We start from the raw sequence: 60,950 nt of genomic DNA, 5'->3' as shown, positions 1-60,950 counted from the left end.
AAAATTCCTAAAAGTTGTGCCAAATACGGCTAAGGTAATCTATTCCTGGGACAAGAAAATCCTTAGTTTTTCGAAAAATTCAAAGTTTTGTATCAGGAAATGGGATCAAATCAACAAAAATGGATGCTTCTTCCGGAGGCAGATTGTGAGCTTAAATGAACGGTGCGCCCATTTTTTTATTTCATTTTTCTTTTAAGTATATGATAAAGTTCATTTATAAGAAAATATAGCGAAATCCTATATTAGAAAAAAAAATTGATTTATACCTAGGAACCTCCTTAATTCCAGTAATTTCAAATAAATACCAGTGCAACGTCACGTTCGTCAGTCCTTCCTGTGTTTATATTTGGCTCACAGCAAGGCTCCGGTAGAGGGTCCTAGAGGTAAGAAGCAGCGTATTTAGCTGTATAGGCATACAGCTAAATACGCTGCTTTATATTATGAGTAAGGGTCGTAGTTTAGAGGTAAGAAGCAGCGCAAATAGCCTTGCATTTATTTATAATTGTTATTGTAGAATTTAAGATGATCCCGTTTGGTCCGTACAAAAATGTGTAGTTACAAGTTTTATGAGTTTAATCGTATTTGCTGGTTTTAAAACTAGATAAAACATACAATGTAGCAAAAAGCAGAAATTACGACAAATGTAGATGAATTTAAAATTTCATTCTTAAGAACGTCCGTGTAGTATAATTAAAACGACATTCAACCCGCACCACATTGTTGGCTGATTTGTCGACAGGTAAGTATTTGAAGTTTTTTTTTAATTCTCGAAATAGGCTTATTTTGTACTCTTTTATTTATTTCTGAACTATTTACAAAATGTGATATTCGAATTTCCACAGTGGTGGACACACAAATTTTCTGAAAAAAGGGGGAAATATCTAATCAATCAAATTTTCCCAAAAAAGGAGGACCTAAGATCTACAACGTTCATGTATTTTTTTTTTTGATTTGAAATAAAAAGAGATTTATTATCTGATTTTTCCAGTTTACATCAATTTTTATAATACAATGTCGTCGTTGTTGTAGTTTAATAAATAACGGTAATAACACTTTCTCAAATTCTAGTATGTATGGGAACTAAATTTATTGTTCACTAAACTTTGAATTATGGAATTAGAACCTTCTGTATATGTCTTTTTGTTTTGTGCATCACTAAGTCTTTTGTAGACGAAACACGCATTCGGCATACACAATTGTAAACCTGGTATCTATGATGAGTTTTTGTTAAGTCAAGATGAATGGAATTTGTTAGTCAATACATAGACACGACCTTCAGATTTTCAAATGAGGGCTTACGCTGATTTGTGGATGTGGCATGATTGTTTACTACATGTATATGTTACTCCTTGGAACACACAACATTGAGTGTGGATGAGTATTGCTCGTAATAAATACGTTTAAGAACTTCTGAGAAGTATTTACATCAGGTAAAACTCCTTGAACCAAAGTCAATGGACTAAAATCATCAAAATAGTTTTAAGTAATTTGTGTGTACGTGCCTGTACTTTTCGAAACGCTTCATTTCATAGCTATATTACATTCCACCAGACGAATTTATGAAATTAATTAAGTCTCAAAATCTACTGAAATCCGATTGTAAGTATATATTTGTTAAAAGTCTTGAAATCTTATAAGATATAGTTTATATTAAAGCAATTTTCCTTAAACTTGTATTTGTAATTGATAAAAAGGGACGTGTGTCTTTATGCTGGGTGAACATGATTTATCTAATAGTTGCAATTGGTTTGGAACTAGCTTCCAGTAACTGTTTAATATGACGATGCTATGAGTCTAATGATTTATGTTAGTTGTTTTCGTACCTCGTGTCAATTTTTGTAGTAAAGCCGATTTCATCTGATGCTTAAAAGAGAAGGTCACAGCCCATCGAGCCTTTTGCTAAAAATATGGAAAGTGGCAAAAAAATATTTTTGCTTAAAAATTTAAAATGTTGAACATAACATGATGTTCTGATTTTGTTTTTACAAAAACAGAAAAAAAAGCATGGTTGATATGGATACCAACTGTAAACATTAATGGAATCTCACATAATTTAATGGGGTTATTTAAAGAATATTCTCTGATAATTCTGATAATGGAATTTTGTGCGACTGTCATACAAGTGAGCGGTTCAGCTAGCTATACAATCGGGTTTAATCCACTATTTTTCTGCATAATAATATGCCTGTACCTAGTCAGAAATATGACAGTTGTTATCCATTCGTTTGGTATGGTTGAGCTTTGAATTAAGCTTTTGATTAGGGATTCTCCGTTTTGAATTTTCCTCGGAGTTTGGTATTTTTGTGATTTTCCTTTTTTCTCATGTTGTGCTGTTACACCACTGTCCAAGTTTAGGGGAAAGTTGAGCACATACAAGTTTTAAAACTCCGCTACATGCTTTATATGCCTGTCCTTAATCAGGGACCTGTAGTTTGGTTGTTGCCATTGGTTTATTTGTGTCATATTGTTTGTCTTAAATTGTTTTCTTACTAATTAGACAGTTGTTGTTTTTTTTTCATTTTTCAGGAGAACATTCTACACAAGCCACCATCAAGACACATTTCATTACAGAAAAAGAAAAGAAAAAACCTATGTTTTTTATGCTCTCATATAAAAGTAAAACATATAAATCAGACAAGAATGTGTAAAATCTTAGCTGTTGTCATGTGTTTAATTTTCAATGCTGTCAATATTTGGAGAGTAATTGTAACGTTTGCCATTACGTCGGACATCTAAAGTCTGGCAGTGAATGCTGCCACCAAATATGTACGAATCTCTGTATGGTACACGGATACATTTAATACCTGAAATATATATAAATATTTAACAATCTGTATGAATCTCTGTATGGTACACGGATACATTTAATACCTGAAATATATATAAATATTTAACAATCTGTATGAATCTCTGTATGGTACACGGATACATTTAATACCTGAAATATATATATATATTTAACAATCTGTACGAATCTCTGTATGGTACACGTATACATTTAATACCTGAAATATATATAAATATTTAACAATCTGTACGAATCTCTGTATGGTACACAGATACATTTAATACCTGAAATATGGATGTTACTTCTGAATCATATATATATTTAACAATCTGTACGAATCTCTGTATGGTACACGTATACATTTAATACCTGAAATATATCTCTAAATATTGAACAATCTGTACGAATCTCTGTATGATACACGGATACATTTAATACCTGAAATATATATTTAAATATTTAACAATCTTTACGAATCTCTGTATGGTACACGGATATATTTAATACCTGAAATATATATTTAAATATTTAACAATCTTTACGAATCTCAGTATGGTACACGGATACATTTAATACCTGAAATATATTTAAATATTGAACAATCTGTACGAATCTCTGTATGGTACACGGATACATTTTAAATACCTGAAATATATTTAAATATTGAACAATCTGTACGAATCTCTGTATGGTACACGGATATATTTAATACCTGAAATATATTTAAATATTTAACAATCTGTACGAATCTCTGTATGGTACACGGATACATTTAATACCTGAAATATATTTAAATATTTAACAATCTGTACGAATTTCTGTATGGTACACGGATACATTTAATACCTGAAATATATATAAAAGAATTTGTACGATTCTTTTGGTTGATAAATTGTGTAAACTAGATACATGTACCCTAAGGATGATTGAGGCTAAGTTAAGTTTAATTTGGTACTGTAACAGCAGTTTCAGAGTAACAGTTTTTGTACAATATTACATAAAAGTTAGAATAATTGAATTTAACATAACTATATTGTATGGGATCAATTGACAATGTTGGTCATGTTTGACTAATTTGTAGATCTTACTTTGTGAACAAATTTGCTGTTTAAAGTGTATCTCTATCTATTTTAAATATGCAAGATAATAACCAAAAACTGCAAACTTTACTTAAAGCCTCGGTCACACCTTACCGGATAGCACGAACGGACGCCTAACGGATGAAAATAAAGTTGTCCGTTGACAAAATTGTTATCCGTTGGGAGTCCGTTGATGTACTGACCAAATAAAGCGGACGCGTAACGAATGTATAACGGACACACACCGGATATGCAACGTACGAGAAACGGAAACGTACCGGACAGAACGGATGTCGAACGTACATCCAACGGATGACTACCGCATAAAACGGACACCTAACGGGAGCGTACCGGATACAACGGATGAACAAAATATACGGAAAAATTAAAGGCGACAATAATAATACATGTAAATCGCATAAATATTCAAAATGTTTATGTGTAACTGGTTTTGGTTTGTTCTTCAAAATGTCGCCTGGCCTGCTTGATTGTGAAGACGTGCTCTTATATCGATTATGAATAATAAGAATTCATGAACCTGTAAAGTATGACCGAGGCTTTAAGGTGTGACCGAGGCTTAAAATGCCAATTTATGGACAACAAGCCAACAACGTATTGTCTGATGCGTCTGAACATTTCAGGGTAGATAGACCTGATAAACATTTTTACCCCCATGTCAGATTTGCTCTAAATGCATTAGTTTCAGAGATATAAGCCAAAAACTGCATTTCACTCCCTGTGTTTTATATTTATTTATCTCGGTAGAAATGCGGAATCATCGGGTACAGATTTTAAAAGTATGCACCCTAAGGATAATTAGGCAAGTATGTTTTAATTTAGCCCAGCAATTAAGAATTTTGTAAAAGATAACAAAAATATACGTAAACATGTGAAAGAGTCACTTTAAAGGGCAACAACTCTGTATGAGGTCAATTGACAATTTTGGTTATTTTATTTAATTGTAGATCTTACTTAGCTCAACATTTTTGCTGTTGATAGTTAATCTCTAGGTTACAATTCTGTAAATAAAGACAATGTAATTTCCCACAGGAACACCATTTGGGCCCAAACTGTTACACTTTTACTATGAAGATTCGTGAAAAATTAAAGCCTAGAATAGAAAGTTGATTTGCAGAACTATTTTCTTAAAAAATCAAAACATAGTAGGGCTGTATGGCAAATTTTCCACATTTATATGCCCTAAACTTGTTAGAGTTTCAACTTTACTTAAATGGTGTACTACCCTATCCTTTACTTTTTACCAACTTGATGATTCATTTTTCACCAGAATAGTATGTTTTTATACTGGTCCCAAGTTATGTCTCTATGAGATGAAACATAGAGATCATATCTGGGAACCAGTATGTCAACAAATCAAATTATTTCATATATTCTGGTTTTATTTGGCTTATTAGTTTCAGAGGTGAAGATTTTTGGGCCCCGTTAGCCAAAAATGAAATAAGGTTGAGGACGTTTCGCATTGTCTGACATACAGTATTTGTAGACCTTGCAAGGATTCCTTCTATTAACCAAATGAAATTATCATGTAACTCTTAACAAGTTAGAATTTCCCATGTCTAAAAGCCTATAATAAGTTATCAAAAGAACAAGGCTTCTAAATTGAAACGTCAGTCTACATAAGACTCATCAGGGACGGTCATATCAAAATGGTTAGAAAGTCAAACAACTACGAAGTTGAAGAGCATTGATGACCCAAAATTCCAAAAAAAGTTGTTAAGGTTATCTATGCCTGGGATAAGAAAATCGTTATCCTTAATACTATTTCGAACAATTCATACTTTTGCAAACAGAACATTTATAAAAAAGAATGACCATATAATTGATATTCATGTCATCGAACCATGGATGTTAATAGTTATTAAAGGTACCAGGCTTATAATTTAATACGCTAGACGCGCGTTTCATCTACATAAGACGCATCAGTGACGCTCATATCAAAACATTAGAAAACCAAACAAGTACAAAGTTGAAAAGCATTGATGACCAAAAATTTCACAAACGGCTATAGTATATATGATGAGTTTATTTACAACCACTGGGTCGATGCAACTGCTGGTTGAGTTTCAATTACCCGAGGGTATCACCAGCCCAGTAGACAGCACTTCTGTGCTGACATGAATTATCATTGATATGGTCATATTTATAAATTAACTTCTTACAAAACTTTTGAATTTTTGAAATACTAAGGCTTTTCAACATCAGGAATAGATTACTTTAGGTGTATTTGGCAAAATATTTAGGAATTTTGGTCCTCAATGCTCTTGAACTTCGTACTTTATTTGGCCTTTTTTATGGATTCGGGCGTCACTGATGAGTCTTTTGTAGACGAAACGCACGTCTGGTGTAATTAGAAAATTAAGTCCTGGTATATATGATGAGTTTATTTTGTATATGCCTTGGATAAGAAAATCCTAAGTTTTTCGAATAATTCATACTTTTGCAATCAGTATATTTATAAAAAAAAATGACCATATCATTGTTATTCATGTCAACACCGAAGTGCTAACTACTGGGCTCGTGATACCCCCGGGGACGAAACGTCCAACAGCAGTTGTATCGACCCAGTGTTGTTATTCAAGATTGATAAACCATGAAAATGAGGTGATGGACAATGAACTAATGACAGATATAAATTATATAACATAAGCCAATTGTTACTTCTAAAATATGAAGTTCTTAATTTACACCGTCGCATTCCAGTAGTAACACCACGTCTCATATTATGAAACGTTTTCCTAGAGGAGACAAAAATTGGACAAGGAATATAAATGTTGGAGCGCCTAGAATGCAACGTTTATGAATTTGAATTTCCAAGGAAAAACAGCACCATTTAAAATTATTGACAGGTACTGATTTTTGGATTCAGTATGAGACATTGTTGGTTTGTACATTTAATATTATTTTCACCAAATGCATTGTGCCAAAAATTAACATGTGAGAGAACAGGAGAGACAGACAGACAGACTAACTAACACCTGGTATTTCTGTGTTCCCTTGCATAAAATTGTGTGAAAGACTAAAAAAGAAAATGATTTACCAATAACAAAAAGCATGGTCAAAGCCAAATCAAAAACCTAATGTTCAGACAACAATTGAAGGTCTTTCCACCTGCAACAATATATTTTGATATGAAAATAGTTAAAATTTTGTTTGTATTACCATGTTACTGCCAAAAGATAGCTTATTGTATGCTGATTTAAAACAATGTGGTTTCTATACTCTTTTGTTTGAAATAAGAGAAATTATTTGTTACTTCCGGTGTGAAACATGTTACTTCCAGTAACATTTGATAGTTTTCTTTACACTGATTCCAAAAATATATAGTTATATATACTTTTACATTAAAAAAGAAAAAAGCTACTTCCGGTTTAAATAATGCCACTTCTGGTTGTCCTTTTCAAACTCATATTGTTTGCAATATAATTCAAAAAGTCTTTTTACTCTATCTCTTATAAATTTTAATTTAAAGCAAAGGTCTAAATTAGAATGTCAAATTTCCGATAACATTGATCTTACTGTCAAGGTCATAAAGTAAGGACCTCAAATCAGAAGACTCTTAATCTTTACTATATATGGTTAATGTGTTATATCACCATACAGTTAGTTCAGAGAATCAGAGCAGATAAAACTACGTACTTGTTCAACCAAAAACTACGTGTTCAAACATGTCGCATACAACGAGTAAGTGAAACATTGTTGTCGATATCTTATACGGCTTCTGATAATTATAGAATAACTAATCGAAGAACTCGAATAGAGAAAAATATTCAACGAGTCACCGAACAACACATTAATTCACGAATGTGCGTAGCGCATGAGTTAATTATCAGTGTTGGTCGGTCACGAGTTGAATATTTTTCGATATTGGAGTTCTTTAATTAGTTATTCTTTTTATTACATTGGCAAATGGCTTTTTTTAAAGAAATTAATGTTAAACATGTAATGAACTATATCTTTTTTCTACGAACTCACAATTTCTTTTGATCTGCCGTTATTAACGTCTTACAGCGCCTATTGTTGTATGACGTCAGAGAGTGAAATAACCACGTTTATTTCACATGTAAAAATATCGGCTTTTATTTAACTGGGAAATCAATTCAATGTAATAAGAAATAACAAGCCAAAATCAAAATTTAGAACATGTCCTTGACCTTTGATCTTGACGTCATTTTTCTAAGTGGACCAAATATTCAATGTAATCCTAAACTTCACAAACTTAAATATCAGTGCAGCCATTACAGTAAATTCAGAATTTTTCGCGTGTATTCATTTTTGAGATTTTTTGAAAATGGACAAACATTCGAAATTGATTACTGCTATGTCAGGAAAATCTTAATACAGATATTTTTATCAGAAAATAGAATGCGATGTCTACTTACAAAGCTATACTCAACACTTTTTCCAAATTATAAAAACCTCGCAATAATTTCTGAATTTACAGATTTTCCGATCTTAATGAACAATAAAATTGAAAAATAGATAGGTTATACCTAATGACTCAAGTAAGTTAATCAACGGTAGTTCAGTTTCCTCCACAATTGCTTTATCTGGTCCTACCATTAACATATTTATACTCAACCAGGCAGTAGATTCACAGCACTCCGGTACAATCATGCTGTTAGGGAATGGGGCATCAATTATCTAGAAAAAAAGGTAAATATAAGGCTGTTTCATTTAAACATACATGTATATGCTATCTAAAGAGGACATTTCTTTAAAGGTATCTTAAATTTCGAAGTCCACTTACATTTGCACTGTATTGACACCTATCCATAGTGGACATTCCTTGTTCATTACATTTTCACTGTCTTGACACCTTTCAATAGTGGAAATGCCGTGTTCACTAATAATTTCACAATCTTGACACCTAACCATTGTTGATTTTCCATGTTCACTTACATTTTCACTGTCTTGACACACATCCATAGTAGAAATGCCTTGTTCACTTATATTTGTACTGTCTTGACACCTTTCCATAATGGAGTTTCCTTGTTCAATTACATTGTCACTGTCTTGACACCTTCCCATAGTGGAATTTCCATGTTCACTGACACTTTCAATGTCTTGACACACATCCATAGTGGAAATGCCTTGTTCACTTACATTTCAATGTCTTAACACCTAACAATAGCGGAATTTCCATGTTCACTTATATTTTCACTGTCTTAACGCCATCCCATAGTGGAATTTCCATGTTCACTGACACTTTCACTGTCTTGACATCTTCCCATAGCAGAATTTCCATGTTAACTTACATTTTCAATGTCTTGACACTACCCATAGTGGAATAACCATATTCACTTACATTTTCAATGTCTTGACACCTAACCATAGTGGAAATGCCTTGTTCACTTATATTTTCACTGTCTCGACACCTAACCATAGTGTAATTTCCATGTTTACTTACATTTTCAATGTCTTGACACCTACCCATAGTGGAAATGCCTTGTTCACTTATATTTTCACTGTCTCGACACCTAACCATAGTGTAATTTCCATGTTGACTTACATTTTTAATGTCTTGACACTTAACAATAGTGGAATTTCCATGTTCACTTACATTTTCACTGTCTTAACACCTTCCCATAGTGGAATTTCTTTGTTCACTGACACTTTCACTGTCTTGACATCTTCCCATAGCAGAATTTCCATGTTCACTTACATTTTCACTGTCTTGACACCTTCCCATAGTGGAATTTCTATGTTCACTGACACTTTCACTGTCTTGACACCTTCCCATAGCAGAATTTCCATGTTCACTTACATTTTCACTGTCTTGACATCTTCCTATAGTGGAATTTCCATGTTCGTTTACATTTTCACTGTCTTGACACCTACCCATAGTGGAATCACCATGTTCACTGACATTTTCACTGTCTTGATACCTTCCCATAGTGAAATGTCCATGTTCACTTACATTTTCGATGTCTTGACACCTACCCATAGTGGAATTACCATGTTCACTAACATTTACACTGTCTTGACACCTTCCTATAGTGAAATTTACATATTCACTTACATTTGCACTGTATTGACACCTTCCTATAGCAGAATTTCCATGTTCACTTTTATTTTCACTGTTTTGACACCTACCCATAGTGGAATTTCTATGTGCACTTACATTTGCACTGTCTTGACACCTACCCATAGTGGAATTTCCATGTTCACTGACATTTGCACTGTCTTGACACCTACCCATAGTGGAATTTCCATGTTCACTGACACTTTCACTGTCTTGACACCTTCCCATAGTGAAATTTCCATGTTCACTTACAATTTTACTGTAATTACACCTTGCCATAGTCGAATTTCAAAGTGCCTACCCTGCGTCCCATGTATGTGTATTTAGGTCAAGTCTATGCTGATACTAAAAAGTGTTTGTTTACTACCTTTTGTTTCTGTGTACATTAAGAACGCTAAAAGCAAGTTATGTTATATTAAATATCTTTCTTTTTTTAAAGCATTAGAAAGACTAATGCTTATATGTTAATGCATCTTATTAATCACGGAGCTGATGATCAATAACAGAATAAAATTATATACAATAAATAATAATCAATATTGCTTATTGCTTTTAAAAAAAAATAAAAAAAATATTGCTTTTGGTTTCATACATACATCAGGCGGTTATTTTCATTTTCAAAAAGTTCCACTTTTGTCATGCTTAGGCCGTACGGTGACCTATAGTTGTTAATTTCTGTGCCATTTGGTCTCTTGTCTCACTAGCATCATACCAAATCTTCTTTTGTATATATAAGGCATTTTAAAGGTTACTAAATGGTATGGGATTTTCTAATAATTCATATCTTTACAGTGACCTATAGTTGGTGACATCCATGTCGAGTGACCACCGGTGATTATTCATCTCCATGCAATCATACCAAATCTCCTAATTTTCATATCAAGGATGTTCGCTCCTCTGTACTGAAATAACGTTTCTTTTTAAAGAGTGTTGTAAATTGATAGTATAGAAATAACAATCGATCTTGTAAATCACAAACAAAGTAAAGGTATGTGGCCTTGATTTTGATATATAAGCCATTGAATACTTGGTGGGAAGTAAATTTGTCTTGATTTTTCATACTTTTAATTTAATATTGTTAATTTCTGTGTCATGTGGTCTCTTGTGGAGAGTTGTCTCACTAGCATCATACCAAATCTTCTTTTGTATATATAAGGCATTTTAAAGGTTACTAAATGGTATGGGATTTTCTAATAATTCATATCTTTACAGTGACCTATAGTTGGTGACATCCATGTCGAGTGAACACCTGTGATTATTCATCTCCATGCAATCATACCAAATCTCCTAATTTTCAAATCAAAGATGTTTGCTCCTCTGTACTGAAATAACGTTTCTTTTTAAAGACTGTTATAAATTAATAGTATAGAAATAATAATCGATCTTGTAAAACACAAACAAAGTTTAATGTCTGTGTCCTTGATTTTGAGATATAAGCCATTAAATATTTGGTGGGAAGTAAATTTGTCTTGATTTTTAGATATAAGCTATTAAATATTTGGTGGGAAGTAAATTTGTCTTGAGTTTTAGATATAAGCCATTAAATATTTGGTGGGAAGTAAATTTGTCTTGATTTTTAGATATAAGCCATTAAATATTTGGTGGGAAGTAAATTTGTCTTGATTTTGAGATATAAGCCATTAAATATTAGGTGGGAAGTAAATTTGTCTTGATTTTGAGATATAAGCCATTAAATATTTGGTGGGAAGTAAATTTGAGATATAAGCCATTAAATATTTGGTGGGAAGTAAATTTGAGATATAAGCCATTACATATTTGGTGGGAAGTAAATTTGTCTTGATTTTGAGATATAAGCCATTAAAAATTTGGTGGGAAGTAAATTTGTCTTAATTTTGAGATATAAGCCATTGAATATTTGGTGGGAAGTAAATTTGTCTTGATTTTGAGATCTTAGCCATTGAATACTTGGTTGGAAGTAAATTTGTCTTGATTTTGAGACATAAGCCATTGAATATATAATGGGAAGTAAATTTGTCTTGATTTTGAGATATAAGCCATTTAATATTTGGTGGGAAGTAAATTTGTCTTGATTCTAAGCCATTGAATATTTGGTGGGAAGTAAATTTGTCTTGATTTTGAGACATAAGCCATTGAATATATAATGGGAAGTAAATTTGTCTTTATTTTGAGATATAAGCCATTTAATATTTGATAGGAAGTAAATTTGTCTTGATTTCGAGATATAAGCCATTGAATATTTGGTGGGAAGTAAATTTGTCTTGATTTTGAGATATAAGCCATTGAATATTTGGTGGGAAGTAAATTTGTCTTGATTTTGAGATATAAGCTATAATTGAATATTTGTGGAGAGAAAAATTTTCTTGATTTTTTCATACTTTTAATTTAATTTTTGCTCTTCTCTCTCCTTTAAAACCCAGGGAATATTAAAAGGATTGTATAAGATTATGAAAAATAACTGTATAAAATATATTTATAACAAATTATCAAAACAAAAGCAGTGGTAAGCGTAAAATGTTAAATGACACAACATGGAAAATCCAGAGGATTCCAAATACCTCAAAAAAATTTCAAAACCACAGTTGCTATCATCCCAAATAAAGCGTTGATTGGTTCTTTGTGTGACGGACTATAAGAAATGTACCACCAACAGTTTTATCATATAGATATACTCACTTCCCAAGATGAACCTTTGAATATTTTATCTTTATCGTCTTTTCTCATTGGTCGATCTGGAGGGGTGATGAGAATCCCTTTCCTTTCATTTGTCGGTGGTACTAGTGGAACCAGTGATGCGTCTATTCAGAAAAAAATAAAATAGGACGGAAACTTGTAAGCTCCAAGGGGACTTTTTTTTTCTGTTATGGCTGTTCCAATAAAACATACATAGGATGATGGGAACATCGAAATACACTGTAATCTCAACTATAGATTGTTATCAAATACCTTATGAGATTAATCAAATAATGATAAACCCAAAATAGGCAATAACTGCTTTGAACTGATGATTATCAATTGGCGACAGAGGGGAAATAATTTATCAAAAAATCCATTTCTTCCAATTGGCAAGCATGTACTGGACTTTGTCAGATCTAGTTAACTAATCAATATATATGACTAAAGTCGCGACAAAGTACTTTTCAGAATCATGACACATAAACAAATTCTAATTTGGTACATTCACGGTAATTCGCTTATGTAATTATCTGTCATTTGTTAGTCTTTATATTATTCATACACGTTATACATCTCGTTTTATCTATTTGTTTTGTAAAAAAATTGTAAAACACTAAATTACGGCTCATGCAATCAAATAGAAAAAAACATTCACATTCGATTTAGATATGGATTTTCTCCAGCACAAAATGGAAACCACATATTGACAGTTTATTGAATAAGATATACTAAATCTATCATAGAGAGCTAACATTTGATTGTAAGGGGGACAAGCTAGTGTGAAACATGTTGTTCTGCATTTTTTTTAGTTGAATTCTCTGTCCTGTCTATTTAATTTTTACTCTATCAGGTCCTGCCTTTTTTATTTGTTTATCCTGACTTTCTTTTACCTAGTTGCTCATCGTGATTTTTTTAAAATTTCTTCCTAGTCCAACCCTACCCCAGTCTCTCTAAAAACCAAAATGATAGCTTCCTTAATATATAAAACCTATATGTACTGGATCCATATCTTCAGGAAAGTGGACTTCGTGTACACGATAACCACGAGATTTCACGTGCCGTCTGAGCCAATCAATGCCTTTTCTATTAGCTGTCATGCTCTGCTGCACAATCAGATCTTTTCCAAGTCTCAAAACTTCAGCAGCGTCAAAACACTAGAAAATTATATTCTGTTTAAAATACAGAACCTATGTCCGAGCTTTACTTACAAAGATCTCACAATATAAAAAAGAAGATGTGGTAGGATTGCCAATGAGACAACTCTCCACAAGAGACCAAATGACACAGATATTAACAACTATAGGTTACCATACGGACTTCAACAACGAGCAAAGCCCATACCGCATAGTCAGTTATAAAAGCCCCCGCAATGACAATGTAATAACAATTCAAACGAGAAAATCAACGGCGTATTTATGTACAAAAACTAAACATAAAACAAATATGTAACACATAAACAACAAACGACAATCACAGAATTATTCTTTGCTAACGGTATAACAGTACAACATAAGAAAGAACTATACAAATCAGTTGAAAAAAGCTGAATTTATCAGATGGGTACACATACAAATACTACAAATAAAAGTGGACGTGGACTGTTTTACTTTCTGTTCTGGCATTTACAACAGCAACCAATGAAATTTCAGCCTTCAGATTTTAAAGGTGTTTATTTATGACTAGAGTATCCCGATAGATTTGTTAAACAGAAAGTAGAATGAAGGGTTTTTAGGTCCAAAGCTTGGACACATGATCCGTTTTATTACCAGATGGTAAAATTATAAAGGTATTATAGAATATAGAGATTAAAAAATGTGTGCATGTCTCTATATAAATAATATTTGTTATTGTCTAATAAGTATACTAATAACAAATACAAATGAAGGATTGAGAAAGACTACCCATTTAGAAAAAAGAGGATTATCTCTTGTGTGCAGAGGAGAACATAGGTTTAATTAATTGCAATATTGGTCTTCAATCTGTCCCAAGCCATAAGCCTGTAACTCAGTTATTTGTTTCTGTCTGCTATATTTGCTATCTGTTCAATGTATTATCATCAATCAGGCAATTAGTTTTATTTCTAAAGAGAATAGTTTCACAATTTGTCATGTGGAGCCTTAATAACTTCCTATATAGTATGGGTTTTGCTATTGTAGAAGGTTGTACAGTTACCATAAAAATCAAATAACAACAAAACTATATTGTTTTCTTAGAGCATGACAAATTAACAAATAAATTCCTAATGTTTGTCTTATTAAGAAATGTTTTGCTAAGTCCTATGACGCAGATTGAAGGGGAGGATTAATGTGAATCAAGCATGTGTCCACTGTACACGGATGCCCCACTTCCACTATCATTTTCTATGTCCATGGACCGTGAATGTGAGGTCAAAACTTAAATTTGGCATTTAAACTATCATATCACGGGAAACATGTGTACTAAGTTTCAAATTGATAGGATTTCCAATAATCAATAATTACCTTGACCAAAACATTTAAGGCTGTTCCATTAACATGTACGTTGGAGGGTAGGAAGTGAAGCTCAGTTATTGAATGTTGGTCATGGGTCTTTTTTTAAGTATATACTTAAGTACATAAGTATAAACATTATGTAAATTATCTAAACAATGGTCCCTTCCTACCCTCCCACATACATTTTGTTGGAATAGCTCTAACCAGAAGCCGGACAGACGGATGAACGAACCGATAAAAGAACGGACGGACGAACGAACGAATTGACGCACAGAACGAAAAACATTGTGCTCCTAGGTGGGGCATAATACAATAATAGTTAAACCAAATAATATACATACCTTGCTGTTAAAAGGTTTGAGGAACACTGTATCAAGTGTTTTTTTAAATCGTATCTTTATGTTTGTAGAGTTATTTCATAACTACATTTATCTTAACATTTATTTCGTTTATATTAGGAATCTTTGATGTTGATGTTATATGAAAGTTGTGAATATATTATGATAATATTTTCGCAACTGTTATATATTCAGGCTGAGTAAAACTTTGACAAACAGTAGAGATCCTTGCTTGTGTAAAGGACTGAGTAGTTATATATATTCAGGCTGAGTTAAACTTTGACAAACAGTAGATATCCCTGCTTGTGTAAAGGACTGAGTAGTTATATATATATATTCAGGCTGAGTTTTGACAAACAGTATACTAGTAGATCCTTGCTTGTGTAAAGAATTGAGTAGCTTTATATATTCAGGCTGAGTTACTTTGACACACAGTAGAGATCCTTGCTTGTGTCTAGGACTGAGTAGTTATATATAATCAAGCTGAGTTAAACTTTGACAAACAGAAGAGATCCTTGCTTGTGTAAAGGACTGAGTCAGAGTAGTTATATATATTCAGGCTGAGTTAAACTTTGACAAACTGTAGAGATCCTTGCTTGTGTAAAAGATTGAGAAGTTATATATATTCAGGCTGAGTTAGACTTTGACAAACAGTATAGATCTCTGCTTGTGTAAAGGACTGAGTAGTTATATATATATTCAGGCTGAGTTAAACTTTGACAAACAGTATAGATCTCTGCTTGTGTAAAGGACTGAGTAGTTATATATATATTCAGGCTGAGTTAAACTTTAACAAACAGTATAGATCCTTGCTTGTGTAAAGAACTCTCGGTTATATTTGTTGAAAGGGTGTTGTCTCATTTACGTTTATACTTCAACTTCGTGTATTCATAAATACTTACTGGTTCTGCTTCATTGATTGCATATTTATAATATGGTATCCAGTCTTTACGTTCTGCACAATTCACCTCAAGAGGAAAGTCTAAATTATACATATTTTCTGACATGGTCGGCTTGGGAGCCATCGTCCACAACATGTCTTTATCCTTCTCAAAATAATCATTAAGTATTGTTCTGTTCAAAACAAAAATATTTATTAAGATTTGTTATCACAGTATATAGTTATGAATGATACAAGATGTAAATTACAATTTTAGGTCAAATTGAACCATATCTAAAAAATCCCTCCCCGATGCCCACATTTTCTTCGTGTGATTGCTGTCACCTTTCACAATCTTGAAGTCAATTATATATAGATTCCATAACTGCAACAAGTGTATCACGATATTTATCCACTCGAGACAGTTGAATTTTTATATTTAAAGCGCGAGGCTTGTCGAGCTTTTTAAATAATTAAAATTTAACTGTTGATAGTGGAGAAATATCGTAATACACGAGTATAAGCACAAAAATTAGAGAAACGTATCTCCATGTCTTTTAGGTAAAAAATCTGTTTATTATAAAAATCAAGATTCCAAATCAATCGTCCTTTGTATGATACCTTTTCTTTAACATGGATGAATTGTTGTTGTTTTTACTTTTTATCCTTTCAATTTTGTTATTTACACAATCCGATAAATCAATTGTATTCTAATTACCTGTATGCCATAGACTCAAAATATCGAGCTCGACCGCTCATAGTGGATTCAATGATTTCATTTCCGATTACCAATAGGGTGTCACGTGGACAGGAAGCTCCATATTGATGCTCAATTGAAAAGAACGGTGTCCTCACAGGTTGTGTAAAATCGATTTTATCAGGTCTCCTAACTGTGACATTACACTGGAATCTAAGAACCCTCTCTAAGTTGTCAATCTGAAGAGCTGCTTTTTGTATGTGTTCGTCAGTTTCTTTCCCGGTTCTTGAAAAACAAATAATAATATTTGATAATTTAGATTTAATGTGAAGATTCTGTTTCAATTTAATCCTTCTGCTATGATGAATGTCAATTACTTAGAATGGCAGTATTTTTCATAAATTACGGGCAATTAAATAGGCTAACTGTGTGTATATTTCTGTGTTTGAATGTATGGCGGGCCCAGGTGGAGGTTTTTGGAGGTTGGAACCCCTATTTATTTGAAGATCATCTGAATAGAGGTTGGAAAAAGTAAAATCGCAAAAATACCGAACTCTGAGAAAAATTCAAAACGAAAAGTCCCTAATCAATGGCAAAATCAAAAGATACAACATATCAAACAAATGGACAACAACTGTCATATTACTGACTTGGTACAGGTATTTTCTTATGCAGAAAACGGTGGATTGAATCTAGTTTTATAGCGCATCAAATTCCATTATATTGACAACGATGCGTGAACAAAACAGATTTCTTTTTAAAAACGGCTGGATCCGTCACTGTAATTATTTCACATAGGCTAATTATATAGAGGGAGGGTTTAACCACACTTGCACCTTTATTTTCACGCTGTATTGAAGACCTATTGGTGGCCATGGGCTGTTTTTGTTGCTTGTTTCGGTTTTTGTCTTTTTGACACATTCTGCGTTTTCATTCTTTTAAATTATATAAAAATTTAAATGTTTGTACAAATGTACATCTAAATATAGGTCTAAGATTAAACGTTCTTTTTTTGGGCATTAAAAATCATATCATCAATTAATGAAAAAAGAACATTTAAAATGTTTTTCAGTATAAAAAAAATTCAAATTTACAAAAAATAGGCATATTTGTGTGTGTGTATCTTAATTATACAAAATAGGCATTATTGTGTGTGTGTATCTTAATTATACAAAAACAATTAACATCTGTTAATTTTTTTTTTACAAAATGCATAGTCAATAAGAATACTCAATTCTCAAAATCATACTCATTCATTATTTTTTTTTCCTTCAAAATTCACCCATATAATCTAAATGTTTATGTATAGTGCTGAAAAAATTAAGAGTGAAGCTGAAAGTGCAAGGTTGGAGTTACATATTAAGAGTTCAAGGAGCCTGTTGTGATTTCTGATTCCCACATGATAATTTTTTTCATTTATTGAGTAATTTGTTTCAGATGTTATACATAGTAACTGATATAATGTAGAAGAGATGGCAATACTTTGTAAACAGAGGGTGACAAAATAGGGGGATTAAGAAGGAATTTTTCCGTAATATACATGATTATCAGATAGATTTGTCTGTACCTGAAAGGAGGTGTATATCCTGGTTCTTGTTGAGGTCTACACCAAAAGTCTGGTACTCCCAATATGATTTCTTCTAAAGGATCCCATTCATTGTAAGAGTTGACGATATTCATCGTTGAACTATCTAGTTAGGTTATTATAAAATATCAGCTGAAAAATAATCATTGGCAACAAAAACTTAAAAGACAAATGTTTCGTATATTAATCAAAGCAACATCTGTCTATAATTCTACCCATATTTCATTCTGAAAAATTCACGGAAATTTGATAACTAAATTAAAGGGAAAGTTGTAAGTTTAAAGGAAGTCGACCATAATGTAGTATGGATATGCGCATCCCTTTAACTATATTGTTTTATACAGCCAGAAAACAATTGGTCACAAAGGAATGAAAGCAAGTGGTTTGTAATCTGCAGAATTGATCAACTCATAAAAACCTTTTAACACATGTGCGATCCTTACATTAATCCATGATAGTACAATGAACTCACTAGGCAGTTATGAACATTTAATATAGATAACCTTAACCGTATTTGAACTTTTTTGGAATGTGAGTCATAAATGCTCTTCAAGTCAGTACTTGTTTGGCTTTCTTACCATTTTGATCTGAGCGTCACTGATGAGTCTTGTGTAGACGAAGCGCGCGTCTGGCGTATTAAATTATAAGCCTGATACCTTTGATAACTATTTACTCTATTGTGAAAAAATTCTGAAACTATAAGGCATTATTATAACAGAATACATGTAGAATAGCATAACTTTACTGAAAATTCTGTTTTTCATAAAAAAAAAAAATAACACCCCAACATATTCTTAGTTTTGGTGTTACTTGACTCTGTACAAACATTACAGTCATTCTTGAACTTGGAAAATACATTTTCAAACCATTTAACATATTAAAGGAATATATAATTTACTGGTATAGACGTAAACACTCTCCATCTGACTTGTTGAGTAGAGTTGTGTTTCAATAGATTGATTTAATTGACTACGTCTCTGCATGGTCGCTTAATTCTGATACCATCACGGTAGGTATAGTGTCCGGCTAGGATCGTGGTTTTTCGAGTGATTTAATCGGACTTTTTCGAGTGTGACCACTTTTTTTCGATTGAATATGATCAAAAATGTAAACAAACAGACTTCTTTTCTAACAAGAAGTGATATAGAAGCTTGAGTTTGATATACAAGGTTATACATGATATGTTAGTATTTTAGATATAAAGATAGTATCATTCTGACATTGCTTTTCATTTAAAAAGTTAAATTTAGCCTAAAAATGCTTTTATTCCAAAATACCGAATAAAGCCATTATCTTACGCATACTAATAGCAAATGTCGACGCAAATGCATACATAGAATCTATATATCCTTAGATATACAGACACTTTACAAAAACTATTGTTATTGCATTAAAAACGACATATTGAGGCTAAATTCAGTTTTTCATGTCCGGGTTTTTTCGAGAGCAATCGGGGCTTTTTCGAGTGTGTCCTTTTTTATCGAGTGATTATACACATTTTCTTATAGCTAAAAGTGTTATGTGTTTACGTTTGAAAACTATAAAATAAAGGCTCAAATTAAGTACTTTCAAGGCAAATGGTGTATCAACACTTGCATTTTATCACGAAAGTATCGTTCATTTGTAGATATTCTTTTTCTCATATTTTATAAATTGCATGTACAGTATATATCTGTGATGTCAACAATCTAATGTGAGTGTTCCAGACCATATAAGTATTCGAACCTCACGGGATAACTATTACTGAACAGCAAAATGTCGACTTGGAAGATACCTTCCAAAAATGTCTTAATGAACTGTTAAACAAGTTAGAGTTTAACTGTTTTACTAACTGACAAAAAAAGTCGATATGACAAAGAGTCTAATAATTGATACTAGAGACGGACAGAAAACAGGTACACCCAGATCAAGACAATTAATTGAAAGACAATGGGTTTCAACTTGTAACTTGCGCTATTTTGGGTAGCCTTTGAACTATAAAATGAATACATTTCATGTAACTGTCATTGTTATAGATAAGTTTATTGTATTATTGAATCGTTTCTAATGTATACCTATATGGTCCTAAATTGGGTTTCCCCCTTGAGCAATTATTTTTTTCGCTACCTCTTTCGCCAAAACAATCTACTTTTCGCCACTTTATTACTTTTTTCGCCAAGTAACATTAATATATCTTTCGTTTAAAATGTTCCTTTTTTTCTATCCCACCCTACCCCTAAACCGTTAGTTTTCCCGTTTGAATGGTTTTGAACTAGTTATTTTAGGAGCCCTTTATAGCTTGATGTTCGGTGTGAGCCAAGGCCCCGTGTTGAAGGCCGTACCTTGACCTATTATTATAATGATTTACTTTTATAAATTGTTTTTTGGATGGAGAGTTGTCTCATTGGCACTCATATCACATCTTCCTATATCTATCATATTGTCCGACCATACGAGTACAGTTGTTTGACCAGTATACGCATATGGTCGTGACCATACGCGTATGGTCCTAAGACTCATATGGCATAGACAAATCGAATTGAGACGTACATACGTTTATCTTACCTCCTATACCTCCTATACATTTCTAGGAATATGATTGGTTAAAAGCGACCTCGTGGTGACCGTGTATATTCCATATTAGGTTAGTAGGGAGGCGGGGCTTATTTCAAGTTTTTTTAGTGCAGACCAATTGAAGAATGTTCTTAAAAGTGAACACTTGAACACTTTAATACAGAAATAAGAAGATGTGTTATGATAGCAAATAAGACCACTTTAGTCTAAATTCAACAAATAAAGATAGTTGGTAAGATAAATTCGTTACATAGTGTGCTAGTGACCTAATATGATATATACAGGGTAAGTAAATTCCATATTTACTGACCTGTACATAGTGTGCTAGTGACCTAATATGATATATACAGGGTATTAGGTCACCAGCACACTATGGTTTCTTTTATTAATCTCCGGAATTCACCACAAGAAATATTATTAAAACTGTAAAATAAAAAGTAGCATGAAATGGTGTTAAAATGAATATGAGTTCCCTGCATAATGTTCCAGACACCGTTTTTTAAGGATCGAGTTATTTCTAAATAAACACTGGAAAGTAGTTGTATAAAGCTCTCCAAACAGAATATTGCATTTAATTGAAAAAAGATTCATTTTTATGTTTTTGATGACTTATTGGGAATATATGATTTTGTCCTTCACTTTATTACAGTTATAAACTAGAAAAAAGTCGTTTTTTAAAGTCTAGAATACCTTCAAATTTTTTGAAAAAAAAACCCGGACCATTTGTCTAAAACCCCGGACGATTTTACAGTTGCTCTCGAAAAAACCCGGACAATAACAAACACTGATTTTTTTAATTAGATACAATGAAATTAAGCTTCTTTGTTGATCAAAACATATATAGTATTCAATATAAGATGGGTAGCAATGTTAAAAACTGTTATAATTACGAAATATTCATTAATTGAACTTTTCGCTTGTTTTATCACTCGAAAAAGCCCGAAATACACTCGAAAAAAAAATGGACCAAATCAATCGAAAACCCACGTTCCTAGCCGGACACTATACCTACCGTGACCATACTAACATCAACTTTGACTTACGACGTGTTCCAAACTTTTTAGTTTTTAGCCATTGCGTTGTCATTTTATTTTCAATCTATGATTTAGACTGTCTCTCTGTTATCTTTCGCCCCTCTGTTACGATGAAATTAAGCTTTCTTTTCGTATGTTGCCAATACCATGATGACAGAGAACAGAAAATAAGGAACAAAATATCTTAAGAATAGATAATGAAGGACCAATGATATAAAGAAGATGTATGGTTAATGAGGTGCTTAAATATAAAGAATAAAAATAATGGTCAAACAGTATAAAGAATAAGGATAAAATGGCATAAAAAATTAAATAAAACACAAATGAAGAACCCCATTAAGACCCTCACACCACACTGTGATATAAATCTACAATATACAAAAGAGGGACAAAAGATACCAGAGGGACAGTCAAACTCATAAATCGAAAATAAACTGACCACGCCATGGCTAAAAATGAAAAAGACAAACAGACAAACAATAGTTCACATGACACAACATAGAAAACTAACAAATAAGCAACACGAACCCCACCAGTAAACTAGGGGATGATCTCAGGTGCTCCGGAAGGGTAAGCAGATCCTGCTCCACATGTGGCACCCGTCGTATTGCTTATGTTATATAAACAATAAAAGTGCATTGACTTGACATATCAAAGTTATAAGGTTGAGGCTTAGAAACGGGGAAATGCGAGGCTGTGCCGAGCTATTTCCCCGTTTCGGGCCGAATCCTTATATCGTTGATATGTCAATGCACGATTATTTCCCCGTTTCGGGCCGAATCCTTATATCGTTTATATGTCAATGCACTATTATTGTCTTTATACTGCAATCTAATAAAAAAAAATCAATTGTTGTTTAATGCGTTAAGGTTATTTATTTGATTTAAATATAGCGGAAAATCCCCTTTAAAAAGGCCTCATATCATGGTCGCGGAGAAATATACAACACAATGAAATGTACATTTACCTGTTGAAATCCACACTCGATGGTAAACAAAATCGTTTGAGTATGGACCAAATTGTCAACCATAAGCATAAAACATAATGATTTATAGGTTGCAAACAAAAAATATTAACAAATGAAATATGTTTTTCCAATAATTGCAAAAGAAACAAGGTTGAGTCGTTCCACACATCTTTGTATGCATTGAAGAAAAGGTTGAAGAGGTCGTATGGATAATTAAATATTATTTCGTCAACTTCTATTTAGATATTCATGAGGAAAAGTGATGTCGGGTCAGTGACTGTATATGGCATAGAAATATGCAGTCAACGTATTTTGGCAGCTCAAATAGAACGAGTGCAGTATAAAACAGAATAACAATAAACACGTTATTCTTTTGGCTTTGTCAAGTAACCAGAACATTGTGTTAATAAAAATAGTAAGTATGCATTTGGTCCTTGATTATCGATCTATATTTAAGAATTGAATGCTCTTTTTTGTAAATTTATTGGGGTGTAAAAGCGTTGACCGAAGTACATTTTGTATTCCGCGCTTCATACTTAAAATGTGCGCACGGTCAACGCTTTTACAACCCTATTTATAAAGTTACAAAAAAAAAGCATTCAATACTTATCGTCGTGTCATATGTTTTCGTATGTCATATGTTTTCGTATCAACCACATTTTGTCGGTTTCGACTGCATACGCGTACGTTATGGCGTGTTTTACGGTTTCTATATTTAAAACAAGATCACCTTTACAACTTGACAAATTTAAAACATATTCAACGTCGCTTTTTAAAGACGTTAGATCAAATTTAATAAAACTGACCTATTTAGCCATTTTTATTTAATGTCAAAAATATGCATCACTAGAATAGTTGTGGAAAAAAGTTCTGAAGGATTAAAATAAAGTCCAGATATGTTTTTTGCTTATAAGACACTCGATCTTCAAGACATGTGACTGCCATGTATTTTTTTGGCCGTTTTAATTACAAACCAGCGAGTTGAAATTAACAGGGTGCTTATATAAAATGGTTGTTCAAAATCTAATTATTCAATATTTTATTGACATTTTTTGTATACATCATTGATATGTGAAGATGAAAACCGTCTTAAATTTTTATATTTAATCATCAACTTTGAAAACTGCATTTTATTTTAGAAAAAAATAATGTATTTTGTACAAACCAGGTGCCAATCTGAAATTAATCTAAATCTAACAATTTCAGCACATGAAACACCAACCTAAAACTATTTACTAGTAATTTTCAGTTCTGAAAAGTATTAAATAACTTTTTTATGATTCAAGCGATCACCAGAACCACGACTTTAGAAAATATTGATTTCCGGATTTTATAGTCATTTCCTGTCCGTGTACTGATTCATTTTTTATTTCATACGAAAACATATGACGCCGTTTTTTTTACATACAAAAATCGCAAAGTAATCGGAAACAGTCAAAAATCGTAGTAAGGCTTGACAAAAAAACTAAATACCTAAAATCAATCTACAGGACATGCTTTTTAAATTTGAGTAATCACCTGAATAAAAACTCAACAGTGAAAACCGTAAGCAGTGAAAATTGTTATTAGTACGAAAACACATTACACGATGATATAATTACATTTTTACCTATTGGATCATGAAAACACGCCTTTTATCAAGTTTTTATTTTATTTACCTGTGCACTTTATTGTGCGACCTCGTGTCATCATGAATGAGAAGTTTTATTGAGTGATACAACTGCTTAAGGAATAACACACGATGTGCAGTTAGCCAATCAGAATAACGTATTGTAATGAAACATACATCTAATGTAATTATACGGTGATGTTTGACCTGCTTTGAATCAATGACGTCGCGACTTAAAATTGTTCGAAATCAGTTTCTGTCAACTTCTTGCTGGTGTATAACTCAATGAAAATCAGACAACAAAATAAGTCGTCAAGAAGGTACGCTCCCAAACCTAATGATGATAAGCTGATAGAATGACATCACATGACAAAATTGTCAAAAACAAAAATATGTTGGATGGATAAAGTAGCCTACATTTCGTGAATACAATGATTGGATTGGATTTCGAAAGCACATCTTTACAGCTTGTCATTTTTAAATTATTACCTTAATGCATTCTACAGACTATTTTCGTTTACTTTTTAATGTCTTGTTTGGTTGATAGCAAATATATATTTTTACATTTATTTTGTCAAATAAAGGGAAAAATTTTACGATCATTTCATATTATGATGTAAACACAAATTCGTTTAATTTAGGAGAATTTTTAATGTGTCAGTAAGGTAACATACATGTAGACTTTAAACTTGATTCAGACTAAAACTAAAGGGCTAAATGGAATCAACAACAATAAACATTCTCCAACATTGGTTTCCTAAATACATGGCAGACATTCAAAATGGGTAAAAATTGTCATTAAAGAGCAACTACTCAAACAAGGAGAATAAATCTACAAATTAGGTCATAATCTTTATGCGAAAATCTCGTCTTGCTGATAACTTTTGCTGTTTTAATTTTATCTATCTATAATATTTTTAACCTCACAGTTTTAAAAGCATTGGCGTATAAGTGCTGAAAATCATATGGGATACATGACAAAAAAAGACAGAAAAAGGCTTATTAACATAACGTCAAATTTGCATGAAGGAATTTGAATTTTATTCTAATTTATCAACAAAAATTACACAAATTGATAGTAAGAATTATGTCAGAAGAAAATACCTTCAAGACAGTAATTAATTGTCAGCAATGTTTTCTTATAATTGTTCATTTCTGGAACCTCAAAATGTGTTCAATCAGGCTGGGTGAGGATTTGTATATAGAGTATATGAGAATGTTAACATATTGAAGCGAAATGTTAGCTTTACGTATTATATTTTTACAACTTACCTGCTCGCCTAACAGATGGTTTTTAAAACATTTGACAATTTCACATGTATATACTTTTTATTTATACATTATATAATGTGAAGATCTTTATCAAAAAAATTGTATTTGTAACATAAGCATAATATTTTAATTGGTAATTTTAAAGAGGAGGCATGCTGTCAAAAATAGTATTATAATTAATACTAATAATCTATGTTTTTGTTTTTCTTTCAACGCTACATGTTTGTAGTGTTTAATGACTATCGTTTTGTAATTAATATGCCACTGTCTGTTTGTTTGTTTTTGTTGTATATTTTAGCAAGGAGGTTATATTAGAAGGAGAGTGCACACTCTGCTTGATACAAAATTAGCATCCCCAGGATAGCAGTTCGATCAGAGAAAAATGATAAAATTATAAAGAAACCGACATGTTTATCACCCACTTGACATGGCCCTCTGATGTACCGGGCTGTTACCGCGAGTAGTTCGGGCTATTAGATAAATCGCATATGTCACGTGATTGTTATCAGTGACTTGGTCATTAAAGTTCAGGTGTATTTTTAGTTAAGGTGCGGTGCATAGGTGTTTATGATTTATAAAAAGATTTGACGCTCAATTTCAAAATCAACCGTCTGTCTATGGTGAAAAAAGATTAAGAAATGACAAAGTTATGAGGGTTTAAAGGAAAGTTATTGAGCGATTTTTATTCAACACTACATTGCTTTAAACAAAGATTTTCGCTTCACCTGTCAAATTCTGCTTATGAGAATTGGAAGGTAATAATCATAGAAAATATACGAATATGCAAAGTACTTTAGTTATGGTGACCGGTAACGACCGGAAGGAATATTTGCAATTGAAACATAGAGAAAATCGGGAACAACGTAAAAGTGACTTTCTGTTATGACTATTGATATTAACATTGACGGCAATGAGACGGATATTCGTTTTATTTCTATTGGAAATATAGTTTACTTTTAACATAAAATTTTAATTTTTAATTACTTAATAAAAAATATCACAAAAAATCTGATTAACATTTCAATAATTGTATATCCGGTCAGTTTATGACACCTCGGGTGTTTCCGTTCTTACTCGGGTATGTAATTAGGACAAAATCTCCCTCAGTGATAGAGTCGATCTCAACTAATTAACACCCACTTACAGAAAAGTCGGTAACATTTTATGTGTAATTATCGTCTTTCGTCCTCTCTCCTTCTAATATAACCTCCTTGATTTTAGTAACAATCCTATTGTTTGGATTTTAGACTAATAAAATTCTTATTCTTATTCTTATTCTTATTCTTGTATAAATTTATATGACGGATATCGACGTAGTTCAGTAGTTTTAAATGAATTTCAAGTTAAAAAAAAGTGTGTTATAGATTAATAATTTCATCTAAAGGTTTCGTGAAGATTTATATTGTAATAAATATTAACGGTGTTGTTATTCTCGTAATGTAACATGGTCTGCTCTGTGTTCTTTCCCCTCAAACTCTCAACAGACGAACTACATCTGTGAGAGCTGATGTTGAGTCTTTACATGTTGGGGGAAACTAGCCGTGGACATTGCTGTAGCTGTAGAGACAAGCCGGAATCGAAAACCGGGAAATCTAGAATACAATAAGTGTTCGAATTGTTTATTGAAAAATAAAGTAAAAACATTACAATATTAGATAATATTTTACACATTGTTATTTCCAAAGTATTTTTAATTTGAAACATGAATAAAAATGAAACATACATTTTAATTGTTCTTAATATAATAAAACAGTTATAATGAATACAGTACTTGTGATCTCAAAACTTTCTTTAATGAAAAATAAATAAATTTAACTATTAGAAATGATCTTAAGAATAAATTGTTTATTTCAAATTATTTCAAACTTACCTAAAATACAATAAGTGTTCGAATTGAATTTTATTGTAATTACTGATTATCAAATTATCTGTGATGTCTTGACCACTACTAATAACATTTCAAAGTATGGCCAAAACAACCAGATGTTTGCGATAATTGTTTAATTATTATTAATCTTATGTGTGTACAATACTTGATTATCAAGAAACCAGAAACTAATTAACTCTATGTCGCATCTGCTATTTGTCCCAAAATACATTATTAGATTTTCATTATGATATAAATTGTTATAAATTTGTTTATCTTTAACTTGTACTGACTAATAAATTATATAACAGTCTTTATTGAATTGAGCAACTCAATTTCCATTCTTTATAACAGCATATTGATACCAATCATCTATAATAATATCAGGAATAGTTAGACGAATAGTTTACAACATAGTTTGTCCAAAAGTCATGTCAAAACTTATATAATTTAGAGCATCAATAATCTATACCATATATTTATAAATTAAACAAAAACAATATAAAGCACAATTTAACGTCACAATATTTATATATTACTAACAGAAACATGTATGAGTGTGTTCAAGTTTTTCTGAATATAAATATAATCGTGAAACTGTAAAAATATCAGTTAACACACACGTGTTAACTTCCTTACTAAGGAAAGCTGTCTTATATATGTATTTGATAATTCAAAGGAGAAAATGAACTGGCTTTATGAAAATGTCTACAATTTCAAAGTCGTTTTACTTGCTTTCATGGGAAAAGTATACATTCGACTTCAGTTTAACAAATTTGACCATATTTATTTTTAATGATGTAGATTGTGTAAAATATTGTATGACCTCGAAGGAATTGTCTAAATATATACTAAAATTGTAATAGCAGATATTGTCGAAAAGGTAAATTACAGAGTAGGCAGGATTAGATGTATAGAAAATAAACAAAATAGGAATTGTTGAGATGCCCGTGATTGTACCCGTTCTGATAAATGATTAATGTCACAAGATGTTTTCGACACAAGTGACAAATATGACTTGCTCCTGAATAAAATTTAAAAAAAAAGCTTTTGTTTTCTACATAGAGCTATTTAATGACAAACATAGATACTGGTCGGTTATTTTAAAAATTTAGATGATGCGGTGATGCGATAAATGATAGGCGTTGTGTTGCTATAAACCGGTTTCATATAAATAACTTTTTGTTTTTAACGAATGCTATTTGTTCATTTTATAGTTATTTAATGGTGATGTTGTACCCTTTTTGACTTGTTATATATTATATTTTGTAGTGTACAGAATCATATTACATGACCCATCGCCCTGTAAGATTAATCGTTGACTATTTATTCAGTCATTTTATATAGTCTAGCGGGACGGCTGCAGTGCAGGCGATTTGGTGTCACGATATCACAGTAGCATGGGTTCGAATCCCGGCGAGGGAAGAACCAAACATTTGCGAAAGCAAATTTACAGATCTAACATTGTTGGGTTGATGTTTAGACGAGTTGTATATCAATATGTATGGTCAGATTATTTTTCTGTTTGTAAGAGAGAGTTGTTCCCCTTTTGTCAGTATTTTGTATCTATGTTTGTGACGTCATCTTTGTCTGATTTAAATGTAGAAAATGGAGAAGATGTGTTTTTATGTGTCCGTATATTTTAAAACAAACGTATCAACGCTGCAAAACCGAAAGTCTGGCATCCCAGACTCCTCCCTCGGATGACCTTATGCACGCATTACTTTCACACAATCAATTACAGTGACACACACATAACAATGGCATTTCCTACTAGACAAACTGATATCATTATAAATAGCTGTCGTACAGAATAAATTCATTAGCTTTTCTTTAAAATAGGTCTTCTTGGAACTCTTCAAACCCATGGCGATACAGTTATCACCAAAACACAGTACAGTAAATATAAATACGTTTTTAAAAGAGTCAAATATAGGTTACGGTGGAATGAAACACAACAGCGATACAGTCAACATTGCGGAATACACATCACACGTGTAGTTTAACGGATAAATCATCACTAAACAGTAAAATTGGCTCTTCTGGTGAAATGGAAACAAATTAAATATTATAATTAGTCATTTTAAAGTAGCATCTTTATAAACAGGGTCCAACTATTACAAAAATATATTATGTATGATACAATGAGATGAATCTCACGTGATGTCCAGTTGCGAACGGAATACATGTAGACATTCATAAATAATTCACAAAGACAGTACAAACACGAGACGAGACATGGTCTGTTCCGCTTCTTTCCAATAATGAATTTAAATTTTGGTACAATAGTAATAAATACTATAATAAACGTTCAGCTGTAAATGTATAAAACTAATTAAAAGTGTTCAGCGCTAGCATCACGGCGGACCGCATATATCAGGATTCATCAGGAACGGTCGGTCAACTTCGAATGTAAAAATATCAAAATCCAAAGAAAATAAAACTCCAATAAACGTATAATTCTTTATCCACCGATCGTTTAGGGTCCCCACCATATTACAGACTAGGGGAATAGCCCTGGTAGCATGGATGGAGGCGATCACATACGGACACATAAAAACACATCTCTATTTTCTACATTTTAATCAGACAAAGATGACATCACAAACATAGATACAAAATAGTGACAAAAGGGGAACAACTCTCTCTTACAAACAGAAACATAATCTGACCATACATATTGATATATAACAATAAATATGGATGTTGTCACATTTACCGTCCTAGAGTTATGTCCCTTTAAAAGTTGAAAAAAAATGCGGAATATTTTGTTTCCGTTCTCCAACTTAGGTTTGCCTCAAAAGACTGTTATGCATCATACACACGATTTTTATTAACACAAAACGCAGATTAAGTTTGAATTTTGGTGGCGTAACTTTTCTGTTCTAGAATATTGTCCCTTTGCAAATGGAAAATTGATGAATTTTTCGTTTCCATTCTCTAATGCAATTTTTCCCCCAACCAAATGTTTTGAAACTTATACATAATGCTTATTACCACAACCGGAGAGCAAGTACGAAATTCAATTTAGTTATATTCCTTTATAATGTTACTTGCAAATAGGAGCATCATCTGTGTCTTATATTCTATATAATTGTATTTATTTTCTTTTGCGAGCAGAGTATGTCGTGGAAATAGTGCAAACATTGTTCCTCTTTAATTACACCTTCGTTTTTCAACGTCAATACGTCATTTACGTCGGCTCGGGAGATAGTCTCAAGAAGGTGCTATCAAATAATGAACTTCAACACTTCAACAGCTGCATATCGTATATGTCTTTTATCACCACTACTTGTTATTCAATTAATGTTATTAAACGGTTGACTTGAACGGTTGTATATTGTTTATGTATCCTATTGCCACTACATGTTAATTTTGACGCTCCTTTTCTGCATTTTTATGATTTTCAGATATTTGAAACATAGGTTAAGCCAAGAGTACTATCAAAATGTGTTTTTTTATTTTATTTTTGAATCTTATGAAATCCATATTTTCAGAAGAAGAAAAAAGCACCTTGGTTTAGTAAGATAGTTCATCCAATGCTTTCGTTTTAATCAGTATACTCATTTTAAGAATGTGTAGCTAAGTTGCTCACATCAGAAACCGAATTTCGTTTTATGCATTTACATCGAAGATGGTCACGATACTTCTTGATCCTCAAAATGTAGATAACGGGATCTAGCAAAGGATTTAGCATAATGAACACATTGTTGATAATCATAAATACAGTATCATTTATTTTAGATTCATTTCCCATGTAGAAAATGAATAAAGCAATACCACGTAGTAGAAGTACCACCACAACAAGTGCTATAATCAAACCAAGGGTAATTACACTTTTGCGCATTCTTATTTTGTCTGCCATTTTCTTTGCCGACTGACTAGTGGTCACTCCACTTGTTTGAACACTTTTATGCGGATGGGTCATCCGGTAAACCACAACACCGTAACAAGAGATAATTGAAACCACAACACCAACACAAGGAATATCCTGTGTAAAAAGAATCAATGGAATAGTGGAGTTTTTAGGGTCACACGGTACTGGTCCATCAATCATGTCTATACCAATTCTCAACACAGCAATGGAGTGACATAGTGTAAAACAAAATACCACACATTTGTTACTGGTTAGATGCACCAATAATCCTTTCTTTATTGTAAATGTAGCGTTAAGTCGCTCGAGGCAAATCAACAAAGACTGTATAAGAGACCAAATGAATGTTCCACAAGCTAGGTGCAGTATCACCATGCACTGATATTGGAATGTCGCACCTTGCAAATCCATTAAACGCAGAACATTGTGATAGATGAATTCTAGACTCAATGCTATATCACTGAGACTTAGGTATAAAACTAATACAATGAAATGATTTTTCCTTAATTCTTTTGTACTAGCCAATATGTAAATAGAGCAACCATGAAAAAACAACAGTACAGCAACAATTCCAAAATTAACTACTTTCATCACTTGCAACATTGTTATTCCATACAAGAACCTTAAATAAATGTAAACATCCAACTCATTATTCTAATGCTGTTTTCATGTTGAAACGTATTATTGGCTTACATTCACCGTCAAATCCACATCATAAGATAATGTCTTATGTCGCCGCTATTGAATGTTGTTTTACTCCATACAATGACCGGAAAATTATAGAATTATTAGCATAATAATCATAAATATATACTCAAATTATAATGAATGATTACACAAACTTATTGTTTAATTGGTATTTGGTTGACTACAAGTATTTCCATGACAATCGCCTTATACATCTCTCATTTTCAATATCACAAATCAGACAAAAATAAATACCACATACGGAGAACATAACTGAACTTCTATCATAGTCATTAATCATAATGCTTTTCATGCTATGATGTTTTTATATGATCTGATCTGTGTAGTATCGAAATTAATTTCCTTTAAAAAACTGTTGGCGATATATTCAGCATAAGTATATATTTTCCGAGTCGAAGCTTTTCCTAAGCTCATAAGCGTAGTGTAAAATTGGAATAAGCTTATTCATTGTTGATTTAGAAATAACTTTAGATATTTTCTTTTTAAAGCAAGCATGTTGCAAGTGAAATTTATTTTCCTCAGACGACGTTTGAGATAACAATTTTTGTAATTATATAATTTGAAATGACATACATGGGCGCTTCCCTTGTATGAAAAACATAGCATAAAGAAAAATATACAACGAAGAATCAATATGTTTGCAACTCTAGACTGACTATAGAATCTATAGAAAATGAATGCTGCAACCTCTCGTTGAACTTTATTTATACAACACGATTACTTAATTATGTATATTGAATTTCATAATTATATTTTAAATGTTAAAGTTGAAAGAATATATTATACGTGGAAACGTTATGTTAATTTTCATATTATCAGTCCCTATAAACATATTTAAAGTTATTTTACTCGAGCAACATCACACCGTACATCCGGTCTGTTGCTTTATACTTTAGCTGTAATGATACAAAAGGCGTGTATATAAAATCAAAGACATTCCTCGAGTTCTACGTTTTGGCCTCAGAACTGTAACGTACGGTGCTATGTATTCGACATCATATTTAAGAACTTTCAATTTGAAGCCTCAGTTGACCGTGCTTTCTCGGAGTAGCAATCTGCTCTATAACCCTACCATCCATGTGTTATTCATGTATCATCATGAGGACAATACAAGGTCGTGGTTATATAGATCAGAATATAAAAACAAAACTTTATTTAGTCGTAGAATACCCGATATTCGGATATTGGATACAATAAATCTCGTGTTCATTGTATAATTGACAATAAAAGGAAATGATACCGTCTGCGAATAAGATATATTTGAAAGTTACATTAGCTTCGGTTAAATACTTCAATATTGGTGTAATTTATTTGATAGACTGTCTTTAAACTTGATTTGTGACCAAAATGTAATTATATGAAATTATATAATTTAAAATGACTTACCTAAGTGCTTCCTTTTTTTAAAACACACAGCAAATAGAAAAAAAAAAAAACACAAAGAAGGACCAACATACATGTTTACAACTTCATTAATAAAATTACTCTATGTCATCTAAAAAAAACCAAAATATTTGTAGTAAACTAACTTATGATGACCAAAGAAACATAAAAGGAATATTTATTCATCATTGTTCCATTCTATAGTATTTTATCTACTTTAGATATTGCATTTGGCGCAATTTTCATTCTTGAAATCCAAAGACTTGGTCTTCAATGCATTATGTATAATGGTTTTGTTTTCTGTAATTAGTTAACGTCAGTTTGATCATGTAAATCTTTTATATTCATTTGATAAAATTTACTGTTTGCAATAGCATAAATTGTTCTATATAATAAGGATGTTCTTATCACAAGCAAAAAACCCTAGCCGTATTTGGCACAACCTTTTTCAACTTTTGATCCTCAGAGCTGTACAACTTTGTCCCCCTTTTTTTGACTTTCGAACTTTTATACCTGGGCGTCACTGGTAAGTCTTGTTTGGACGAGGCGCGTTTTTGAATTTTAAACCTGATGCCTTTTGTTATCTATTATTCATGTGTTTCTATGCCTAATACGTTCTGCTATTTATTTGTATTGTAGTCCTGTATTATTATGTTGTCATTTTAATGTTATATTTAACAATGCCATCAAAGTGTGAGGTTTGGCATGCCACAAAACCAGGTTCAACCCACCATTTTTTTCTTTTAAAATGTCCTGTACCAAGTCAGGAAAATGGCCATTGTTATATCATAGTTCGTTTCTGTGTGTGTAACATTTTTACGTTGTGTTTCCGTTGTGTCGTTTGTTTTCTCCTATTTTTGAGTGTGAATTCACATTACTATAAGACGTGTCACGGTACTTTTCTATCCCAAATTCATGTATTTGGTTTTGATGTTATATTGGTTATACTCATCGGATGTTGTCTAATGCTTAGTCCGTTGCTGTGTGTGTTACATTTTAATGTTGTGTCGTTGTTCTCCTCTAATATTTAATGCGTTTCCCTCAGTTTTAGTTTGTTACCCCGATTTTGTTTTTTGTCCATAGATTTATGAGTTTTGAACAGCGGTATACTACTGTTGCCTTTATTTGGAAATAAGTATTCAATAATTCTTCACCAAACAAGTGCATGTGACATTTATAAAACCACAATTTTTCTAGATAAGGAAATGCCTGTACCAGGTCAGATATATGACAGTACTTTTGCCAATCGTTTGCAATTGATGTATTTGAGCTTTTTTTTCTGCCAGCTGATAAGGAACTTTTCGTTTTGAATTTTTGATGGAGTTATATTTTTTTGTTATTTTACCTTTTAACAGAAAAAAAAACAACTGTTATAAGAACAATTATGCCATGAGTTTTTAAAATATGTGTTAACTATCTATACTATATACTGACTAGTTCTAGGAACACTCGATCTTTCAATTACTATTCTCATACATGTAAAGGAACAAAACTTCTCAAATTATTTTATTTTGTATCTCTTTTTTATTGTTTGTTAAAATACAACTGTGTGTTAATGTTGATGTTAACAACATCTCTATGTTTATATTTATAAACCTGTACATATACTAAGAGGAATAGCGGTGAAAATATATCGATACAGCGTCTTCTCATATACAGTCTCGCACATTAAAACAAAATAGTACTTATGATACTGGGGTGATCCTTTGGTTATGTGTCGCCCATTTTGTTGCCAAACCATTGTAGAACCATAAGGTAATACATGCTGCTCAGAAATACTGGTCCGTGCTCACATTTTATTTGTAGGAAATTTCATCATTTGAAATTACTTTTATGTGCGCCTCCATTTTGTTATACACATAATACAAAAAAAAAACGAGTGAGACCACCGCATTTATAATTCTAAACTCACTAAACATGCTAAAATTCAAACTTTAGGAGATAAAAACTATAACCTTTAGTTGACTTCGACGTTTACAACACGTTTCCTTAATTATTTACAAATATTATTGTAATCATATTTCAAGTGTTCTGGTTGAATGAATATAAGTAGGTTTTTAGTTTTAATGTTCCTGTCATCATTACCTGACATTTCAAAGTATTTACAGTTCTGCCTTAACATGTGTTTAAGTTCACAAAAATCAGGAGTCAATTTAAAACATACACACCGGTATAATTCATAGTTGATGAAACATTGACGAGACATGCGATTGTTTTTTCTTCTGAATTTAAAACTGCATTAATTTGATTATATTTGTTCGTTTTGCTTTCAGAAAGTAAGATAAACATCATAAAAAATAAAATCTTCAAATAAATGATAAAAGCTCGTCAAAACGGAAACAATCTGTTAAAAATTACACGATCATATCTGAATCTCTTACAGCTAATAGATAATTTGAATCTTTTAATTGTACATAGTTCAAAAATCATATCAATACTATTGTTTTTCTTTTTGACAGGTTTCCGTTTTATCTTCCATCCGATTTTTTTTTAATCTAACGTATTAGTTATTGGTATTTCAACGAAACTATACAGGCCACGTATCAATTCTAAAGATTAATAAAAGTTAGAAAACAATTTGTGTCAGTTAAATTTCTATGTATAATGTGACGTGAATTTGATTGGCATGTTAAATATTTGAACCATTTTTCTCCTATAGATGTACATCATCTTTTAAAATTGAAAAATCACCCCAAGGATAAAAGGAGAAAAGAAGACATCTTTCCTTTCAAAGTTATGTCGAATACGGCTACTAAAGACAACGCTCATCTTCACAAGTGCCTCATATTCAACCTCAATGTTATTCCTGCAAAAAAAAAAAGACTTCTTATCTCAAATATATCATTTTTAAATGTACTAAAACCGCGATGAAAATACAATTTGCTCCTGTCCCATAGATATACAACTTTTCTGAGGTAAGTAATGAACATTTCTGACGAAATATGAACATACATGTAAACGTTTGTTATGTAATCTTGGATTTTATGGTGTATGGATTTCACAAGATACTAGTAAATTATCATTTGATTGTATAAAAACATGTATTAAAGATCCATTTTTACAAAGCTGGTGTACAGCTTTAGAAGAATGTAACAAACTTTGTATTTATAAACGATATAAACTAGTATTTGGTTTTGAAAAATACTGAGATTTCCATTGTAATGTATCTATAATAACAAAACTACGTAGCGGCATACTTAGATTAAAGGTTGAAGTTGGTCAATATCTAAATCCTCAAAGAGAAAACAGAATTTGTATATGTTGCAATATGAATGTTTTAGAGGACGAGTCTCATTTTGTTTTATCATGTCCACCGTATAGATCTGTGCGTATAGAATTTTTACCTTTATTCTACTGTTCTTTGCCAAATCGGCACACGTTATATAATTTATTACAAGCTCATTCTAAATCTCTGACAGTAAAACTATGCAACTATTTCAATGCAGCTTAGAAAATTAGATCACATGTATTGTCATAATTTTATTGTATACTCTGTAACTACTGTTCTCTGCTGTCTTTTGTTTGTCATATATTGTATATATTTTCGTTTGCCATAGCATGTATATGCTTCTTGCAAATAAAGTATTCATTCATTCATTCATTCATTCATTCATTCATTCATTCATTCATTCATTCATTCATTCATTCATTCATTCATTCATTCATTCATTCGTTCGTTCATTCATTCATTCATTCATTCATTCATTCATTCATTCATTCATATATTCATTTCTTTGCAAAATAGGTCAATGCGGGTAAGAAGTTCATTTTGGTACTAAAACTGTTTCATCTGCATTGTCTTGTATCAAATTTATTCAAATTGTTTTTTCTTTAAGAAAGATGACGGTACGAGCTAGTTATCTTTATCTACTCTTATAATTTGATAAAAAGATTTCCCCCAAACACGGGAAAAGTAATGATAAAAAGAAGGAAATATACCCCATTCGTCAAAATTCATTACTCTGTAGTATCATTATAAAAACAATTTTTGGAATCAAATTTAGTGTTCAGTTATGGTGATGGCCGTTTCACAATTTTTAAGCATTCTAGTAATATTTTTAAAAGCGATTAACAAAACGTTGTGATTGGTGGAAAACGTCCTAATCAAAATAAACTCAATTAATGACGTACAATTATTTACCTTTTGGGTAGGAACGATGAGATTATTCATAGTCCTATAGATTATGACATAATTCATATGTTTCAGATTCGGTCAAATCAACAATTGTATGTTGAATTATTTTCATTAACAGACCAAACAAATGACAACTTTAACCTGCTAACCTTCGATGTCGTTTCGTCTCTGGTAGAGATTTATGTTATTTGCAATCATACCACATCATCTTTTTTATATATACATACAAATCTAAGCCCAAATATGAGGCGTCACACAAAAACAGGTCAAACAAGTTGTGACTGCATATCTTAACACCCACTGTGTCATTTTGCTACAGGATGTGTTCAAATACCTCAAATGATTCTTATTGCTAAGCTTTAATTTCAAGCAAGCTTGCCAACTAGCTCTTAACACAACACAACTAATAAGAAAACTTATATTTCTGTGTACATCGTTGCTAAAAAAGCATATATAGATATAAGCTACGACTACTAGGTTATATTCAACGATCTTGACTACCCATGCAAATTTGTTTTTTTTTACTATTAAGCTGTCAAATATTTACAATTTAAGCAATGATTTGGAAAGAAAAGGGGTCTTTAGATTTTCCTTTTTGTGTCTTTTTGGAAATAACTTTTGTATGACGCTTTACATGTTAGGGTTGAACCAATTCTGTGTAATAACAAAAGATATAACATTATCATCATTTTCTTGACGTTATGATTTTTAATTAATTCGAAAGTGGTAGAGACTTGGGTCTTTTCAATACAAGAATTTCATAAAACTTTTGGATAATTCTCTCTCTTGAAATATATGTGAAGTTGTTTAAAAATGTGCTAGTTCATTTAAAAGTTGTTCTGGTTTTTTTCTGTTCTGCTATATATAATATGGTACACACCCGCCTCGTAAAATAGATCTCCTAGTGTTCAAGGGGTGACATGATAGGAAAATCAAATATTGATGTGTGTCTCGTGGTATGTAGTAGATATCTGTTGAGATGTCGCCGGTGGTATTAGTTATTTATAGTATAACTAATCGCCGTATTTGAATATCAAAAATAAGACAACGCGTGACCGAACGACGCATGGATTAAACAAGTGCGCATCACGAGTTTAATCAATAGCGGCGTTCGGTCACAAGTTGTCTTATTTTTGATATTCAAATACGGCGATTAGTTATTCTTTTTATTACATTGGCAAATGGCTTTTTTTTTTTATGAAATTAATGTAGAAAATGTAAGGAACTATATCTTTTTCCTACGCATTGACAATTTGTTTTGATCCGACGTTATCGACGTCTTGACAACGCCTATTGTTGTATGACGTCAAAGAGTGAAATAACCACGTTTATTTCACATGTGAAATTATCGGTTTTTATCTAACTGGGAAATCAATGTAATTCATTGCAACCAATGTAATAATAGTATATATTTATGGCAGATCCGTGATGCTGCTTACTATTGTGAATTTAATTGCAGGATGGATGTTATCGATGAGTCTATGTAATATGACCATCGTTGATTTAAAACATGACTTTTGTTTTAATGATACTCATAAAGTAAAGTTTCACCTTTCGTGCTTTCATAAAAAAAAAGTAATGTTTTTTTCTTACATTAGTGCACAATATTTTTAAGGAAATTTTTACATACACATTTCATTTTCATAATTCTGTTCGCTTATTTATGACACAACGAGTAATTTCATAAATTAAGCAATTAATTTGTATATCAGATATTTCACAGTGGGATCGTAATGCTTGACCAACATTAGTTATTTTAAAAGATAATTTTTATCATATACCTAATGACAGCTTTGTTTGAATTGAGTTGATATTCATCTTATCTTTTGTTTTTAATGACTCTCAATGATAGGATATTGTATTCTTCTTTCTGAATATCTTCAGACCTTTTAAAGACATCAAAGCGTTAAAAGCATTATAATTAAAGACTATGATTGAAGTTCAGTTATTTTCTCCGAATGTGTATTAGTACGGTGACCAAGTAAGGAAAAGTCGCTTATTTAAGGAGTTTAATCGTCATTCGGACTATACGGCTATAAATCACAGTATTGGTAGTTCAAAGGTTACACTTCACATTTTGACTTGTCGTCAAAAAATGGTACGGTGCAATTTTTGTAAAATGGGCTTTGAAGTTCGTTCCCTTACTTTAAAGAAAAACTTACTTTCAAAAGAATTTATGTCTACATTCTAAAAGAACATTCGTGGTATGCTTTTTGTTATTATATACATTGTTGTAAAACCTTATTTTAACAATTTCAAACAAAGTTTAGCAAAACTAATCTGTCATTGAAGAGTTTTTGGAAAAAATGAACACTACGAATATTTTGCATTTAATAGAGTACGTTTCAATTCATTCTCATCATTTATTTTTACGCGAAATGTAAAATAATCAACATTTATATGATATGTCAAACCTTTATTAAGCAACAATTTCAAAATCATTTATCTCAGAAGCATTATTTCGAATTGTGCATTGAAAAAAAATATACACTACAAAATGAAGATACAGGTTACAAGTTTTCCTCTAGAAATTCGACTTGTACAAAAATATTGAACCGGACCGATACTATTATTTTAATCTAAAAATGATATTTCGTATAACAACGATTGTTCAATTCGATCTTTTTTGTTAGTTCATAGCCCTATTTCGTGCTGGGTATCGTGTCTTTTTATGTATTTTTAAAAGATTTCTTATTTTCGTATGTTTATTTGATATGGTTTTTTTTTTTTTGATATATTTTAAAAAGGAAGAACCAAGTCTGAATTTGGACATGTACTTATCTGGAAAATGTTTGAATTATAAAGTCCTTTACGATTAGGTCCTAGTAGTTAAAAAAATCAACACATGCGTTTTAATTTTGAAAAATGTATCGTCTGCCAGAGAAGAAGTACTGAATCACTTCCTTTACTGTAAAGAGTAAACGTTTTTCTTAAAAGTTCTGTTGAAAGACTTAATGATGGAATCTGCTAGAAATGTGTTAAAGAATATGGGTCGTTTGATGAAATTCTTGATTTGGTGATCCAATTCGATTATAATGTCTCTTGTGCACTTTCCGTACCTTCCTTTGTCCCATCACTCACAACTTACACCAGTCTGAAAGGTAAAAAATGATGACCTTGCAGCTGACTATTATAAAAATATGAACCAATGATTTTCTCTAGCGCACACAGTAGCAGACATTCTTTTACCGCTACGATATGAAAAACTCAATAAAGTTGTCTGCTTCAAAGCCGCACAAAGATTACAGCTTCCACCAAAGTGTATCAGATTATTGAAGGGAGAAGGATTCCTCTCCCTAATTTCTATGGTAGTTTTTCTTCCTCAAAACTATGACAAATCCCCTATGATTCCACCTTATAGTGAGATTTACTTAGCCGGAACGGTTGTAAATCCGAAATTGTCAAAGTTATTTCAGACAATAGTGTTAATGACTGTCGTAACTGGGTAAGCACTCAACAACGGCCAATACTCGTATAATAACTAATGCCTTATACATGGACATGAAGTTAACAGAAAAGAACCAGGAAAGAGCGACAGAATAATCATACGGACCTCTGATACGGGTGTGATTGTTCTGTGTGTTCACTACTACAAACAGATGACACATGCATGCGAGTTGTAGGTGCAGATGGGGAACATTAGCAGTGTAAAGAATAGTTGAAGAATTTTACCCATTCACCAACTATGTGCTTGCTTTTCCCCAACAATTTATAAACTGACTCCTACTGTACACACTCTTACCGGATGCGACACAACTTTGTCTCTGTTTGGAGTAGTGAGACAATAGTATACAGGACTTTGAAGGACATGTACGACTATTGTAGTTACAGAGCTTTGGGAGTACTGGCGAAGATGAAGCCCTTGTTTGTGTAAGAGTTTAGTTTCGAAGATGCATGATCTGAAGAATATCTTTAAATCATTCCATCATGATATGAAAAAAAATGCGCGTCAAGCTTGCCACCAGTAAAGATGTAGGTTTAGTCAGGTTACCTCTCTTTGAATCGGCAATTTTGACCGCATCACACATTGCTAAACCCCCTGTTACGTCATCTTTAAATTAAGGTTGGAGAATATTAATTAATTCTTTACACACCGTTTATTTTGAAGGGCATATTTCAGCAGAATTCTTGAAGGATCTTGTGTGTTCATGTGAGGGAAAATCTCCATGTGAAAAGTGTTTGTTCACAACAATTAAAACCTTACATGTACGAAGCTTTGCTCCTGTCAATGGTCAGAATTATGTAGAAATTCCTTGAAAGACGAATCAGAAGATATTCCTGGAAGAATTCTGCTTTATGGATCATTTTGATTGGATTTTTTAATTGTAACTGTTTTTGAGAGGTAATAAGTGGTTTTTGGTTGCAATGAATTACATGCAAAATAAACGTTCGGGATAGAAGGTTTTAATCGAAAACAACATTTATCATTTATTGCTGAGGTTGAATGTCACCCGGCAAGGTAAATTCAACGGAATTTGTATTGATCTTGTATAATAGAATGGGCTCGTAGAACAAGTGTTTGAAAAACTTCAATTTTCAGAAATAATCGATTAATAAGTAATAAGATCCTTTTTTTTTTTTACATTTTAGAGATAATTCATTGTCAATTGATTTGAAATTTAATACAAAATGCTGCTGATATCTTTCAATTTTGAAAATATAAAAAGAAAAAAAGAAAACAGTATGTTGATCTTTGACCTTAATTTATGCAAAACTGTTACCACATTTCTTTTTGATGACATCGATATTCCAAAAGTACTTATTTTTCCGAATCCAGTGATATATAATATAGCCATATAGTATGTTTGACGATTAAATTTTTAAAATATTGGGTTTGGTCACCGTACTATATTCATGTTTGTCTGATTTGTGATATTTAAAATGAGAGTTATATACAGCGATTGTCATGGAAATACTTTTGATCAACCACATACCAAATGAACAATAAGATTGTGTAATCATTTATTTTGATTCGGGTATATATTTATGATTATTATGATCATATTTCATTATATAACAAATGTTGTGGCGACATAAAACTTACTTAATGAGGTGGAATGTAAGCCAACTCACACGTTTCCGCATAAAGACAGCATTCAAATAATGAATTGGATGTTTACATTTCAATTTATTTAAAGTTATTGTATGGAATAATAATGTTGCAAGTTATGAAAGTAGTTAATTTTGGAATTGTTACTGTACTGTTGTTTTTTCATGGCTGCTCTATTTACATATTGGTCAGTACAAAAGAATTAAGGAAGAATCATTTCATTGTATTAGTTTTATACCTAAGTCTCAGTGATATAGCATTGGGTCTAGAATTCATCTATCACAATGTTCTTCGTTTAATGGATTTACAAGGTGCGACATTCCAATATCAGTGCATGGTGATACTGCATCTAGCTGGTGGAACATTCATGTGGTCTCTTGTTCAGACTTTGCTGATTTGCCTCGAGCGACTTAACGCTACATTTACAATAAAGAAAGGATTATTGGTGCATTTAACCAGTAACAAATGTGTACTATTTTGTTTTATACTTTGTCACTTCATTGCTATGTTGAGAATGAGTATAGACATAATTGATGGGCCAGTACCGTGTAACCCTAAAAACTCCACTATTCCATTGATTCTTTTTACACACGACATTCCTTGTGTTGGTGTTGTGGTTTCAATTATCTCTTGTTACGGTGTTGTGGTTTACCGAATGACCCATCCGCATAAAAGTGTTCAAACAAGTGGAGTGACCACTAGTCAGTCGGCAAAGAAAATGGCAGATACAATAAGAATGCGCAAAAATGTAATTACTCTTGGTTTGATTATAGCACTTGTTGTGGTGGTACTTCTACTACGTGGTATTGCTGCATTCCTTATCTACATGGGAAATGAATCTAAAATAAATGATACTCTATATATAATTGTCAACAATGTGTTCAGTGTGCTAAATCCTATGTTAGATCCCGTTATCTACATTTTGAGGATCAAGAAGTACCGTGATCATCTTCGATGTAAATGCATAAAACGAAATTCAGTTTCTGATGTGAGCAACTTAGCTACACATTCTTAAAACGAAAGCATTGGATGAACGATTCAACAAAACCAAAGTGTTTTTTTTCTTTGTAAGATATGGATTTCATAAGATTCAAAATAAAAAAAATCTTTAAACAAATCTAGAAAGTACTCGTGACTTAACATTTAGGTTTTAAATATCTAACAAACATAAATATGCACGAAAGTAGCGTCAAGATTAACATGTAGTGGCACTATGCGACAAAAACAATATACGGTCATTCAAGTCACTTATTTAATAACATTAGTTTCACAACATGTAGTGGTGATAGAAGACATATAAGATATGCAGCTGTTCAAGTCAACCATTAAATAACACTAATTGAATAAGATGTTGTGGCGATAGGATACATATACAATATACAGCCGTTCAAGTCAACCATTTAATAACATTAATTGCACAACATGTAGTGGTGATAGAAGACATATAAGATATGCAGCTGTTCAAGTCAACCATTTAATAACATTAATTGAATAACATGTTGTGGCGATATGAAACATATACATAATAACATTGATTCAATACAATGTAATGGCGATAGGATATATATACAATACACAGCCGTTCAAGACAACCATTTAATAACATTAATTGAATAACATGTGGTGGCGATGAAAGACTTATACAATATACATCCGTTCAAGGTAATCCTTTAATAGCATTGATTGAATAACATGTAATTGCGAAAGGATACAAATACAATACACAGCCGTTCAAGTCAACCATTTAATAACACTAATTGAATAAGATGTTGTGGCGATAGGATACATATACAATATACAGCCGTTCAAGTCAACCATTTAATAACATTAATTGCACAACATGTAGTGGTGATAGAAGACATATAATATATGCAGCTGTTCACGTCAACCATTTAATAACATGAATTGAATAACATGTTGTGGCGATATGAAACATATACATAATAACATTGATCGAATAAAATGTAATGGCGATAGGATACATATACAATACACAGCCGTTCAAGTCCACCATTTAATAACATTAATTGAATAACATGCGGTGGTGATAGAAGACATATACAATATACATCCGTTCAAGGGAATCCTTTAATAGCATTGATTGAATAACATGTAATTGCGAAAGGATACAAATACAATACACAGCCGTTCAAGTCAACCATTTAATAACATTAATTGAATAATATGTTGTGGCGATATGAAACATATACATAATAACATTGATCGAATAAAATGTAATGGCGATAGGATACATATACAATACACAGCCGTTCAAGTCAACCATTTAATTACGTTAATTGAATAACATGTGGTGGCGATAAAAGACTTATACAATATACATCCGTTCAAGGGAATACTTTAATAAAATTGATTGAATAACATGTAATTGCGATAGGAAACAAATACAATACACAGCCGTTCAAGTCAACCATTTAATAACATTAATTGAATAACATGTGGTGGCGATAGAAGACAAATACAATATACAGCCGGTCAAGTCAACTATTTGATAAAATTAATTGAATAACATGTAAACATATAAGATATACAGCTGCTGCAGTAAATCATTTAATAACACCTTATTGACACTTTCCTCCGAGCTGACATCAATGACGTATGACGTCGACAAACGAATGTACAGTTAAAGAGGAACGTTGTTGGCACTATTTTCACGACATACTCTGCTCGTAAAAAAAATTACAATTATACAAAATATGTCCATAGAACACAGACGATGGCCACGTTTGCAAGTAACACTATAAAGAAATATTACTCAAGATTTACGCTACCCAATTTGTACTTACTCTGGGGTTGTGGTTATAGGCATAGTACATTTGGTTGAGGCAACCTTGCAGTAGAGAATGGAAACGAAAATTTGGTAATTTTCTATTTGCAAAGGGACAATACTCTAGCACAGGAAATATTCAAATTTGATCTGCGTTTTATGTTATGAAGCATTGTGTATATGATGCATACTATTTTGTTGAAGCAAACATAAGTTAGAGACGGAAACAAAAATTTCAGCAATTTTTCAACTTTTAAAGAGAAATAACTCTAGGACGGTAAATATGACTACATCCATATTTATACTTGATCTTTTTTGTTTGTGATAATAACAAATGTTTCTACGTTTTCTCATATTTGATTTAGACAGACTAATGTTTAAGAACGGAAATTTTTCTTTTTAGAAGTACGGATCCGACGTACCAAAGTACAGAAGGAAAAGACTAAGATTTAATGTTCCATCCGTTACGGTGACCGCATACAAATGATTTATAAGTTAATAAATAATGACTTTAAATGAAATAATTATAAAAATTGTCCATGGTTATGACAGAAAGTGAAATTGAAACTGCCAATTTTAGATTTCCCCAAATCATTGCGCATGTATCCACTTGTGATTGTTTTCATTCGCTAGCACTGAGACTTCTTTTTTTTGTCAAGTACGACATCTGTTTTCGTTTTTGCATTTAGTTAAACATAGTCGCGTTGTGTGTCCTGTGCTAGGTCTCACTACGGCAGCTATGGCTCTTCCATCGCTTCCCGTCACCAATTTCCATTTGCTTCTCGGTAACATGTCGTCATGTGTATGTACGACCAGTGTAAATTGCCCTCTTGCTGTTTGCGATGTAACCGATGTAATTCGTTTAATGAAATGAGATATTCTATAATAACGGTACCAAAATTGTCCTATATGTTTCTCTGTAGTTTTTAACGATTTTCTATTGGCAATGTTCGTTTATCTTGAACGTCTAATTTATGGTTATTTTCCTCTTGTACCCCAGTTGCAGGTATGATTGTGTCTGCGATGTTTGAAGAAACATTTAGAAAAACTACCACGAAGTGTTCTAGACTATTATTTAACAGCAGATGTTTTGTTTGTGATTCGAATTGTCCTTGCAATACTATTGATTGTGTTATTGTGTATTCCAAATTTTGATCAGTATAAGACGACCAGTCAGACGTCAAAGCAAAAAAGAAAACGTATAACGTAGTTGCAGTAAGTTTCATTATAATGTCTATCTTAAAATGGACTTGTATCCAACTGTTACTGTTTAAACATGACATATGTATTGTATATAATTTTCCTATTGTTCATAACTATATATTTGCTGTCATCTTGAACTTTTTTTCATCTTGTATTTATTTTGAAATGATTATGTTGAGTAGTTATAGTCCATTTTATTCATCTTAATTAAGACATTGATATAATAAAAAAAAAAACTAAAAAAAAAACAAGATATGCTTGAATCCTATTTTTCATTTATAATTATTTGAAGGCCGTCTTTTCTATACCTATATCATTTGGATGTTTACAAAAAAAGAGCACATCTCATTTTACGATAATAACTGAGTAACACCCCAACCCCTAAAAAAACCCATCCATACAGATAAAGCAAAACTTATAGGATCACTTGAAACAAAAACTCGAACTGTGAACGTCAAATACAATACACCCTATAATGGACTACCGGTACGGCAAATATATCAGGAGCTGTTTTCTTCATAAGAAATGCCTGTTCTAAGTTAGGAATATGACAGTTGTTATCCATTCGTATGATATGTTTGAGCTTTTGATTTTACCATTTGCTTAAGGACTTCCCGTTTTGAATTTTACTCGGATTTTATTTTGTTATTTTATTTTTTCTAGATTGCTATTAAAACAGCAGATCTTTATTTGGGTTTCTGATTGTCATTGGATTACAATGGATTTTACAATCATGTATGTAATTCTAGGAATCATGTGTACTGTTTGAGTTGCCCAATTTTGTCAATATAAAGGAACTACAATTATTGTCGTACATGTGAAAGGGTTGTCGAGCTATATAACCAGGTTTAACCCACCATTTGTTTTCGGATAATATCTGTACCAAGTAAGATAACAGTTATATTTCATTTTTTTTATCGATTTTTGTCTGTTTAAATGGAAATCACCTGAAAATTTTCCATGAAGCTCTATATGTTTGTTATACTTTTTTTTCTACATAAAAGTGAAATAAAGTAGATGTCGTCATTTATTATACATGGAACTAGATAAGTGGGCAGCGGTGTTTTTATCTTTTCTATAATGCTTTGTCATATAGACACATGCAGTCATCATCATCGGTTCTCCTGCAATTTTGTTCAGTTTTATAATTTACTATAAGTGAATAGAAATCAATGACAAATAAAGACAAGGTTAATAACCTCAAACGTAAGGTTGGGATTGATTTTGGGAGTTTTGGTCCCAACAGTTTAGGAAATAGAGGCCATAAGGGTTTGAAATTAAACTTTGTTTGATTTCATCAAAAATTGAATTATTGGAACTCCTTGAAATGCTGAATCTAACCATGTATTTAGAATCTTGACATTTTTTTTTTAAATTGGTCTACGTCATTAAGGTCTAAAGGGTTCTAAACTGAACTTTATTAGATTTCTTCAAAAATTGAATTCTTGGGGTTCCCAAACTGTTCCGGGTTCGACCTCTGCAGTCGTATTAAGCTGCACCCTGTGGAGAATCTGGTTTTAATATGTACAACAATCAAACATCAACCCACACCAAACTGAATGTAATTGAAAGACATCTAGAGGTCAATATACAGTCTCGAACAGAAGACACAAAAAAAGAAAAATATAGTGAATTTTGGAAAATTTATATTATTACATGTACATGCATTTGATATCTTTAATATACATTGTTTGAAATTTTTCAGTTTTAGGTTCCACCTAGCTAACATTTTAGAAAACTGGGATTTCAATGCTAGTCTATTAGAGGGATATTTGATTTTCATTGGTTGTACATGTAGATATGGAATCTTATTTTATCATTAAGTCAGATTTGAAAATAACTTGGGGAATAAAGTTTTCAGTAAAGACCGAATGTCAGTTTTAGTCTTATATATGTACTTTAAAATTTTAGTCTTACATGTATATAATTATGTGTACATATATCACTGAATCAGTGGCAATGGTAAATACCGGGTAGACACTGACAAGTCGTGGATAACATTTTATAGTTTTGAATGTTTGTTTATCAGTTGACTGAAATTAGGTGGAGGTGTGTTCTTATTTCCAACAGAGGGGCACTCAACCTATATCATGTGCATGAAGCAAATTGATAGTTGCTACATACTGAATGATTATACTACAAGAAAGTTTTAACCTGTGCATATATACTTAACATACGATAACAAAAAATCATGTCTTTTTCAGGACTTCTCATCCAACCATGTAGTATGGCATGTTATTGAGATATGGTTTTGGTCGATATATGTTATGAAGGACCTGTAGTACAAAGTATATCACTGGATTTAGCTCTTTGTCTAAGGGTATTATTAAAGTACTTTGCTTTGAGCTCAGTTCATTGTTATGCAATTCATTCTTTAATGTGAAATAAAAATTTGACAGACAACTCTCACTCTCATGTACAAGGATTTGTCAAAGAAGTATCACCTCTATGTACAATGTAAGTAATAGGGAGATAAAAGCATTATATTTCGACTTGAACCAAACATTATACAAATGTATATCCATTGACCAAATTTAAAAAAAAAGACCAAATTTACCCGACAATGCTACCCCCGCTACTAGCAATATGATGCTAGGTTGTTTTAATACACCTATTGCCTACTGATGACTCGGTCCTGGGTGTAAATGGTCCTACAATTTAATGTTTAAAAAAAAAATTATAAGGCCTGTCTGGCCTAATCGATTTCTAAAACTATATTTCATTGTACCTGTTCAACATTTTTCATTCATTTGTTTATTTCTTAATTTGTGTGAATTAACATTGTTACAGTAAATATTAATTACTACACTTTCATACTACAACAAATTCTGTATTGGTACATGTATCACTTATATATTTGTATCCATATAACAAACAAAAAATGACAAGAGAATAATTTTGCATAACCTTTTGAATACTATTACTTTGTAGATATTTAGACATATTAAGACTAATTAAGTAGCTGTTGATAATATCCACTTGACAAGCTTGAAATTCTATCAGATTACTTTGGAGCAGTTATGAGTCTTTGAAGCATGCTCACAAAGGTTCTTTTGGTGAAATCATTGTCATATTGGTCAAAAAATTTCTTTGCTTCGACCGGATTTGGAGGAGATATTATCAAAGAATTGATAAAAATCAGCACAAAGGTTTACTTCCTAGATCATCTAGCCCAAGCATCATGTCAGGCATTGTCATTACTAAAAACCAATAAATGTATTCTAATCTGAGGAACATTTTAACAAAAATTTTTACTAATGATACTGATGATTCACCACAAAATAATATAAATAGAACCATACAAATAGTAAGCAAATACATAAAAAAAAGATGTGGTATGATTGCCAATGAGACAATTCTCCACAAGAGACACAAATGACACAGGCATTAATAATTACAGGTCACCATATTGCCATCAAAAATGAGCAAAGCCAATACCCAATTATCAGCTATAAAAGGACTCGAAATGACAATGTAAAACAATTCAAACGAGAAAACTTAAGGAGTTATTGCCCTTTATAGTCATTTTTTAACAATTTCATAAATTTTTGTAAATTTTTGTAAATTTTTAGAATATATTTTCCACTGTGATTACTGGGCCAAGTTCATTATAGATATAGAGATAATTGTAGCAAGAGGAAAGTCCAGTAAAGTAAGATCATCAAACACATCATGATCACCAAAACACAATTTTGTCATGAATTTATCTGTGTCCATTGTTTAATATGCACATAGACCAAGGTGAGCGACACAGGCTCTTGAGAGCCTCTAGTTGGGTGCCAATTTGTCATGATAAACCTTAATACTAGTGTTAAATTTTGACTAAATAATTTTAATTGATAGCGATTAAGGGGTTCAGTGGAAAAAATCTGACTCGAACGAAAAACCACTCATATTCCTGATCATCTTCAGTTTGTTAGTTGTACATCAATTTCATGTCCTAATTCAGAGTCAGTTTTATGACATTTCTTGCATACTTTTTTGTTTTGTAAGCTCACTTTTCAAGTTTTTATATGACAGCAAAATAAAATTGAGGATGGAAATGGGAAATACAAGCATTTCAAAAATTTGCTATTGAATAATGCTTAATACTGTCGTAGTTGTTTTCAAGAAGACACATTTGGTTTCAAGACAATAACTTTAGTATAAGTGAATGGATCTCTATGAAATTAGACTAGAAGGTTCAATACACAAAAGGAAGATTAGAATTGATTTTGGGGTTATGGTACACCATTGTCAGGGGTGTTTTTTATCAAAACTTTTGGTTTTCCTTTAAAAATTTACCATATTTACATTGATTATACCCATCTAGTATATATAGATGCAACAAATACTGATTTGGCAGGAGATGCACACAAAATAGGACGTTTTAATTATTTTATCTGTAATTTGTGCATTTTTCCTATGATGTGTATTTGTTCATTATGTCGACATGAGTATCATGATAAACAAAATATATTTGGTAAGTATATTCACAATTGACATGCTCCAGTGCGAGGCAAAAGGATCTTCTTTCCCTTTAATTCCTAAAATTGCACATGATTTTTTTCTCACAGAAACACATGAGTTATTTGGTAAATAAAACACTTGTCATTGTTTGAAACTTTCAGTAATAAAATTTAAGTTTAGCCTTTTTGAATGTTTCACTGATTGTGTGAAAATTTTAACAGAAAATGTACAAAACACTTGATGAAATTACAGCAGTATTATCTGCAGAATTATTGATAACTTTCCTCACTATATATTCACAAGGATATAACTAACATATTGTCCATGCTATTCTGATCTGAGTTTTTATTCATACATATACTGGCATGGCTGGTGCTGTTCCAAGTTGTCTTCTTTTTCTGTTTCTTTTGAAGTATTTGTTTAACCTGTTCAGTCACTATAAAGTGTTACAATTCTTATTTAGACGCAACACATAAATAGTGACCATAAAGGTACTGCTTTCACATGAGAGAAGCTAGGAAAAAAATAAATGTACACATTTTCAATATTTTTGTAGGACTTAATACTATCAATATCATATGGAGATGTAGTTAGAGACTTCTGCTGAATAGAAATGTTTGGGTTCACCTGATACCTGTTTTCAAATTAGTCCATATTGAAGTTTGAAGGGTCCCATATTAAAATATGTTTGATTTCAACCGACATAAAAAATTTCGTGTTTTTTATATGAAATTACTTCTGTGGTCGTATCAGGCTGTGCATGGCGAAGCATTTTATTGCCTTTAGGTTTGTACTTTTTTTATTTTGGTCATGAAAATAAATTTGTAGTTGTGAAGTTGCTAACATGAGAGTACCCAAATTCCACCTATATTGTCAGTTTTTTTTCACCAAACAGTATTATGGTAATATTTCGATCTAAAAGAAATCATTTTAGGTTTGTATTACATGAATACATACGTTTACTTTTCTGCGTTGGCTAGAGGTGTAGGGGGAGGGTTGAGATCTCACAAACATGTTTAACCGCGCTGCATTTTTGCGTCTGTCCCAAGTCAGGAGCCTCTTGCCTTTGTTAGTCTTGTTTTATTTTAACCTTTAGTTTCTTGTGTACAATTCGGAGTTTAGTATGGCGTTCATTATCACTGAACTAGTATATATATTTGTTTAGGGGCCAGCTGAAGGACGCCTCCAGGTGCGGGAGTTTCTCGCTGCATTGAAGACCTGTTGGTGACCTTCTGCTGTTGTCTGCTCTATGGTCGGGTTGTTGTCTCTTTGACACATTCCCCATTTCCATTCTCAATTTTATAAGTTAAAAAAAAAGTATGACGAAATAGTGAAATTCAAGACAAATTTAAAAAAGGTGAAGTCCATAAAAATTGACAAAATCAAACGATTTCAAAATAGCGAATAGAAATATTTTTTCATTAAGACAAGCATCAAATTAAAAGTTAGGATCCAGTTTGGTTCCTTTTTCGGCTGTACTTGTTAACACTCCATAAGATTTCATATTTACGAAAATCGTGTGGATATTTTGCTGTCAGAACTCTCTGCATTGAGACCGTTGAAATTGAATAGCGAGCACTTTGTTCAAAGTCAATTATGTATCTTTGACCTTTAATATTTGTTATAAAATATTCGGATATAATAAATTATCTGATGTTAAAGGTATATTTTTTAAAGTTGAAATAAGAAAAATAGTGTTTTTTGGAGATTTTATTTTCAACACAAAATTGTCAACCTTCGTCGCCTTATAGATCAAATGGGTAACGGAATGAGGAGGATAAAGAAGTATCCAAATTGAATCTTGATAATGGAGTTTAAGGTACGTGATGTATCTTTACCCATTTGTTATAAAATTAAGTGGACGAAAGAACACAGATGTAACAAATAGAAAAGAGGGGAGGAAGATACCAAAAGAACAGTCAAACTCATAGATCGAAAAATCAACTGACAGCGAAATGGCTAAAAAAGAAAAAGACAAACAGACAAATAATATTACACAAGACACAACATAGAAAACTAAAGACTAAGTTACATGAACCCCACCAAAAACTAGGGGTGATATCAGTAGCTCCGTAAGGGTAAGCAATCTTGCTCCACATATGACACTCGTCATGTTGCCATTGAGACCATTTATTTTTGTTTTAAGTCGATTTTATAAGCGCACTCCAGGGAAGATCTTTGAATAAATTGGTCAGTAATAAGATTATTATTCTTATGCAATGACCAGATTATTCATTTGCCTATCATTGCACAAATGTTTATTGTATTCCCTTGTAACCCATTAGACAGCGCTTCCGTATTGGTACTATTTAATGTATACGCTTCCGGAGCATCCACTATAACTTTCAGTGTTGGATTACTTTCGTGCTATCAGTTTTTAGTGTTTTATTTTATTGTCTTTGGAATTCATTTGTTTATCTTTTTGTCAATTTTCGTTTTTTTGTCATGATTTTACGTCGATCTCTGTTTGACCTATGGGCTGTTTTTCTTTTGTATATTGCATCTATTAAGTGAGACATTTCGTCAGTAAATTTCAAGTTCATCAAATCTTACAATTCCAATAAACTGGTGTGGTTTTTTCTCATGCGAATTCGGTTTTAGACAAAATATGCATAAATATTGTAGACACACAACTTAATTGGCTACCTTAAAACGAAAATATTCTAATATCAATGTAAATGTTTACCTTTTACGTTTGTATAACGTTTTGGCGTACTGAAATATTTTGGCCTCGGACATCACTGAACAAACATTAGTTGTCGAAATTTGCATCTAGTTCACCAAAATTTTGTACCGTTTATCTTATTTTGAATACCTTAATAAATATACACTCTACATGACTGTACAAAATTACATGCTGAAATTTTAAAAAAGTGGACTCCATATGTAAGGATCCTTTATGAGCTCAACATCAAGTTTTTGCTACGTATAACTTTTTATCCATTGTTACTCTGACCTTTGGCGCTTTCCGGATAAATTACTGTCATTCGGTGCCGAAAATTTAAAACGAAGCGAAAATATTGTGACCATTGCAAACTAAGATGGGTGAAATATATATATTAATTTCGTAAATTATTTGCACTTTCCTTTATATTTGAAAAAATAAATTATCTGTCACCTAAATCACTTTGACGATGAACTCTCTGTATATGGTTTTTTATGAAGCTTATCTAGCATTATTCATCTAAAAGATGTTCGCTCCTCCTGTTTATTAATGTTTGCTATTTGCTTAATATTCAGAATCCTCCATATTATAGTTCGTTTCTGTGTGTGTTACAATTTAACGTTGCGTCGTTTGTTTTCTCTTATTTTTGAGTGTAAATTGACATTGCGATAGACGTGTCACGGTACTTGTCTATCCCAAATTCATGTATTTGGTTTTGATGTTATATTTGTTATTCTCGTGGGATTTTTTCTGATGCTTGGTCCGTTTCTGTGTGTGTTAGTTACATTGTAGTGTTATGTCGTTGTTCTCCTCTTATATTTATGCGTTTCCCTTCAGTTTTAGATTGTTACCCCGATTTTGTTTTTTGTCCATGGATTTATGAGTTTGAACAGCGGTATACTACTGTTGCCTTTATTTATTCATGTAGGGCCATTAAAAAAATCTCCACTAACCCCTACTTTCTTTTCATTATTTTATTACATATAGTTTAAATATAATTAAAAAAAGATTGTTATTTTTTCATAAGAGTTTCAAGAAAAAGATTGCCAATGTTAAATGTATAAACAGTTTTGAGAGAATTATTTCCCGTCAAATTTTCAATGATTTAAATCTCGAAAACAAGAAAATTGACCCTTCTTTTTTTTTAGTTTTTTTTCATATACTATCAATGTATAATTGTGTTTTTTAAAAGCTTGTTATTTTGAAATAGAGTAGAAAACATTCGTAATCATAAATTTACAATACATATATCCATTTCGTTATTTGTCATATAAACAGAATACAAGGAAGGAATATAAATTATACTTGCCAAAAAGGTAACACCTTGTAAAAATCAATTTACAGTCCATTTATATAAACGATATTTCTTTCAAGGTTATCAAACTTTGGAAATGTATATTTAAGACATCAAGATGGTTCTTTATACAGCCATTTCACTGATCATGATTTTCTTAATGGGAATTAATTTTGCAGAATCGACTACAGGGAAGGACTGCCCATCTGGTATGCTATTCTTAAATTATATTAATATATTCTTTTTCTTTTGGATAAGTTAAAAAGAAGTAATTAGACAATTTAAGATTTTTTCTATTTGTCTTCTTTTCAAAATCATTTCCTCAGTTTCATTTCATCTGTTGTTGTTAAAATTAGGGCGAAAGATACCGCAGGGACATTCAAATTCATACGTCGAAAATAAAATGACAACGCCATTAAAAAAAAAAAATGTAAATTTTCGAAAGCCTGGGATGATTTGAACTTCTTGGTGTAAGAGCTTCATTGTTAGCAGAAACTCCCTATCGAAGAAAACATGATATAAAAAGCAAGCACTGTGATATGAATAATTATATTACTTAGTAATGGCTAAACTAAATAAAAAGCCAAATCCATAATAATACCAATTTGACCATGATTTAACTAACTTTCATAATGTAAAATAAATAATCATTTTGTAGCTGTTGAAATAGCGAACAAAGTCGTTGAGGTGCTATCTGACAATTGTGCATGCAAAACAGAAGATGATGGTGCTAATGAAGAACCTAGATCCTCATGCATAGGTATGAAAGCCATATAAATAATTCATTGCAATTTAACTGATCTTATTATACGATAGTAATCATTTATTTGTTTGTCTATAAAGTGTTTATGTCGAATATCTATGTTTTAGATTCATATTATCAATACCGATTTCTTGAAAGCTAAGTACATAATGTATTACCTAAGCATTTTCATCAAACTTTGGAAAAGAAGTCGCGTGTTTTGCAATATTTATATATTTTCAGTAAAAAAACCAACTGACTGTCGTGATCTGGACAAAGCAACATGTAAAAGTGGAATTTACAAGATCTTCCCTGGTAGAAAATGTGGTTTCAAAGTTTTCTGTGAAATGGAGAAACATGGCGGGGGCTGGACTGTGAGTTTGAAGGGATTACTATATGAAACAAATCCAATAGATGAATAAATTAACAAATTAATTAAAAAAATTAGAATACTATAATAGAAAGGTAAAATTAAAATAATGTTTACAAAGAAACTATGAATCAAGTCATTCACCATGGAGTTGCATTATGCAATAGTTTATCTCTGAAAAAGACCTTTTTAAATCTAGTTTTACATTATTATTATTATTATTATTATTATTATTATTATTATTATTATTATTATTATTATTATTATTATTATTATTATTATTATTATTATTATTATTATTATTTTAACAACACACCAAATACTTTTTGTACTTTGTTAATTGAACGATATTACATTTTCCACAGCGTTGATGAATTCAAAATAAATTTTACATTTATATGTACATATATTGTTGTTATTTTCAGGTTTTTCAACGAAGAATGAACGGAAAGACTTATTTCTATAGAGACTGGGCCACTTATAAAGAAGGCTTTGGTAACCAGAATGAAGAATTTTGGTTGGGTAATGAATACTTTTTCATGTATACATATATATAGACTTTTATTTGTGAGTTGCAATGGTTCATTAAATAATGTACTATAGCATGTTACTCATAAAGGTACCAAATATAAGAAATGACTTTTAGATTCTTCTTCATAGCTTGACCAATTCTTAAAGGTTGTAAATCATTATAATGTTGCTTATATCGCGTATTTTATCATATTTTTTTTTGTGATAAGTTGTTTATTTAAACTTTGAAAAAAACTATAAAGTTCGCTTTTATTTATTGTATTTCATCACTGTTACTGTGCATATTATTTGTATACTGTATTGGTTGGTATGGGTATGGGTATGTTAGTTTAAATAATTATACCCCCGCTTTAAAAAAGGGGGGGTATACTGTTTTACCTCTGTCTGTCCGTCCGTCCGTCCATCAGTCCGTCAGTCCGTCCATCAGTCCGTCAGTCAGTCCGTCCCATGAAACTTTCGTCACATTTTTCTCAGGAACTACACATCCACCCTTTCTGTAATTTGGTATCAACATTTATATATGTCAGCCATACCGTGTGATGCGTTTTCAGATTCATCACTTGACAACTTCCTGTTTACCGAACACTTGTCTGATTTTACACATGATAGCCAAGTTGAAAATTTTCGTCACATTTTTCTCAGGAACTACAATACAAGGATTTCTGAAATTTGGTTTCAGGATTTATATAAGTCAGCTATACCGTGTGATGCGTTTTCAGATTCATCACTCGACAACTTCCTGTTTACCGAACACTTGTATGATTTTACACATGATAGCCAAGTTGAAAATTTTCGTCACATTTTTCTCAGGAACTACAATACAAGGATTTCTGAAATTTGGTTTCAGGATTTTTATAAGTCAGCTATACCGTGTGATGTGTTTTCAGATTCATCACTCGACAACTTCCTGTTTACCGAACACTTGCATATTTTTACACTATTAATATTATCCACTTGCGGCGGGGGTATCATCAGTGAGCAGTAGCTCGCAGTTTCACTTGTTATAAAATCTCGAAAGGCTATTTTATCTTTTTTTTTCTGTGACGCTTTCATACGACGCAATTTTGACTGTGCGTTATGTTTTTAAATTATGCTTTTTTCTGGTATTTAAGTTTTATCTGCTATTCTGTACTGCTTTAACATCACAAGTTAATAGTTTATACACATTTTGAATAAATTTTACAGAAACATTAACTCCTAGTTTCCCAAATAGTAAACCATGAATATTTAAAAGATATGTCATTAATAGTACATTTCAACTTTATTAAATTTATATATTAGGTAATGAGCATCTGCACCAAGTTACCTCTCACGGTAAATACAAATTGAGGATTGATCTGGAAGACTTCGAAAACAACCGAAAGTATGCACTGTATGAGAAATTCAGTGTTGGTAGCGAAATTTCTGGTTATGTTTTGGATGTTGGTGGTTATTCTGGTGACGCAGGTAAGACTTTTTTCTGAAATTTTAGAATTATGGATAGTATGACGAAGCCATATTGTTATTTATTTTTCTTCTTTAGCTCCCAATTTGATGAAAGAACAAACATGTTCGATTATGTTATATCTAACATAACTTTGCAGATCTGAAGTGTAATACTATATTTAAATTTATTTTCTCATTTTCAAAGAAATTTATTTCACACGATTACCAATCGTTTATATGGACTTGATTCAAATAGATTTAGCTCTATGATATACGAAAAACTTTTTAACGGTCATTTTTTTCTAATTTTAATGTTACTTACATATGTTTCGGCTGCAAAGGATTTCCCAAAGTTAGTTAGCAAAAAGGAGAGACCATATAAAGAGTTTGTTTAAGAAGTTAAGCAGGACGATAGAGCACCCACATGTCCCCTTACCTAGCAGTTGTCGTTGGTTTTATCTGTTATAACTGTATTCGTATATGTTATAGCATAAATCAAGCTATTAGTGGTTTTTTTTCATTTTGCCGTCGATGACCTTTTATTAATTTTAATAACTATATAGCAGTGGGATTTGCTCATGTTCTATAGGCGTATGCTGACATATAGTTGCTTTGATCTATGATAAATACTTAATATTTCATTTGCCAACATCCTTATCTCTTTGTTTTTATATCTAATTCAGCCAGAAAATTTTTTCATATTTCAGCAAAAACGTACGTCATGTAATTATTATATCAAAATATTCTATTACATTCGAACATATTTTAGCATAGTTAACAAAGCAATTGTTTTTGTGAAATTGAACATGACTGGGGTATTTAAATTCCTATTGTAAATCAAAAAGTATATCTTTAGGAGATGGTATGGCAACGCAAAATGGCCAGAAATTCTCAACAAAGGATAGAGATAACGATAGAGCGGGCGGTTCGTGCGCAGTGGCTTACAAGGGAGGTTGGTGGTATAACGCATGTCACCTTAGCAACCTGAATGGCCTCTATCTCAAAGGGCCACATGAATCTTATGCTGATGGAGTCGAGTGGGGACTATGGAAAGGCAATCGATACTCACTGAAAGATACAATAATGATGATCCGAAAAACCTAGATGGATGTATCTCATTGATGGACAATAAATAATGCAAACTTCATTTTTGTTATTATCTTTTTTTATCTACTACTCGTATCTATAATGTTAGTATCCCATATTTTCATTGGATTTGGATAATGGTTTTGTGAATTTCTTCTTAAATATTGTCATAGTTGGTACCTCATTACCGAGGTAATTATATGGCCACAGATTTAATCAAAGTACCGACGTACTCAGTGTTAACTAGAGATGACCCCTGACCTGATGTTGGCGAATAACTCAAAGATTCCCAACTCGATATATATTGCCATAAGAAATGTGCTGTTTCTATCTTATGTCGACTGCTTAATATATAAACCACATTTGGGACGATAACATATTTAAGTTTAATAAATAGGTAAGCTGGTCCGAGTACACAGCTATCGTCCCTTGATTTTCGTTGTCCACGAATATAGTCCCTATTGTGGACAGTGTGCTACTTGTCATTTTTTTTTTATACCCCTTCCAAATTTATTTATTTATGTTTTATGCCTCAAGTAGCAAGAAGGGGGATAAAATTACACTGTAAAAAAATTTGATTCATGAATTATAATGTAAAGTAGTGATTTGGTCCAGTTGAAAAAGGTCAAAAATTAGCATTTCGGAAGCTGTCAAAAGATTTCAAGCCCCCCTTCACATAAAATTGTCCATATTTTGAGTTAGAGCTGATGAAGTTTTCTATAATTTTGATATAATTTGTCCCAAAAGTAGTAACAACACACTGTAAAAATATTATGGAGAAAGCGCAGGTGGGATTTTTTTTATTTCCATTTATTGTCTAAAGGAAATGCACTACGAAATAACTGTGTACTCGGACCTAAGAGGTGAAATCATGAAACATAGAATCTGTACTTGGGCAACTTCCCTGCATGATTTAATGGTGTCAATTTGTCAAAAAGAATAAAACTAAAGGATTTAAACTTTTATTTGATAGAAATCTGCAAAAATTTCCCATTTTGGCATTACATGGGGAAATTGAGCATTTCAAAGCTTTTTCAATTTTGATGCATAAGTGGCATTCTAACTTGCTATCTGACAGGTTTTCATGTTTTAATATTTGTGTTTCTATGCTTTAATCCAGTTGTATAACTCATTTGTGAACTCTGAATCTACAGAAAAGAAGATTATCTCAGATAATGTGTGCAAAGTGTGCTGTATAAATGACCCTGGGGTAACGCCCTGTTTGGATCAAGTTAAATGTGAGGAGCTTGGTACATAAAAGTTGAAGTCCATATTGAAGATTTCACTAAATTTGTATAAAAAGCACTTTATAATGTCTTTTGCACCTGTCTCATTTCACATAATATCTCTCTTTTCTTCTGTAGGATAGCAAGTGGTTCAAATATAAGCCTGTTTGGGCTAAAATTGCATGC

At 31.8% G+C, this 60,950-nt stretch overlaps 2 protein-coding genes across 3 annotated transcripts; one reads left to right on the top strand and one right to left on the bottom strand.

Annotated features, from left to right (window-relative positions):
- Window positions 1–2,585: 2,585 nt before the first annotated feature.
- LOC143070629 (glycine amidinotransferase, mitochondrial-like) lies at window positions 2,586–18,669 on the bottom strand. 2 transcript variants are annotated; one of them, XM_076244856.1, is made up of 7 exons: window positions 18,519–18,669; window positions 16,973–17,236; window positions 16,277–16,448; window positions 13,554–13,719; window positions 12,566–12,687; window positions 8,379–8,529; window positions 2,586–2,804 (listed from the first exon to the last, which is right to left on the bottom strand). In XM_076244856.1, exons 1-7 carry the CDS (start codon window positions 18,629–18,631, stop codon window positions 2,671–2,673), a joined length of 1,122 nt encoding a protein of 373 aa, XP_076100971.1. In that variant the 5' UTR covers window positions 18,632–18,669; the 3' UTR covers window positions 2,586–2,670. The 2 variants fall into 2 exon arrangements, with proteins under 2 accessions (XP_076100971.1, XP_076100973.1); XM_076244858.1 differs by lacking the exon at window positions 2,586–2,804 and adding an exon at window positions 3,531–3,634.
- A 36,789-nt stretch (window positions 18,670–55,458) lies between these two features.
- LOC143070628 (microfibril-associated glycoprotein 4-like) lies at window positions 55,459–59,599 on the top strand. Its single transcript, XM_076244855.1, has 6 exons — window positions 55,459–55,593; window positions 56,043–56,144; window positions 56,370–56,500; window positions 56,922–57,018; window positions 58,309–58,473; window positions 59,309–59,599. The coding sequence occupies exons 1-6, from the start codon at window positions 55,503–55,505 to the stop codon at window positions 59,554–59,556; spliced, it is 834 nt and encodes a 277-aa protein (XP_076100970.1). The 5' UTR covers window positions 55,459–55,502; the 3' UTR covers window positions 59,557–59,599.
- The last annotated feature ends 1,351 nt before the right edge of the window (window positions 59,600–60,950 follow it).

This window comes from Mytilus galloprovincialis, chromosome 4 (genome assembly GCF_965363235.1).
Source record: "Mytilus galloprovincialis chromosome 4, xbMytGall1.hap1.1, whole genome shotgun sequence".
Classification (NCBI taxonomy): Eukaryota; Metazoa; Mollusca; class Bivalvia; order Mytilida; family Mytilidae; genus Mytilus; species Mytilus galloprovincialis.
Note: the sequence above shows the minus strand (reverse complement) of the source record. Positions and strands in the feature narration are given on the sequence as shown.

Bases quoted from the DNA above. Each gene is read 5' to 3' on its own strand.
- LOC143070629 (XM_076244856.1), bottom strand. From the start codon at position 18,631: ATGAATATCGTCAACTCTTACAATGAATGGGATCCTTTAGAAGAAATC. The intron at 16,449-16,972 runs GTAATTAGAATA...TGTTTTGAACAG, and splicing joins TTTGAGTCTATGGCATACAG to AACAATACTTAATGATTATT. The intron at 13,720-16,276 runs GTAAGTATTTAT...ATAATTTTCTAG, and splicing joins CAATCAATGAAGCAGAACCA to TGTTTTGACGCTGCTGAAGT.
- LOC143070628 (XM_076244855.1), top strand. From the start codon at position 55,503: ATGGTTCTTTATACAGCCATTTCACTGATCATGATTTTCTTAATGGGA. The intron at 55,594-56,042 runs GTATGCTATTCT...ATCATTTTGTAG, and splicing joins AGGGAAGGACTGCCCATCTG to CTGTTGAAATAGCGAACAAA. The intron at 56,145-56,369 runs GTATGAAAGCCA...ATATATTTTCAG, and splicing joins ACCTAGATCCTCATGCATAG to TAAAAAAACCAACTGACTGT.